The 69,520-nt window shown below is 54.3% G+C and overlaps 1 protein-coding gene across 3 annotated transcripts; it reads left to right on the forward strand.

Moving 5' to 3' along the window:
• Window positions 1-1,171: 1,171 nt before the first annotated feature.
• On the forward strand, window positions 1,172-55,976 carry NDST1 (N-deacetylase and N-sulfotransferase 1). 3 transcript variants are annotated; one of them, XM_059417172.1, is made up of 15 exons: window positions 1,172-1,400; window positions 29,078-29,977; window positions 36,180-36,674; window positions 39,467-39,554; window positions 40,756-40,910; window positions 41,593-41,778; window positions 43,373-43,501; window positions 44,305-44,487; window positions 45,449-45,545; window positions 46,781-46,904; window positions 48,957-49,131; window positions 51,230-51,400; window positions 52,060-52,169; window positions 53,906-54,008; window positions 54,796-55,976. In XM_059417172.1, the coding sequence occupies exons 2-15, from the start codon at window positions 29,465-29,467 to the stop codon at window positions 54,913-54,915; spliced, it is 2,649 nt and encodes an 882-aa protein (XP_059273155.1). In that variant the 5' UTR covers window positions 1,172-1,400; window positions 29,078-29,464; the 3' UTR covers window positions 54,916-55,976. The 3 variants fall into 3 exon arrangements, with proteins under 3 accessions (XP_059273155.1, XP_059273157.1, XP_059273158.1); XM_059417174.1 differs by lacking the exon at window positions 1,172-1,400 and adding an exon at window positions 1,727-1,854; XM_059417175.1 differs by lacking the exon at window positions 1,172-1,400 and adding an exon at window positions 19,909-19,983.
• Window positions 55,977-69,520: the final 13,544 nt, after the last annotated feature.

Raw genomic sequence — 69,520 nt, forward strand, 5'->3', positions numbered from 1 at the left:
GACATAGGTGGGTTGGCTGAAAACCTGTTTCCTCCAGGACAAAGTTACTCTTTAGGGAAATGGGGACAAGTGTCTCCTACTGTCATATGGGCAGCTCGGCCTTTCTACCTCTCTTGGCTTTGCTCTGGTTGCTTATATGCTTTTTCACCTTTGTTCCTGCAGTCAGTCTTGAAACTCAGAAGGTCCTTAGGAAACTACCGATGTATTGTTTTCCAAATTTGCCCCAGCCTCGCCCAAGGTCCACAGAGACAGGATCTCCAGGTAAGGGGCCTAGTGACCCCCAACATGAGGAGATCCTCAAGGCTCACTAATCAAATCGCTCCTTCCCCCACCCCATCTCTCCTTGTTCTGGTTGGTTCACAGAGGGCAAAAAGCCCTTCTGCTTAGAGCAGTCAGATCTGAACACAGACTCCCCTCAGCGTTTTCTGAAACTCCCAGAAATCATGCCATCTCTCTGGGCCTCATTGTCCCCATCCATTTAATAATGATGGCCACTATAGTCTTGCAAAACTTGCAGGGTCCTTGAGATGGTTGAAATGACACTGAGGATGGGAAACTGAGGCTTAGTGGAAGAAGAAATCTGTTAAAGGTCATCCACCCCTTCATCTGCTAGTTCGAGGCCAGGTGCTGGGGATTCAGCTGGGAACAACTTGTTGGGGGAGATGACATCCTCGTAAACAATGAGACCAGTAAATGAACCAGATAATCATGATAAAGGAAATAAAGGGGTTTTCGAGAGTCGGGGCAAAGGTGGGGTGGAGTGTGTGTGGGGGGGGAGGCCTGCCCAGGAGCGCAGGAGGGGTCACTCAGTCAGAGACGGGGTTGTCGGGGGGAGCCGTCTGGGGAGGTCCTGGAGGGTTGTCATAAGACCAGCGGCGTCAGAGTCCGGAGGCCCCCCTCGGCCCCGGCCAGGGCGCTCCCCGGGGGCCCCGGAGGCGCGGCGGGCGCGGGTCTTTGTCTCCCTCATTTTCTTCGAAGCCTCTCCGACCCCCAGCGCTATTCCCTCTTTGACCTCGAATAACTTGTTGGCTTCCCCCGGGCTTTGTTTCCCCGGGGGTCACCGCCTCCGGGACGCCGGGCAGCTGCCGGGGGCCCTCGTGGGTCCCGCATCTGACACCCCCTCCGGCCCCCGCCCCCTACCCGCTCGGAGACAGGGGTCAAAGGCAGCCCGCGTCACGTGGTCGCCGAGCAGCACCGAATCGGCCGGGAGAGCCGAGGGAGAATCCGGGTGGAAGCCGAGAAATCCAGCCTCGATAGCAGCGCCCGGTCCCGCCCCGGCCCCCGCCCCGGGGCGCTCGCCGCACGCCCGCCGGCCGCCGGGCCTCCGGAGCAGATCTCCGGCCGGCACCCACGCTCCATCACGAGATCGAACCCCGCTCCCACGGCCGCGATTCGGGGAGGTAGGCACCGAGGCGGGCGAGGGGAAGGGGAGACGCGCCGGGGGCCCTGGGCGCGCGGGCTCGCCCCTCTGTGCCCCACGGGCTGTGGGGCGCATGGTAACGCGCCCCAACTGCCAGTCTTCGGGGAGACCCCCACCTCCTCGCCGCGGGACCGCGGGGCGGGGTGGGGGGCGCGGGGAGGGACTGCGAGCTGCCCCAGCGCTGTGCAGGGGGCCGGGACTGGGGGCTGGGCACCGGGCGGGAGGGGGAGGGGGACAGCGAGCGGGAGGCGGAGCGGGTGGTGGCGGCGGCTGCGGCGTGGAGCGGGGGTGGGAGCGGCGGGAGGCGGCGGGCGAGGGGTTAACCCCGGCCGGGGCCAGAGCCCCGCGGCGCCTGCACGGCCGGGGGAGAACCCAGGCGTCCCGCGGCTCTCCGGGAGCGCCTCCTCCCCCGGGGGGCGCCCCAGCCTGGGCAGGTAAGACGCTGGGAGGGCCGGGGCCAGCCAGTCCCCTGTCGCTGGGCCGGCGGGGCCCGAGCCGGGCGTGCAGGCCGCGCGGGGCCCAGGCGGCCGCCGGCGCAAGTTTAGTGCGGGCGGGCGCCGGGCGGGCGAGCCGAGTCTGCCGGGGCCCGGCGCACCCGGGTGGAGGACAAAGGGGTGGGGGGCCAAGCGGGGGCCGGGGGCAGGCCAGGGTGCGGGCGAGGGCAGCGCGGCAGCTGTAGGTCACGGATAATGTCACTCACGAGGAATGCCCCCTCCCCCTCCCCTCCTCCCGAACAGGGGAAACTTTTGTCTGGCGAGGGAGGGGGGTTAGAGGCCGGGTCCCTGCTCCGGGCAGGGTAGAGGCAGCCGGACCGGTTTTCTCGGGACTGTGCGCGGCCTGGTCTCTAACTCCCTTCCTCCCCCAGCTTCACGGAGCCAGGAGCCTCCGCGTTGAACGCTGCTCTTGAGCGCTCTGGGACGGGGTGAGGAGGGGGCGCGGGTGGACGCTTGGGCCCTGGGACAGGCCGGGAATCTGGGAACTGGCCTCCTGGCTCGGCTTTCCCGGATTCGAGCACACGGGTCAGCCAGGAGCCACGCCAGGCCCAGGGGATTCAGAACCCCACCTCCAGTCTAGCCCCGGCCCTGTACTCCTCTTCGCCAGCCCCCAATCATTCAGAACGGCCTCTGGCAGTACTGCCCCCTGGTCTGAGGTGCAGACTGACCTGGTGTCTGTCGCTTCCCAGCCCTGTGACCTTGGGCAGGTTCCTTCCCTTCCCTTCACCTCAGTTTCCTTACCTGTACAATGGGAAAATATATAGTATCTTCTAGAATAAGGATGAAATGAGAGCCTGTGGTATGTCAGTAAACGGTGGCATGTTTATATTCAACAAGTATTTACTGCATGTTTACTATGTGCCAGGCACTGGGCTAATTGTTCTACATACATTATTTTATTCAGTTCTCCCACTTGACTGTTAGCTGCATTTCGCTAAGGGGGCAACTGAGGTCCAGGATGGTGAAGGTCACACAGGTGGGATGCGGAGGAGCTGGCTTTAACTCTCCTCCCCCAGCCTCAGAGCTCTATAAGGTCCTGCTGTGACTATGAGTTCATGTTATTTTCAGTTCAAATTATGAGGACACTTGTCCCATTTCCCCATTACCCTTATCCCTAGGTGATGCTCCTTCTGCCTGGTGCTGGTGCAGCATGAGGTCTGGTGTCCTGGCTCTTGTTATTGTGGGCAGCTGGAGCAGAAGGGACGTCCACTGGAGTCCAGTGATGGTCCAACTTCTGTTGCTGGCTGGGCCTGTGGCCAGAATGCTCTCCCAGTGCGGGTGGTGCAGGGAGGAGCCGGTCTCCCTGGCTCCAGCTAGGGACAGCTGGTGGCTTTGTCAACAGGCCTCTCCCCAGCACCCAGGGGACGGCAGAGCCTTTCATCTCCATTCAGACCAGGTCACTTTCAGATCCGCAGAGGGCAGAGGTAGGGCCAAGAAGTGGAGCCCTTGGGGTGACAAGAGACGTAAGGCCAAGAGATTTATGCCTAGGTGTCCTCTTGTGTGAATCAGTGGCAGGGTCCTTATTGCTGAGCTAATGGGCTGTCCTAGATGCTCCAGGCACAAAGGTCCCTGAGGACTATAATGGTAGGTGGACTTTGAGCCAGTGTCAGGATTACAGAAAACTGTTGGAAAATGCATGTGTATATGGGGTTTCTGAGCCTGGGACACAGAGTGGGCCCATGAGTCAATGTATGGGGTGACCCAGACTTCCATGGGCTTCAATGACCTGTGCTGGCCCAATCTTTTAGTGGGGGTACCATCTCATGACTGCTGATTGGGCTCTGATTGGGAGCCTTGAGTAATCTCTTTCAAATGGAAAACAACTTGCTAATTAACACATGACGTCTTAAAACAATGGAGTGCGGTAGGTAATGAAAGTTCTTGGGAGATGCAAGTTTGTGCATTACTTTTCTAGCTGCTCTGAGGGCTGTGCCAACACTAGATCTGGGATTTGAGGGTCTGTAGGCCTTTGCTAGACTGCACGAATAGGGGATCTTCCTGGGCGGACAGATTTGTTAGCCTGTAGGAACAAGAGTGGAAATGCAGGGCAGAGAGGGGAGGGGCTGGAGGGCTGAAAGGAGTTATGAGGGATGGGGACAACCCTTGGCATGTGGCTAGATGGTCCTTACCATCCAGATCAGAGCAGGAAGAGAGGCCTCTGGGAGAATCAACAGGTGAAGGGATGGAGCCAGGAGGCAAGACAGGATGGCAAGAGGCATGCGAGAAACAGTTTGAAATCAGAAGCTGAGGATGCGGTCAAATACGGAATCGAATCGCAGATGGGGGGTTGGCCCAGAGGCCAGCGGAAAGATCTGCATCTGAGAAACATAGAAACGGGCTCTAGTCTTAGCAGCCCTGAGCTCTGACTGCCCTCGGCTTTGGGCCTACTCGACCTGTCTTCCCTACTTTGGGACCAAAGCCAGGCCTGCAAGTCCCTAGAGATTGGGCAGACTTCTGCTGGCTTGGAATTTGGTTTTGGGTATGGCTTGAAATATCTGGACTGTTTGGAGGACTTGGACATGCTTTACGTGAAATGGAACATTAGGGTAATTTGCTAAATATGTATGGAAAGTGTCTGCGGAGTGGGGTGATGGGGATATGAAATAGGGTGAGGTGGTGCTTGTTTCTCAGCGGAGAGGCTGCTGTGCTGGTCTGATGGGGGAGGGAAGACGAGGATCATTGATGGTAAAGAGGCAGGACGTGGTCAGTGAGAGATGGGCTTTGGAAGGTCAGTAGAGGGGAAAAGCTCTTTCGGTTGTGAACGTCGGCAGGGCTTCCTGGGGGAGGAAGTGTTTTCGAGGATGCAGCCTAGGGGAAGGGGGGCAGTGGGAGGCAAGATTCGGTTGTGGGCTGTTTGCAGTGTCTTGCTCTAGAGTTGGGATTTTATTCTGTATACTGTAGAGGACGGAGGGTTGTAAGCAGCTCGTTGAGTCAATGCGTGTTACTGTCTCGTGCCAGGCTCCTTCGGACGCTCCGCTGAAATCTCACAGCACCCCTGCAAAGTAGCTTCTGCCGCTGGGACCCCCACCTCCATCCCTTCACCTGTTGATTCTCCCAGGAGCCTCTCTTCCTGCTCTGATCAGATGGGGCAGTGGAGACTCAGATGGCTTGAGTCACTTACAGAACTGTATTGGAACACGGGCCAGAACTGTGTCTGCCCTAGTGGCTGTTCCTCCCAGAAGTCGTTTGGCCAAAGATGATGGCAAAACTGGTGGCGTTGAGACCTACTCAGAAATGATGCTAATTGTGGTCCAGCAGAGAGCTGACCAAAGCCTGACTCAGGCCATGGGGCTGAGGAAAGGAGGAGGAGTCCACAGGACTTGGTAGCTGCTTTGGGGATCAGGATCATTGAAGGTGACCTAAGGTTTAGGACCCTTAAGTGTCAGGGCCACCACTTTTGAATTCCTGCAGGGCTATCTGTGGGCAGAGGACATAGCCTTGTCTGGTGCCTGCCGAGGGCAGAGAAAGCACCAAGGGAACAGGAGGCTAACAGGGGACTAGGGTGCCTGGGGAGGAGGCAGGGTCTCCATTGCTGAAGATACGTGGTGAGCATTGTTAAAGGTATGGGGGAGAGCATGCAGAGGGTGCGTGCTGGCAGGGTCAGGTCTGGGGGACTTCTCTCAGTTCCCTTTTCTCTCGAGAATCTCAGCAGTTGGGGTGGTGCTCGGCCCACTTCCGCCCCCTGTTTTTCTCACAGCTCTTCTGAGCTGCCCCTTCCTATGCTTCTTGGAAGTTCCCCATACTTGCCTGGCCTGCAGTGCTCTGCCTGAGAGAGTCCTTACCCTGTGGAACACACTCAGCACGGCTGGCCTTCCAGGGGCCCCTCGGGACATCTGGATCAGCTGCCAGAGCCCGAACGGCTGTGGACTGTGGTTTCCCAGAGGACTGGAGCCTTCTGCTTCCATTTTCCAGTCTGTGAAATGGGTTCAGTCTCTCTTTTTTCAAAATGTGTGGAAAGAAGGCTGAATCATGAATCATCTGAATCAGAAGGAGCTGCAGGAAAGGGCTTGTGAGTTAGAAAGTGAGGAGTGGGAAGGCTGCGGTAGGGACAGGGCTGTTCCCCTCCTTCTTTGCAGTAAAGGTTAAAGCAGGGTCTCCTGGTCCCGGAGAGGGGGTGTCACCAGCTTTCTCCTGCCTGTGGGGCTTAGAAAGTGCTGCCCATCCGCTTCAGCTTGGAGGCTTGGAGCTTGGTAGAAGGAAAGGACATGGACTTCTAGGGCTGTGTGGCCTCTTGCCAAGAGCCAGTGTGCCCCCAGAGGAGTCATAGATGGGACCAAAGCTCTTTTCTAGATGGAGAGAGTTTATATTAACTTGCCTCCTAGCCCTTCGTATTTCTTCCTGTTCTATTTTTTCATAGGGACTGGATTAATCTAATTTAAAAAATCTATGTTGCAAATGAGCATTTATTTATTTGTGGGCTAGGTCTGGGGAGTAGCCCACTGTGTGACTCTATGCCCCATCTCCCATTCCCCATCAACCCTCAAGCAGAACCTGCCTCTTGCCCCTGCCTGTGTGCAGCCTTCCCTGCCGCCGTGGTCATCTCTGCATCTAGTGAAGGAGCTGCACGCCAGTCACTTCCCCTCACTGGCCCCCCACGGGCCTCCCCAACCAGGGCCCAGCTCCAGTGCTACAACTTCCATACAGTCAGTCCTCATGCCACAGAACTGGCATGGCCTGCACCCTGCATTTGCACGGCCAGAGCCTGTGACATGGCCCCCTCATCTGGCCCTTTACACACCTGGCTTGGAATTCAGATCTCTTAAGGACACATCTCATTTCTTCTAGGCTCCATGCTTTGGAGGTGGGTGCTGCCTGTGGGTCATTTCTACACTGGTGGGAGTGGGTAGCATTGTACAGTGGAGTCAAAAGTTGTGGGTTCAAATCCCAGCTCTGCTACCATTAGCTGTGGGATCTGGGGCAAATTACCTAAATCTTAAACCCCTTTTGGGCATTGGTTTTCTCAGCTGCAAAATGAGGTAATAATTGCCCTGTTTTGCTAGGGGAGTTCGATGCCTTTCCCTGGGTAAGAGCCCAGACTGTAGGAACTCTTTAGAGATAACAGTGGGTATTACTGTTGTTTGTATCTGGGGGGTGGTCTGTCCTTTCACAGATGGAGGGAGGGAGGAATCCTTGGGGTTTGAGTTCCTGACCTTTCTGTCTAATAGCCTGAGAAGGCTGGTTCAGAAGAGGAAACAGGCCCAGAGACTCAGGGTAATTTGTATGGGGTGTGGGTGCTGGCATTCTCATCCGGGAAGCCTGACAGGATTTCTTCTCTTTGTTACACCTGCTTTTCCTCTTCTCTCCTTTCATCAAGGTTGAGGTGCTCAAGCTCTATAGGCCCAGTTTCCTCTCTGGTGGCCATGTGGAACGGTGTCTGAAACTTGTGTCTAATAAGTTGGCCTGGCTGGCAGGTCCTGTGGCCGTCCTCAGGATGAGGGATCCACACCCTAGGCTGTGCACACCGTGGGCTGGAGCCCCCAGAGGCCTCCCGCCTAGCCTCCCTGTGCCTTGGGAATGGGGACAGGATGACGGCAGGGAGTGGTGACTCCGGGGTAGGTCTTGAAGCTGCTGAGTAGAACACAGACAGACAGAGCAGAGGCTGGAAGCTAGGCTCTGGCAGTTGAGATCCTTGCTGGGCTGTCTCCCACTGGTGGGATCTCAGGCAAGCTCTTCAGTGTCTAGAAAGATAATGCAGGAAACATGCTTAGCTTGAAGTTCAGTCCATGTTAGTTGTTGTCATTGGCAACGTTGTTATTATTGTAGTTGTTGTAATTGTTATTGTAATTGGCGACATTGTTGTTGACCACAGAGCTCGTCCTCCCAACTGCTGTAGGAGACAGGCACTAGTATCCCTCCGCCCCGCCCCTGTGCCCCCCATAAGCAGGTGTGGCACCTAGGGCTTGGCGGAGCAGATGGCGCAGCCTGGGGGGTGACCATCATGGTTGGCTGGTGTCTGAGGAGCTGTTCTGGCCAGCTGAAGCTGACCTGTTCTGTGAGACCCCGGAAGAGAAGCAGCACTTAGAGCCAGCCAAGATGTCCGGAGGTGTGGCACAGCATCCCGGCATGGAGACTCTTGCCTCATTCACACCTGAGGTCTGGCTGCATGCAGCAGGGCTGGGATCATCCTCACCCCCCCTGGCCGGCGGTGGGGGAGCCACCTGTCTGGACAGGTCTGTGGTGGCACTCCAGCGGCGGAGGTCTGCTTGTAACTGCTCTGTGGCAGCCACCTCTGGTTTGCGCTGCCTGCCCAGGCAGAGGCCAGGTGAGGGGAAATGGATGTCATCATCTCAGTGCCTGAGCTCATGCCTCCCTCTCTGCCCAGATTCCCTTCCTCTTGTCCTTACATCAAGGCTGCTCCTGCTCATGCTTTTTACAGGAGTCTCAGCATCACGTACTTGAGAGAGCTCTTCCCGATTCCCCTGCGGGTTAAGTCAGTGGTCCTCAAAGTCAGTATCTGGACTAGAGGCGTCGGCATTACCTGGGACCTTGCTGGAGATGCCAATTATGTGGCCCCACCCCAGGCCTACTGAATCAGAAGCTGGGATCAGGGGGGAAGGAGGGATCCAGCAGTCTGAAGAAGCTTCCAAGGGATTCAGGTGCTTGCTAAAGTTCAAGAAACACTTGGTTAGATAATTAAAAAAAAAAAAGATGCTTCTCTCCTTGGGCTCTCAGCATACTTGGATACCCAATATATGTGGAAGACCCAGAGAAAATCCCAGTTTCTTTCTACCCTGGCTTCAAAGAGACACCATCTCGTAAGAGCCTTCCATCTCCAGGAAGCAACCTTGTGACACAGTAATGAGGTTCAGTAGAACCCCAACACAGATATAGGAGACAGTGCTGGGGCCACTGCAGGAAGGCAGGATCAGGGGGCTTGAAGGGTGGGGAGCTTTGTGGGTGGCACGAGTGGGGGCCAGGAACAAGCCAGCCATGTTCTGGGGCTGGAGTCAGGTGGAGAGTGTGGGTTCTGCTTCAGAGAAGCATGTGTGCTGCGGGCTGAAGGCGCGTGCATGGGTGTGCGAGGACCGTGGTCAGATGTGGTGGGAGAGGGCGGAGGCGTCCTAGCTGTCACCAGCCCAGTGGTGTTAAGCATCTCAATAATTTTACTGATGATCATATAATTGCCAGTCAGCATTTTTTGAGGGCTTATCAGTGCTTACTGGGCATAATCCTATAAGGCAGGCACTATTATTGTCCCCATTTTCTTAGATGAAAATACTGAGGCTGTACAGCCATAAGGTGGTAGATGTAGGAATTCCATAGAATTCTGTAGGGGTGCTTAGAAGCACGATCTCCTTGGAAGATGGGAGGTGGGGATGGTCTTGGCGTGTTTGTTTAGCAAGCCACAGCTTAGACTGGTTTTTTAAAGATGCAGAAACATACATACTATCAGATGAATGAATTAGGTTTTGGCAGGGGTGATGGGATTGCGTTGGGGTGATTCGGGCTGAGGCCTCCCCATTGGGCCTCCAACTGCAGACGCTGTCATTCTTACTGTTGTCTGGATGACCATTTGGGGCACACAGACTCACTCAGCGCTGCGTACAGGATCCCACAGCTAGGGCAAGGGAGAAAATCAGAGAGAGAAGAGTGGGTCTCTGGTTCTAGCAGGAGGACTGGGGATGGGGGTCAGGATCAGAGCCTACTGTCTAGCCTGCTGTTCTTTTCTGCCTTGGTGTCCCCAAGGAGCCCAGGAGCTGGAGGGCTTTCCTGACACAGTGTGGCAGCCTCTTCGTTTTTCCCAGCGGGGAACCAAGGAGCAGGGACTTGCCCGCACAGGGCCACACATGGTATCATGATTGGGACCAGAACCCAGAGCTGTCTCCGTTCTGACCAGGGAAGGGTTTGTTTCCCAAACACTGTCCCTGACCCCATTTCAGGCAGTCTGGGTAGCCATCACCCTCAGGGTGGCCCAGAGCGCTGCTGGGGGCAGAGACGGGTGTGTCCTGGGGAGAAAGCTGCCAAAGAGAGGCAGGGCAGCGTCCAAGGGAAGAACACCAAGAAGCCCAAACCCCAGACGGAAACCAAGTGTGTTTTCTAGGTCCTGAGAGGATATCTGGAACAATGGAAGTAGGATGGGGGAAGCTGGACTATAAAAAGGGCTTCTTGATATCCTTTAAAAAAAAAAAAATGGTCTTTAGGTTTGACTTTTGTTTCTCTGAAGGATGTTTATGTAACTTCCTGAAAGCAAGCTTCCAGGGCTCCGTGGAGTTTGTCATGCTGCTGTTTATATACTCGGGACTTTGAGTGGGAAGGGCTGGATAGGGTGGTCTCCCCTTTTACAATTGGTGGAACTGAGGCTCTGAGAGGTGGGAGGGGCCTATTGGAGGTCATGCAGTGAGATAGCCGAAGACTGGGCCCTGGAGCCGGGGTCTTCTGGTGCCTTGCAAGGGGGCTGTCGTCTTGACTTACTACTCCTTGGGCCCCAGCTGGCATGGAAGCTTGGGCAGTGGCTACATAGGAGCCCCCTTGGGAAACACTCAGAGCCGTGGAGAAAGGGCAGATCCGGGGCTGGTTTCTATCGAGGTGGGCTCCCTCGGTGCTGACTTGTGGGGCAGGCAGAAGGCTGGGATGGTGTGCTTAGTGATGCCACCCCCGTCCAGATGCCACGGCCCAGCTGTGCACTGTCTGCCCAGCAGCTGGGAGCTGAGTCACACCCAGTGGGTGCAGAGGCGAGGGCTATTGTATGTCGTGATTTCTTCTGTTCTCCTAGCCCTGAAGGGATGACTAGGCCCTGAGCCCCGATTCATGCCCACGCCTAGGAACTTAAGCAGCTGTGAGTTTAGGCTTCATGTTTACAGATACGAGGCGTCTCGAAGGGCTTGGGGGAGTCCTCTTCCTCTGCCACCTCCTGTCTCTCAATCCTGCGGATCCTATGATCTTGACTCATCTGTTCTCACCAATGCAGGAGTCTGTGTGCCCCTGAGATCACGCACAACATTCTGTCGGCATTCCTCTGCATTCTTTCTCTGCAGAGAGAGTCTGGAGGTTTCATCAGGTTGTCAGAGGCCCCAGTGTCCCCCCAGGTGCCGACAGGAGGGCGGGAGGCCATGGGCCTGCACTACAGCGAGCAGGGTGCTGATGAGGCCCTGAGGTTGACGGTAGCCCTCTGGCCGCAGAGCATGGAGGTTCAGAGTGTGGCCTCGGAGGCCAGTGTAGGGTTCTAAATCCTTCGCTTAGGAGCTGTGTGACCTTCGGGAAGTGGCTGGGGTTGTGCCTCAGTTTCCCTCTCTGTCAAAGGGGAAGAATAATAATAGTTATCTCGTGGTATCCCTGGCTTTTAAAATAAGGTAATCCAGGGGAAGGACTTATCCCGGTGCCTGATACAAAGTAATCACTTGGTAAAAGGGTGCTGTTGTTATTAATCCCAGCTCTGTGATCCTGTTAAGTGCCTTACCGTGGGGGTCTTAGTCCCCACCTGTGGCTCTGTACTTTGTGTTGGGCTTTCCAGGAGCTGCAAGGCAAGGTGGGAGAGTAGAGGGTAGATAGGGAGGGAGGGAGAACCCTCTCTGTATTTCTGGGACTTTCTGGCCCAGGCCCTCGCTTGGTGCCTTGAACATGGCTTTGTCCTGAGGCAGGCTTATGTAACCAGCCAGGCCTGGCCAGACAGGACACGATTCTTAACCTCGTTTTGTCCTCCATTGTCTCTGCCTCCGATGGAGCTGTTGCATTAGCTGACCCGTTCCTCACACTACAGGGATGAAATCGAACCTGTGCTCTGCTGCTGCCCATTGATTTAATCTGGAGGTTTGCTGGTCATGGGGGCCTCTCCCCCTGCCACCTGGGGACAGAGAGAGCTGATGCCTCTTGCCTGCTTTGGGGGCAAAGGAAGGCCATAGGCTAAGGGCCCCTTGATCCATGGCCCATGTGTTTCCAGGGGGTGTGCCTACCTCTCCCCAGGATTCTCTTGCAGGATCTGTCCTGCAGCCCACACCCCTCCTTCTCTCCCCGGAAGCCTTCCTGGGCCCCTCCACTATGGGGAAGTTGGCTTCTACTGAGCTTCACAGCATGTTCTGTGGCACAGTATGTCACTTTCCAGAAAACAGAGGCCACAGGCTGGCAGGCCACATCTTCCCCATGGGCAAGTTCTGCTCAGCCCATGATGAAAATTGAACCGATTGCCGAGAGGAGATTTTACCTAAAAGTCCCGATTTCTGGCTTTGCTTCACAAATTTGGAAGATCAGAACCCCTTGAGCCTGAGTTCTTTGCACACACACCTGGTCTTTCTGGCCATCCAGGTGTCTGAGTTTGTAACTCTATCCTGTTGGTGTGGACTGCTTTCTCTCCTGTGCTACATGGTGTGGCTCCTCGTCTTTCTGCTTTGTGAGCTCTTTAAGAGTGGCGGAGGATGGGGGGCTGGCTCCTCTCTGCTCAGAGCATCGTGCTAAGGCTCAGGGCCCTGTACACAGCAGGAGCAAATTAAGTGTTTCCTCTCTGAGCGAAGGTGTGGCAGTGGTGCTTCCTGCCAGCTGCAAAGGTTTCATTTAATCGAGGCCTCTGGATCAGCCTGGGCTGTGGCCCTCGAATCCTCCTCCCAGATAAGCTGTGCTGCTTAGCCACTGACCCAGGTGGCTTCTTAAGCTGTGGATGAACAGTGTCACTGGAACTGTTGTCCCCACGCTGTGCAGCCACAGGGAGGACCATCTCACCTGCAACCGTCCCACGCTTCACTCCCCCGGGGGACTTGGAGGAGTTTCGGGGGACAGGGAGGTAGGGAACAGCAGCCCTCCGATGGCACCAAGTGCAGACTTCTCTGTCCTGGGGGGACGAGAAGGGGGAAGGCAGGGCATCCGTTCGGGTGTTTACCAGCCGGGCCCTCTTCCGAGCCTTTTTCTGCTTTATTCTGCTGCTCAAGTCCATGTGTTATCCATCAGCTCCTTTGTCCAGCTGTCTGTCTGTCCAAGGTTCATTTCACTCTTTCATTGAAATCCTGACCAGCCCCGAGGCCAGCTAAGCTGTCTCCCTTTGGATGAGCTCTTGGCTGAGGGGTTGTAATTGTTCTGGGTACAAGGAAAAGGCGCGGAACTTTAAAAAATTGCATGTAGATTTCAGTCCCCCGTCTTTGGTTCCTTCAGTCAAAGGTACAGCCTCCCTCTCCCCAGAAGGCACAGACATGGGGCTCTGTAGCCAGGTTTTGAGGACCTTGTCTTAACTCTTAAAGCCCCAGGCTGGTAGGGAGGACGCCTGGAAGGCAGCTGTGCTTCATGTCAGCAAGCTCCTTTCCGTCTCTGGGCTTCTCCTCTGCCCTCTGTGTGCTAACATACTGGGCTCCTTTCAGTTGTGGCTGAAAGAGCCTTATGAGCCATCCTTGGAGAAGATGACAGTGGGGATCAGCATAGGAGCCAGTGTCTGGGTGGGGATGAGGGCCCCTGTCACTGGGCCAGGCCCAGAGAGCGTTCACATATCTCAGGTAATCATGGGAAGAGGGAGGCTAGAAGCCAGGGCCAGAGTGGACAGGGCCTGTGCTCTGGCTGTCAGGCCCCACAGGGAGGCCCGAGCGCAGGGAAGTTGGAGGTCTAGCCTGTGTGGCCCAGTGAACTGGCACAGGCTGAGGGGTGCCCCAGTGTGTGGTCCTGTGACAGGCAACCCAGGGCTTCAAGTTCAGGCCTCGATAAGCCATTTACAGGTGGGTAAACTGAGGTACATAGAAGAAGGGACTCTATCAGTGTCGCACATGAGAGCATAGAAAGTCGGGCCCAGATTCAGGTGATCTGACTCCCAGGCAAGGCTGCACTCCTGTGTCCCCACCTCCCTCTGCAGGGTTAATGCCAGATCACCGAGCGGGATAATAGTCTGATTGTCTGTGTTGACCTCCACAGTAGGGCCTGGAGAAGTGAAGCCACCACCGTCACAGCCACCCCAGAGGCATGAAACCGGTTGGATGTGCAAATTATCCCTCATATATTCTCCATTTCATTTTTTTCTTCCTTAAGCTGTCTCTGATGGGCCGGCCCCCTTGGTGCCCGTTTCCGCCTGGCACCGGGCTTCATGCTCTTTATTCTGAAAACAAAGCTTCCTTCTGATGGCCCTCCCACTGGGACAGGGAAAGGGCAGGCGTGGCACTGGGAGGCCCTCCTCCGCCTCCTCTTACTGGGATCATGGGGTTTTGTCAGATGCTGGACCTGGGACCCGGCAGCACTGGGGGGCTGGGAGAGCAGGGATCCACCCCATGGGCCCCGCCATTAAGCCCAGAAGTTCTCCCCCAGTGGCCAAAAGGGTGGGCAAATGTACCAGACAGGAATCAAAGTAAAGCCCTGCTCTGGTCCAGGCAGTCAGTTGTCCCAGCACAGGATGGAGGTCTGGCCAGGAGCTGTTCCTGTGACAACCGTCAGGGTTTCAGCTGACACAGGTGATCAGCCTCCAAGTGACATTGGTCTCCAGGGGCTGCAGAAGCCAAAAGAGATGTGCAGATGAGGGAGGCAGTAATCCCTCATCCAACAATTTTTTTTTTCAAGCATTGACTTTGTTCAGGCAGTTTTTTCTTATCCTGGGACATGGCAGCGAACAAAACAGACCAAGTCCGTGTTTGGGACTCAGGGCTGACATTTCTGGCGGTGAGGTAGAATCAGCAAAGCAACAAACACTGGTTCAGTACTCGCTATTTGTCAGGTGGCAAGAGGCCCCAGGAGGAGAAATAAAGCTTGGTTTGGGGGTAGAAAGAGTGATTTGAGCAAGTGACTCTGCTGTGTTGGGTGGTAGCGGAAGGTCTCCAGAGAGAGGGACAGCAGGCTCCACGAGGGTGGGGGAAGCCATGGTATTTCTGGGGAAGAGCATTTCAGGCACAGGGAACAGCCACGCAAAGGCTTCGAGGCACAGGAAGGAGCTGGTGTGCCTGGGACGGAAGGAAGAGCCATCCTGGCAGGAGATGGGGCCTGAGGGAGTGTGGAGGAGCAGACTGCTGGGCCCTCTGGCCCCTCCAGAGGTTTTTGCTGTTCTGTGTGAGGAAAGGGAAAGCTGCTGAGGACTTGGGACTAGGGTCATACTCCCTTCAGCACACATCGGGGAAGGATCGACTGGGCCACAGCCTGAGAAGAAGTAGGGTACCTGGCCGGGAGGCTTCTGTAGTCACACGGATGAAGAAGGGCTCGGGGTGACCACTGGGCAGAGGCCACCAGAGGTCAGATTCTGGATGGATTTTATAGCATAAGCTGATGGATTAGGTGTGGGGTGTGAGAGGAAGAGGGTGTCCACAGCAAAGACTCTGGCCTAAAGGACTGGAGGGATAGTGTTGTCATTTACCAAGACCGGGAAGGCTGTAGGGGACAAACAGGTTTGGGGAGAGAAATGGAGATTTCAGGTCAGATGTATTAAGTTGGAGCCCTGGCTGGAGTGGTGGGGCACATGGCTGGTGCCTGCACCAGTGATCCCTGCATGGGTGTGGGGGGGGTGCCCTCCCAGACTGAAAATCTCTCAAGAACAAATGTTCTGGGCCCTTCATGTTCTTTTCGCTCTTCGCAAATCTGCTCCTGCTTTTCCCTTCTGAGGAAAAAGGCAGTTTCTGAGGATTCATTGTCATGGTGGTCCTAGCCTTTCTGCCCAGTGTGCCTCTTGTGGGGGGGCGGTGGAGGGGAGCTCTGGAGGCCTCAGGCCTCAGGCCTTGACCAGGCTCTGCTGCCAGTAGAAAGAGCTTTCACTCTGTGCCTTGGTTTCCCCTCTTCTACACAGAAGGGTTGAGCTGGGCCTCTGAGGGTGGCAGGGTGTTCTTGAGGAGGCTGGATTGTACGGCACCTTAGAACCCAGGCTTGGAGTCCAGATAACGGGTGTGAATCCTTGTTCTACCACTTGGCTGTGAGACTCTGGGCCAGTGATAGAACCTCTCTGAGTCTTAGTTTCCTTATCTGTGAAAACAGGCCAACCGCAGTAACTTGTCGGTGTTGCCGTGAGAGTTAAATGGGAAAATCCCCACAAAACTCTTAGCTAAGGCTCTGGATATCCCATACTCTGTTAAACACAGGCTTTTAGTCCCAGTGACCTGGGTGGTGGGTCAGGTTAAAGGGTTTTGCCCGGTGACAGTAGGAGCCATGGAAGGTTATGGAGTAGGAGCATGCGACGTGTGTGGTTTTAGGGAAGCCGTGAGTGTGGGGACTTGGCCTGAGTCCTCTTGCTAAGTCCCTGACTCCTCCTGCCTGCCAGAGTGAGAACTGAGGGCCAGGCCCACTGGACTTGCTTGCCCTTCCCCAGCTGAGGGTCCTCACAGACGGCATGAACAGCCTCCGCCTTGCATAGGTCACTCGGGGACAGGATGATTATTTCTCTCAAGTTCTCCTGCAGGACCCCTTGTGTGTACTTCCCAGTGGCTGACTCAAGGGAATATGAATGTGGGGCTTTGAGGGGTGGGTGACATTAAGGGGACTTGAGTTACACGGAGTGCTCTGGACAGGGCCAGTGGGGACAGGGAAGGCTGGGAGTGGCATTCCGCGGGGCACTTGACTGTGCCCTCAGTTCCTGGTCTGGGTCCAGGCTGGGTGGTGCTTTGCTCCAGTGGAGCCGTGGAGAGGTTGACAGCGGGTGGAGGAATGCGGCCCCTCAAGACCCACACTTCACTGGTGCCCAGGCATGCCGGCTGAGCCCTGGGCTTTTGCAAGCCTGTTTCTCGGCAGCTGAGCCATGCCAGGACAGCCAAGGACATTTCAGAGACCCCAGGGCTCACAGCCAGGCTGTCACCAGGCATTGCTTGTTTTCCCAGGGTCCGAGTGATTTTAGGGCTGGAGGGGAGCTCTGGAGATACTCCAGGGACTTTGCTTACAGCGGGTAAATTGAGATCCAGAGAAAGCAAGGCACTTGACCAAGGTCTCACAGGGCCGCCTCCCTACTATCTGTCACCTCCCTCTGTTCCCATGTCCTTTGCTGAGATTCCTGGCCTCCTGCCCGGATGTTTGTAACAGCCTCTGTCTTGTGGGCTCTCTGAGAGCTTTGTTTGTCTTCCTATTCTCATACTCTTGCCTTAACCTGCCAGGCACACAAGCTGTTTGTGTCTGGTGACCTCTCCCCTCGGGTCCCAGACAGAGCAGTGCAAGGTGGAGGTTCTGAGCTTAGACCCCAGAGCCAGTGCTGCCCCCTTCTAGCATGGTGACCTGGGCAAGGTGCCCATGTTCAGAGCCCCAGCAACTCTGTGAAGTGAAACCAGTAGTACTTCGTTTATGAGGATGGTTAAATGAGATAGTATGTGAAACGCCGGATATAAATGGAGTGAACTCTCAGAAATGGTCATTGTTGTAAGTGCTGGTTGAACTGAAAGTCAAGGGCATGAAGGAGTCGACAAAGCTCTGGACCGGGGGGGCACAAGAGGTGGGCTCCAAGTTCACTCTCAAACACTGCCTCGCAATGTGTGTGTGGGGACATCACCCCTCCCCCGGGAACCCCATTTTCCTCATTGGGGAAAGACGGAGGAGATCACCGCTGTTTTTACGAGGTTGTCCTGTGACACTAAAGCAATGGCTGTGAGAAAGCTTTGCATGTGTATAATGATTTCAAAATGGCCCGGCAGGGGCCACAGTGTGCTGTCAGTGACGAAGACACTGCAGCGATGGTGGTGGACAACTGGCTGGGCCGGAGACTGGTCAGTCTGCAAATGCTCAGCTCCCACGCAGGCTTCCCTTCCCTGCCCGCCTGCTCCCGGCCCCCACCAGCCTGCCTTTCACACAGTAGCCTCATTGCTGCACAGTTAGAGGTGTGGGAGGTGCAAAGACCTGCTGGCATCTTCCAGGCCCTTGGGTTTTGGGTTCTCTGTGGCTGATGCCATGGAATGCAGGATTACAGCCAGACACTGGTTCGAATCTCAGCAAAGCACTGGGAGCCTTAGCAATGCTTAACTTCCATGATCCTCAGTTTCCATACCTGTGAGAGGAGGCGCTAATGAAGTAGAGGCCAACCATCCAGCAGAGGACCAGCACGTGGTTATATTCGGTTCGGGGGAGGGGTTTGTATAATGTGTTTTCTGCCTGGAGTTTATGGACTCACGGGTTTATGGATGGTGGGAAGTGGGGGCCGCTGTGCCCACCTCTGGGGATGAGCTGCAGAGGTCAGTCGCCTAGCTTGGAGCCAGGAGGGCCTTTGGAGCCAGCTGGAACTGTCCATTTTGCGGGTGATTGGGGCAAGTCCTGGAAAGGAGCAGGTGCTTGCTGGGGTCACTGGTGGGTTAGAGGGGAGCTGGGCCTGGGGTCAGGCAAGTGAGACACCTAGAGGCACACCGTAGGGAGCCCTCAATCTCAGGAGCCCCTGGGAGCTGGTGCTCACGTTCAGCCCTGGGCAGGTGCACAGCAACATCTGAGAATGGGTGCCACCTGCCCGTCCATGCCTGCTGCCTCGCCAGCCTCGCCGGCCTCGCTAGCCTCGCCGGCCTCGTTGTAGCCAGGGCTAGGACTGCACCTCCAGTCTCCTGATACCAGGAACTGATTCCTGAGCCTTAGAAGTGCGGGGACACCTGTAAGGCACCTTCTAAGTGGCTCACTGAGTCCCCCTGGGCCCCTTTAAAAGGAATCTGCAATAAGTAGGTCACCGGGCGCTTTCACTCAGTCCGTGCTCTCTGGTTTCTGGGCTCCAGAGAAAGTGAGGCCCTCCCACCTGGCTCCTCTCCCTTCCCCTTCCCTACCAGCTGTGCCTCCATGGAAGCATGTGGGTGGGGGACTCCTGTCGTGGTGACAAGCCCCAGCAAGTCTAGAGGGACGAGGCCACTTCCGTGTGTGTCCCGAGTGAAGCCTCCCGGGTCTCAGCAGGCCTGCGCTGTGCCCACCAGGCCTCCAGGTGATCAGGGAGCATGTGCCGCGCTAAGTGACTCAGAGCTTTCCTTTCCTCTTTATTGCCCCCAACACATCCAGCTGCCCTCGGCTCTGGCCACAGGGCCTGGAGCCTTTTCGGTTTCCCTAAGGCTTTCTTGTCTTGTGGGCAGCCTAGTCCATGCCCCCCATGGGGGGCAGTTTCTCCATCACCTCTGCTGCGCCTGTTGGCTGGGCCTTGGGCAGCCATGAAGAGGTAGTCAAGGCCTCTGCTCCCTGCAGGGGTTCTCAGTTTTCATGCAGGGCTGGAAGGGTCCTGGGCCATCGTTGTGAGGTGACATAGGGGCGCCTGGATAATCAGCCCAGCCTCCATCCCAGGCCCACACATAAAACACTCCATCTTTTTCCCTACTGGAAAAAGGGCCTGAAATCCTGCTGTTAGCAAATAGCCTTGTGCTTTCCTTGGTGTCTTCTAACAAGGCAGGTTCCCTCACAGGTGGGCAGTCTCACATGTTTGCTGCTGCCGAACAAAGCCAAGCTAGCCTGGCCCCTTTGCAGCTGCGTGTGTGACCGTGGCCTAGTTGCTTCTCCTCTCTGGGCTATGTCAGGCCCTTTTTACCCCACACCTCAACATGCTGGCGTGGGTTCTAGGCCTTTTATAACCTGGCAGTTACCCTGCTTCTTCCTCTGCTGGCCGGGGCAGTAGGAAGAACCCGCCAGCTGAGTTGGCATGGGGGCCAGGCCCAGAAGCCGGGGTCACAAATGCTTTGACCGCCAGCTGGTGCCAGTAGACCGTATCAGGCCTTCTTCCTCTCTTTCTCAGGATGCGTGGGGAAACTGAGGTCTGAAGGGGGAAGGGCCTTGTTTGGATCACGTTGGAAGCCCGACAGAGCTGCACTGTCGCAGTCTCTTCGGGTGTTGGCTGCTGCCTTTCTTGAGAGCGTCTGGAGGGCCCATCAGCCCGAGGGCCAGGGACATGCCTTCTCCCCTTCCATGTAAGGCGCCTTTCTTGGGGAGAGGGCGGCTCTGCCTGGGTGTGGGGCAGAATTGGGCAGGACGTCTTCTTCCTGAAGTCCAGGAGGGAGGGGGGTTGGTGGCCTCCAGCAAGGAACTGGTTAGTGAGGGGCCTGGAGGCTTCTGGCAGGGATGGCGGGGATCTCCATTGGTGGCTGGGCTCAGGGCGCCCCAGGGCCACCCCACCCTCTCTCCCTCCCAGGGCGAGGGCTGGGCCGAGAGTAATGCCATTTGTCCTAGCTCAGGGATTAGGTGCGGTGGTGTTAAGTGAGGAGTGTGTGGCCATTAAGAGGGCGCACTGAAGAGAAGCGGAGCCCAGCGCTGCTGCCTGGACATCTGGTGGGTCTCGTCATTCTCTCCCCGGCCTTCCTGTACCCTCTGACCGGGGCCCCTCGCCCCCTCCCTCCTGTCCAGTCTTCCCAGGTCTGTCAGGACGTGTGTGCGCCTGCATGTTCACAGCCACACGGGAGGGGGCCGCTTGGCCTCCAGGCCGGACACTGGACCCTGCCTGCGTTTAGGACCGGAGCAGCTTCCTCAAGTGTCCCAGCCCCCGGGACCGCCCCAGCGAGATGGTTCAGGGCCGACAGGGTGGGTTCCAGATGGAGTAGAAGGATGTGGTGGGAAGGAAGGACTCCGTTTATCTTTATTTAGCTTTTACCTTGTAGCTTCACTGGAGCGGGGCAAGTCCATGGGCCCCCTGGAAGCCAGTAGGTCTGAGAGGTAATGGCTGACTGCAGAGCCGTGGGGCGTAGCTGAAACAGTGAGGTCCCAGGGGGCTCAGGAAGTCACATTCGTGACTTTGGTCCTGTCCGCACTGTGCAAACCACGGCATGTCAAAGCCAGAAGGACCCCCGAGAAAGTTCCCATGTCCTTGTTTTGTTGTGTGGTGGGTGACGGTCACAGCCATCCTGATTTGTTTGGAACATGGTATGGTCTCTGTCTAGGGGGAGCTCATGAAGAGTTGTTACAGATTCTCAGAGGGTTCTGTAACCCCAGGATGTCACAAATGTCTGTTCCAGTCCACATCCCTCATTGTCCAGTAGAGGAAGCAGGGGCTAGAAGTAGGGAAGGGTCTTGTCCAGAGGTGCATGGGGAAGCACGTGGAGGGCTTGGGATGCCGGTGTGGACTCCAGGAACCACGTGGATTTTGGCTTTTGCGTCTGTGAGATGGAAGACCACCCCCCCCACCGACATTGCCTGTTTCTTGGAATCTCTCAGGGGGCATCCGGTGACCTGGGGTGGGCACACGGAAGGACGGAGACTGGGGCTGCCTGGCATTGCCCAGCTCTCCTGCTGGGGTGGCAGGCAGGGTGGGGCAGGTGTATGGGGCATGAAAAACTTGTTTCTACTTCACTGGGAAGAAATGGTGAGTAAATGAGGTCATGATAGTACCTGGTGTGCACCAGACCTGTGAAGCAAGATGGTCACTGTTGTCCTCTGAGCTCGCTCTCCAAGTTGACATCTCCTGCTTCTGACTCTCACTCCTGCCTCTCTCTCTTCTTCCTTCACATGAGACCTTTGCCTGGGGTATTGGGGCAGCCCCCTTTCTCATGTAGACACCTGCTTGTCAGAGATGACAGAGGCCCCTGGGGACAAGGGAAGCTGAAGGCCCTCTGGCTGAGGTCTTCTTGCCTTTCTGGGAGTCTGTGGTGTCCTTCCTGGCCAGTGAAGGCTTTCCCATCCCTGGAGAAATTGGGTCAGTCTGTGTTTACACAGCTGGGGCTGGTGATTTGCGGGAGGCCTCAGACCTGGGTTAAGAATGGTGTGGAATGCTGGGCATGAGGACTATAGAGGGGCTACAAATAGGGGCCCCAAGGTGAGCTGGCTTGGAGTCATCCTAACCGCTGCCCAGCTGTGGGACCTTCAGTCAGTTGCTTAGCCTCTCTGAGCCTAAGTTTCCCCGGCTATAAAGTTTGTGTATCAGTGACCCCACTTCTCAGGGTGTGAGGGTTGGGTGTAACAGATCAGGGGAAGCTCTCATCACAGTCCCAGTGAGTTACCAGGAGCTCAGCCAGAACTGGCTGCTGTCAGCGAGGGAGGTTATGATATTTGCAAGGAAATATCATTCCATTTCTTTTGAGTGCCTATGATCTGAGCCTAAGAAAAATGGGAATGGATTTGGCACTGTCACAGATGGATTTGCGGGCTGAGGGGAGAGAGCCCTATTTGGGGAAGCTTCTTGGGGGGAGCGTGCCCTGTGATGGCCTGCCCACCCCGGTCTGTGTTAGGAGCTTCAGCAGGGACTGGAGGCCAGTGGGTCCTGACCTGTCTTGCTCCTCACTCCGCCCCTCCCCATAAGCTGGTTGGTTTGTTCGCTTGGTAAACCCTTTTCTTTCTTCAGAGCCAGTACAAAGGTAAACTCCCAGCTCAGGCTTTGTTGGCGGAAAGACAAATTCTCAACAAGTGGGGTCTGAGTTCCTGAGGTCTTTTTTGTTGCGCATTCCGTGCTGTGGGGAACTCAGAACAAATCCCAGGCTGGGAACCGGGGAGGGAACCAGCACTTTATGCTTTGTTCGGTTGTTGATTGATGGATGATTTGTGAGTCTTCTTCCAAGACGGATCAGGAGAGGCTGCTTTTGATGTTAAAACACACATAAAATGGATGGAAACAAAAACAGAAAGAGCACCATACAAAGGGAGCAGAGAGTGGGACGTGCGGGGCAATGGTGAGAGCCGTGCCAGGGGAACCCGTGCAGGACGGGCCTGGGCTCTGGAGCCGGGCGGCCTGTGTGGGATCCCAGTCACCCACTCGTTAGCTCTGTGAGCTGGGGCAAGTCCCAGGCCCCCTCCAGGCCTCACTGTCCTCGTCTGTAATGTGAGGGGAAGGTAGGTCGGGGTGCTGTGGCACGGGTTAATAGCATAGAGCACAGGCGTATTTGTGTCTAATAAATGAAAGTTCATATTATTAATGCCATTTAGCTTGGAGATAGCTCATGGCAGATCCAAAAAGGGGAAGGGAACTGGCAGGGGCCCATTTCTCTTGAGCACCCGCCGTGGGTAGGAGAGCACTTCTGCTTTGGAGAGCCTTTGGTGAAGTCGGGGGACCTGTATTGTAGTCGGGGAGCAGCCGGCGTCTGGCAGCATGCGTCCGGCATTGCATGGTGGGACACAGAGCGCGGTAGCTCACCTAGGACTTTGAAATACAGCCGGCGGAGTCCAGCTCCGCGGCTGAGGCTGGCCGTGGAGGAGGATGGGCAGGGTTTTAATGGACAAGAAAATGAGTCTGGGTAGGTGGGGGTGGTGGCGGGGGGTCCTTTCCTCTCGGGGGGGGGGGGGTCTCTGTGTCCCTGCGTGTTCACAGCAGGGTGGGCTGCACGCTCTGCAACCCCGAGACTCAGAGCCAGACTGCCGACAGTCCCTGGGTGGCAGCCCTGGACTCCAGGGTGACTGATGGGCAGCAGCTTGGCCCGCAGCCAGGCGGCACTGCGGGCCTGTGGGGGATGGGGTGTGCGGTGAATTCCAGCAGAGGAAGGGATTTGCTTCTGGTTCGGCCTCCCAGGGGTGTCATTGGGCTGGAGAGACTCCGGCACAGCTGGGAAGCAAATGTGGAGGATTTTCTCTGCGCTGTATGTGGTGGGTGGGGCAGGCTGAGACTGGGTGGCTGGCGGAGCTGGGCGACTGCGGGGTGTGGCCGGGTGGTGGGTGGTGGTGTGATTGTGCTGGGGGTGTGACAGGCTGGGAGGGGCGGGGTCAGCTGTGGGGAGTGGCCCTGGGATTGCCTGTGGGGCTCCCCGAGCCTGGGCCGGCAGCCACCCCTCCTCCCCCAAGCCCGGGTGCCCATTCACAGACTTTTGAAGCTGTTTGCTTCCCACCCCACACTTGGCGCCTGTGGCCCAGATGGCTGAGATGACACCGCTTGAACATACCGGCACCCTGTGAGTCTGTGCATTCGTGTGCGTGTGAGTATGGGGGTATGGGGGCAGTGTTGGGAATTCCCGAGGCAGGAAATAAAATCGGGGCTCGGTGAATATGCGGGGCTGCAGGGACCTTCCTGCGTCTGCCCAGCAGCAGCAGCAGCACACCAGAGACACAAAACCTCGGGGCCCCCAAAAAAGCCTACATCTTCAGTGTCCAGTGCCACGCTTGGTGCCTCGTGCCGCTTAATAAGTACTGAAAAGAGGGGGTGGGCCTGGGCTTTTTGCTTGTCCCCACCTTCCAGTGTGCTCCCAAACCTGACCTCCTTTCTTCTCCGCCTGGATCCACTGTGGATTTGATCTGTGGCCTTGGACCAGGTGCTTCCCAAGCCTCAGTTTCCAAATCTGTGAAATGGCTAGTCATTGTATTAAGCCATATCACCCTGCGCCAGGCCCTGAGCTGTTTGATACACATTGTCTCTGTTAGTTTTGGCAGCAGCCCTGTGAGATAGTAATTGTTATGAAGCCTGTTTTCCACCTGGGGAAACCAAGGCTCAGAGAGGTTGAGGGATTTGCTCAAAGATCCCAAGGCTGGTAAATAACAGAGGCAAGGTTCAAGCCCAGGGAGGCTGGCTCCAGTTGGAGCCCTTCACCGTAAGGCCCGCAGCTAGCACACTGCCACCTCTCCCGATGGGTGGGATGCAACAGGGAATGACAGGTGCTGCCCTTCCCAGGAGGTTGGGTGCACACAGTAGACGTCGAGTCTGTGAAGGCTGCTTATTAGGTGCGCCTGCCCTAGGAAAGGCACAGGAAGCTGAGCCTCAGAGAGCTTGCGTTCTCAGAGAGCTCCTGGAGTCTACCTGACCATCTAGGGCAGAGCCAGACCCTAATTTCTCGATAGCTTGGTCTCTGGAAGGCCCTTGGCCTCTGCCTCCTTTCTCTCCAGGACCTGGAGAGGATTGTGGGGGAAGCAGAGCATTTTGGAGTTGGGGGTGGTGAGGGGTAAGGAGTGACTTTCAACTCCTGAGCAGTGGCCACAGTTACCGTGGTATTTCCCGAAAGTGCACCGTTGCCATGGCATCTCCATGACGACCAGAGCATCTCATTCATTATCCCCAGCACCTTGGCAGAAAGAGCTGGGCCTAGGGCTGGGAGAGCACAGTGGGAGCCTGGCTCAGGGCTCGAGGTCTCGGTCACTGAGGCCCCCTCCCACTGTCCCCTGTTGCAGGCAAGGTGTCCCTGCCAGGATCTGGAGCCGGCTGCTCTGTCTCCCGGGGTCTGGGTTCAAATTTCAGCTCTGTCAGGGACTAGCTGTGTGATTTTGGGCAAGTGACTTAACCGCTCTGAGCCTCATTCTCCTTGACGGTAAATGTAAATGATGACACTAGTAATTACAAGGCTTAGATGAGGTTAGGTGTGTAAAAGCACTAAACATAGTGCCCAGGCTTGTGGTAAGTGCTTGAAACATGTAGCAGTAAAAATAACAATGATGATGATTGTGACGTTATCACTGTTATTATTTTTATTATAAAAGGCCCTTAGGGAGACTCCGCATGGAGGAATGAAAGACCAAATTTGAAGTTAGGAAGGAAACCCATTTGAGTCAAGATTTAGCGGTTTTCTGTGTGACAGCAAGTCGTTTCGCTTTGGAGCCTCAGTCTCCTTATCTGTAAATTGGGAGTAATAACAGCTCATTATGCCTCATTCATACCTTGAATACTTAATTAGAACCTATGCCTGGGGAGAGCGGTGGGGGTTGCTGTAATGAATCAGACTTGTCCCTGCCCTTCAGGGCACCCAGGCGTGTGGGGAAAGAGGAGAAATGAAATTAGTATTTGTAGGGGGCCCTCCATGTGCCAGCTGCCAGAAGCCTGGCAGGGCCTGCCCCAGCATAGGTCAGTAAGTCCTCCTCCTGCTCCAGGATCTGGTGGCTCCAGGTTGCAGAGTTGTATATGGAAACACCTCGAGTCCACTCTGTGTGGACCTTACACCCAGGTGCACCCAGGGACTGGGCAGGAAGTCAAATGAGGGAAGGAGGAGGTCGGCTGTGGGACTCTATGGCCTCTGGGGATGAGTGCCCAGTGTCAGCAGAACATGCTCTTTTTAAAGAAAAGTTAGAAGTTCTAACTTCTATGTGAAATCTCCTGATTTTGAAATATTGATAATGAATCTCAAATTTAAGAAAAATGCTGTGCGAGCCAAAGAATGCACATTTGCATCCTGTTTTGGCCTGAGGGGCCTGGCTTTCCAGTTCCACTCTGTGGAGAGGGGATGGGGCCAGGCAGAAGCCTGAGGAATGGGACTTGGGGGCAGGAAAGGGGGTGGTGCATGGGGATGGCCTCAGAGAGGTGATGACATTGGAACTGGGGTCTTGAAGGATGAGTAAGTATCCCAAGGGGGATGGGGAGGCATTCCGGCAATGGGAACTTGGTGAGCACAGGCTTAGATGCATGACCAAGACTGGTGACTGGCTGGGCGAGGCTGGAGTTCAGGAAGACTGCTGGCAATGTCGCCAGCAAGACCCAGGCAGGGCCAGGGCATCAAGGGAGGGAGGGCACCGAGACCTCAGCCTCCAGCTGTCCTGGAGGACTTGGTGGCTCCAAGGGTATTAGAAACCCCCCAGTTCCCCATCCTTGAACCACAGGGGCCCTGGAATGCAGGCGCGTGTGGAGGGTCTCGAATGACTGGCTCCAGGCCCTCATGGGGGTTGCAGTGGTGGGGGGCAGTGCTGGAGGCTCCTCTTGCCAGCAGCGTCTCATGCTCCCCCGCCCCCCACTTCAGAGTATTTGGCTTCTCTGGGGACGGGCTAGTCGACCCACTTTCTTTCTCCCTTTACCCTCTCCTGAGCCTGGGCTTCGTCGCGGCTTCCTCCCTGGCCTCCTGGCCTCTTACCACATCTGACCTTTGCCCGTCCGTGTGGCTCCAGGGAAAGGCCACAGGCTCTGAAAATGGGGATTTGGGCTTCTGAGGACTGACTGTCAGAGGCTTGAGAGAGCATGGAGCTGACTTGACCGAGCTTTGTGGGCTCAGTTCTTGTCCACACTGGGCCTCCATTCACCAAGCAGCCAATGTGCACAGGGAGAGGGGCTGACCCCAATTTGGTGCTGTGTGCCGAGCACGGTCTGTGTGCTTTTTATGTGTCAACTCACTTAATTTTCACAGCTCTGGGAGCATGTCAGACTTTGCTGTTTTACAGATTAGGAAACTGGGAGCACCGACAAGTTAAATAACTTGCCCAAAGTCACACGGCTGCTGGGAGGCTGCGTGAGTGTGAATGAAGCTGGCTGCTTCCAGTCTGCATGTAACCGCAAGGCTTTCTTACAGTAGCACTTTAGGTCCTCTGGTGGGTTTGAGGGTAGGGGTCTGGATTCCTTGTAATTGTTACAGGATTTTGAAGCATATATGTGTATTCTTTATGGGAAAATGTTGTCAGATTCCCATAGGGGTCTAGGACCCCCAGATGCCTGAGACTGCTGGTTGCATCATTAACGGGGACACTGTAAGTCTGTTCATGCAATTGACCAAGGGCCAGTGATCATAGCATCTAGGCCTGCAGGGGAAGTACGGTTGGGTGGCTGGAGTGGCTAGATATCCTCAGGTGTGGTAGGCTGGCAGGGCACCAGCCAGGCGCTGTACCTCTCCACCCACTGTGCTGTGGTCCTGGACCCAAGGCCGAGAGGTGGGGCTCGCTGTGACCACAGGGCAGAGGGCTGCCCTTATCAGTGGGAAATGGGATGCAGTTGCAAAATGGGAATAAACAGGACTATCACCCCAGCCCTCCAGCTGTTCCAGGAAACCTGTTCCCTCTTGCTTTGCTCTCAGCTAGAGTGACAAGGAGTCCCTGGAAAGCTCGGCTGGGTCTCTTATCTCCAAGCTGAGGCATGTGCCTCTCCCTATTCCACCCACAGCCCCCCTCCCCCCAACTTGTTCTCCTGGTCAGTTCAGGTACCACTTCCTCCAGGAAGCCTTCCTTGATCCTGCTCCTCCTGAAGAGTTAAGTCCCCCTGAGTTCTCTCAAATGCCCTTCTCCCACTACCACACTCCTCCCCTGCATTGTAGGTGTCTGTTTTCTTGGCTACCTTGGGTTCCCCATGGTGCTGGCATATAGTAGGGACTGAATTGCAGAATATGGGAGGTGGGAGAGCCCCTCTGAGAATGACCCAAGCTCCTCTCTGACAGGCAGGAGGCCCAGAGAGGGGTAGGGGTGTGCTCTGAGTCACACAGCACGTCATTGGCAGAACTGGGAGTGGCACGGGTGTCTGGGACATATTCTCATTTCCCACTCCTGCCTCATGCTTCTGAGCACATCTTCTAAAAACATTTTTTTTTTTTTAAATTTTCACAAACGTGGTAAATGATGATTGTAGAAAATTTAGGAAACAAAAAGAAGAAAATAAAAATTATTCGGACATAATCATCATTAACATTTTGGGCTTTTTGTTGTTGTTGTTGGGATTTGGTACGAGTTTCTGGCTTACACATAACAATTTTTAACAGAAATGTGACCACGCAGACTGTTTTTATAAACGTTTTCCTCTTTAACAACATGTGTGGCAATTATATTTTTGTGTCAGTAAATGTCCTTCTTTCACATCTTGTAGAAGTGGTAAGTGGCTGCCTGGGATTCTGTCTGATGCTTGCATCATAGTTGCTAAGGACAGTCCCCTGTTGCTGGGCATTTGCTATTACAAGCAGCATGGGGATTCAGATTCTTGTGGGGAAATCATCACACATGCCTACAGTTACAACCCCTGCGATCGTAAGTTCCTAGAACTGCTTTTGTTGGGTCTCCGGTTTGCTGGGGCCAACACTCAGCACACCAGATAGTGTCTTGGGCCTGGGAGGGATTTTCAACATCTTCACCCCCTAGTCTGGGCCTGAGGATTCTAGTCACTCCCTGGCTGTGCCCACCCAGACCCTCAAGCCTTTTGTCCCCATCTCTCTCCTGCTGGCTTTCAGCAGCTGCTTCCACTCATGTGCAAGGGGGACTGGGTTTGGGTGTGTGGTCTCCATTGACTTTCCAGTGAGACCAATACGGGTGGCCTGCTCTGGGCAGAGGATAGAGCTGAAGGGGACCCAGGAACCCCAAGTTCCGCCTGATGAGGCGGCTGAGCCCATTCAGAGAGAGAAATGGGGGAGGGGCACTGTGGGTGAGGAGGAGATGGTGAGGATGGGGTGTTCAGCCGTGATTTAGAATTCCGCCTCCGACTCCCAGGCCTTCGGATGTTTGTTTCACCTTCCTGCTTCTGGGGGTCTCTTGGTCTGGTCTTGGTCTCTGTAATTACAATGAATAGCAACCACCATCGCAGACACCGTGTTGTCCCCATTATGCACATTAGGACAGGGGGCTTACACGCTGAGCCTCTTGTGAGGCAGGTACCGTTGTCAGCCCAGTTTTACAAGTAGGGAAACTGAGGCTCAGAGAGATTATGAGGCTTGTATGACATTGTGCAGCCAGGTTGGGCAACAGTGCTTGAGTGTGGGCCCACCGAGGTCCAGTCCTGTGTGTCCGCAGTCAGCAGACCCCCGAGAGCCCACTCTCTGACTTTTCACCCCCGGCTCTCCTCACCTCTCCACAGCCTTGGCCCCGGGGGCCCCACGGAGCGAACGACATGTGGCCGTCCCTGGCCGGCCCAGCGTCCTTCGGCCCACTGCGCAGCCCCCCCAGGAGGCCCTGACGCCCTGGGGGCACTTCTCCTGTGCACAGAACCACGTGGGGGTTTGCCATGGTGACATAAAGGGGCACAGAGGAAGGAAGGAGCGCGACCGGCCTGCGGACTGTGCCCCTGGCTGGGAGGAAGGGCCGGGGGCCCAGACCCTCCACTCCTGCTGCCCACCGAGGGCTGCGCTTGCTCAGTGTCTGTGAAACTGTTGCTCAGTGGACGACTCTGGTGTCTCCTCCTGCGTGGGGCCTGGGGGTGGCCAGGGCAGGTGGGCCTCCGGCGGCCGAGGTCTCGGGGGCCAGGATGCCTGCCCTGGCGCGCCTCCGGAGGCTGTGTCGGCACGTGTCCCCGCAGGCTGTCCTCTTCCTGCTGTTCGTCTTCTGCCTGTTCAGCGTTTTTGTCTCAGCCTACTACCTGTATGGCTGGAAGCGGGGCCTGGAGCCCTCGGCGGATGCCCCTGAGCCAGACTGTGGGGACCCGCCCCCTGTGGCCCCCAGCCGCCTGCTGCCACTCAAACCCATACAGGCAGCCACACCCTCCCGCACGGACCCACTGGTGCTGGTGTTTGTGGAGAGCCTCTACTCCCAGCTGGGCCAGGAGGTCGTGGCCATCCTGGAGTCTAGTCGCTTCAAGTACCGCACGGAGATCGCACCGGGCAAGGGGGACATGCCCACGCTCACCGACAAGGGCCGTGGCCGCTTTGCCCTCATCATTTACGAGAACATCCTTAAATATGTCAACCTGGACGCCTGGAACCGGGAGCTGCTGGACAAGTACTGTGTGGCCTACGGTGTGGGCATCATCGGCTTCTTCAAGGTATGCGGGGCTGGGGGGGGGGTCCCCGAGCAGTTCATAGGTCTGGCTGAGTTTGGGTCCCCATTTCGATCTGTACTCGGTAGCTGAGTGTCTGACTTTTCTCATCTGTAAAATGGGTATATAATGGTAGCGCCTACCTCCTAGGATTGTCATGAAGGAGAAGTGGGTGAGGATCTGTAAAGCACTTGGAGCACACAGTGCCTGCTGTCTACTAAGTGCCTTTTAAAAACTAGCTTTTCAGGGTGCCTGGGTGGCTCAGTTGGGTAAGTGTCTGCCTTCAGCTCAGGTCACACGATCTCAGGGTCCTGGGATGGAGCCCCACATTGGGCTCCGTACTCAGCAGGGAGTCTACTTCTCCCTCTGCCCCTCCCCACAGCTTGTGCAAGCTCACGCTTGCACTCTCTGACTCTTTCAAATAAAATCTTTAAAAAATATGTTAGCTTTTATTAGGAGCACATGGCAGGGGGATTGCCCAGCACACAGCAGGGACTTGCCTAAAGGAAGCCCCCGGAACAGTTGTGAGGTGGGAGAGGCTTGCTGCTGTGAACAAGGGACGAGGTGTGCCCTCATTTTGCAGATAGGCAGACCAAGGCGTGGGAAGGTTATGTATCTGAGGCTAGGTAGCCTGGAAGTAGGCGAGCCAGAATTTGAACTCCAATTTAGGTGGTCTGGGCTCTTGATCCTGTGCTCTTTCCTCTTGGCTCTGGTGGGCTGTGGCATTTACGCACCTCCTGAATAGAGCCATTTTGCATTGGAGGAAAGAGGAAAAAGAAATCCCAACAGGCAGGTAAGCTGCTCTGGGCTCCATGGGGGCACCCAGAACGACTGCTGGGATCAGAGTCTTTGCTGAAAGTGTTGTGAAGAAGCTGTCCATGGGGAGCAGCTGGTTGGGGGAATCTAGAGGCTCTGGCTTCAAGATGGGCGGTATGGACTCTAGGTAGGTGCTTGGGGACATTCAGCAAATATTACTGCATGCTGACTGTGTTCCAGGTCCTTTGCTAGGCACTGGGGACATGGGAGTAATTGAAGTAGGCAGAGTCACTGCTGTCACGGAGCTGACATTTCAGTGCAGTGGGGTGGGGTCAGTGACAGGCAATGAACAAGTAAACACCCCATGTGGCAAATGGTGATAAGTACGAGAAGGAATAAAGCCGGGAAAGGACACAGGGAAGTAATGGGTATGGGCAGTTGACACTGTTTTTGATAGAAGGGCCACTTTGACAAAGAGGCTGGAAGGAGGGGAGACAAGGAGTCACATAGTTCTCGGCACAAAGGGCCCTCCAGGCTGAGGTGACGTTAGTAAGTATGCAGGTCCTGAAGCAGGTTCTTTGTTGGCATGAGCCAGGAGAGGAGCGGGAGTGGGTCAGAAGGGGCGCGTGTCTGCCAGCAGGGCACCCTCTGTCCCCAGGCATTCGTGAGCACCCCTGTGCCCTGGACCCTGGGCTCGGTGTGGGGCGGAGCCTGGTCCAGAGGAGGTTCCCACGGTGTGTCCTTTCCCACATGAGTGCAGCAGGATGCTCTGAGAGTAAAAGAAGGTTTTATGGGCCAAGAAATTGAAGGCCCTTAGAAGTCCTGCAGTGGAGCAAACCTGGTGAGATTTGTTCCCCAGCTGGCTTGATCACAGAGGCCTTTATTTTACAGAGCATCCTCTGGGAAACGCTGGCCTGGTTTATGGCTTTTCATCTGCCAGAACCTCAGACTGCCTCTGCTGTCTGTTTTTTCTTTTCTCGTGGACTCTTCCGTTCCCTGCCATGAACTTCATTAAGTTTGATCCAGAGCCCCAGCCCTGAAGAACATCACAATGGCTGGTACTTACCGAGTGCTGCCCCAGCCCAGTGCACTGTCCGTGCGCTTCGTGTGAAGAATGAACTCACCCATCACCCACCAGCCATCCTCTAGGGGAGGTAGATATCATCCTGATTTTAAGAGAAAAGGAAACTGAGGCAAAGAGGGGTGAAGAGATGTGCTTCCACTCCTTTCTCTAATAAGCACAGATCCAGGATTTGAACCCAGGCAGTCTGGCTGCAGAGGCTTTAGTCATAACCACCATGTGATGAATCCAGGGCCTCAGATGCCCCTTTTGGAGTATAATTTGCATCTGAGCACAGAACTCCTGTAGTCTCCAGGGACCAGGCCGGGGGCACAGTTGGTGTACCAGAGCTTGGGTCCTGTCTAGCCCCAGTTTTTGGCTCTACAGAAGGTGGACATGGGGCCCCAGGGAGCAGAGGGACAGGCTCACTGTCTCTCGGGGTCAGGGGGTTGGCGGCGCAGTCTGTGGAAGTTCCAGTCTCCATGCTCTTCTACCATACTGCGTGAGACAAGACTGCTGCTTGGTCTTGAGCTGGGGCCTGTGACTTTCTGCTCAAACAGAGCCCTCTGGTGGTCAGGCTCCATCTTTTGGCTCTTTGCACAAGGCTTGCGTTGGTGCAATGTGTTGGACCTGTCAAACCCAAAGGGTCTCTGCACTCCAGAGGTCTGGAGACACTCGCTTGCCAAATTTCCCAGGTGCTGGATTCCCAGATCAGTGTTAGAGCAGGGGCTGAAGAGTCCGGACCCTCGTTCATATCTTTCTGTCATTTATAAGCAGAGGGACCCGGGGCAGGATCTTCAACCCATCTGTGAAGTGGGGCCGTGCTGAAGATGACAGTGGGTGGCACCCTGAGCCACCCATTAAATGGCAGCTAGTCTTGCTTTGTCATCACCGTGTTCAGCAAATACAGCTGGCAGTCGGTCGCCTCTGTCTGTCTCATGGTTCTGACGGGCACGCGCCTCTGGGAGGTCCTGGGGGGTCAGGGCTGATCTTCATCGATAGCCTTGGTTCCTGACATCATTGTATCTCAACCTCATGACTCCAGAGGCCCTGGAGCTGACCACATCCTAGCAGGGGACTGACAAGGGCTGCCCAACCTCTTTTATCGCACACTTACTATGTGCCAGATGCTGAATGCATTGCTTTGTGGGCCTTATCCTGGGTAAGTCTCGTGACCACCCTGTGAAGGAGGCATTTTATTTTCAGGAGTAAACTGAGGCTCCAAGCAGAGTAGCTGTTTGCAGTAACATGGCCAGTAAGTCAGGGCCGAGGTTAGACCACCACCACACTCCTGCCTTCCAACCCAGCCACGCACGGGCATGTCAGTGCAAACAGACAGACGGACTGGGGGACTGATACCCACAGAAGACCCCTTTGGGGGGTGTCCCAAGGTCATCCATCTGGTTACTAACAGAGTCTGTATTGGGCCTCCTGATTCCCGGGTCAGGGCCCTTCCTCCCTCTACCTGCATGACTCCGTTGGGAGATTTGGTGTCTCCTGAGTGGGTCCTCAGTGCTGAGGGACAGGAGGGGGTCCCCTCCGGTGGGCTGAAGCCTACAGGTAGGGTCATTCTCTGCAATGCTGAGTCTTGCTCTCCATTCCCTTCCCCAACTGGCTCCTTTGCATTGCTGACTGGCTTTCTGCCTTCCTCCATGTTCCCCAGCTGGGCTGCTGGCTGAGCTGCCAGGGCCTGGCAGTCAGCTCAGGAATGGGGCTTTGAAATGGGATCCCCCAGTGCCTGCCGGCCAGTGTGGCCTCCCAGGCCACAGCAGGTGAGGGACAGGGCCCGGAATGTCACTAGGCCCCCCTGCTTTTGCCCCCACGTAGCCCAAGTAGTTCCTATCCTTGGCCAGTGCTGGCTTAGGGGTCCCATGGACCTCGGGGCTGAGTGGAGTGGCCTCTCGGGCTTGTTCTCTGCATTGGGTCTCGACTCTCGAGGCTAGTTGAGGACAGGGTGGGCCTTGGCAGGTACTGGTATGTGGAGAAGTGCATGCAGGTCCCTTACTGCATTGTATGAGGCCAGAGCCCTGCAGAGCCTTTGTGGGAATTAGAAACAAGCACTCCTCTGTGAGGGCTGTTAGCAAAAGACATCCTCTGCGCACAGACAGCTCCACTTGGGGCACGCGGCTCTGTCTTCAGCTGAGTGTCCTGTGCAGTGCTCACCTGACCAGCTCTCCTGGGTGGCCCTGGGTTACCCTCCTAACTTCCTCTCCAGACTCATTGGGGGCCCTCATGTGGTGCCCTTTGTGTTTCCCTGCCCCACTCATTCTCCACACGGCAGCCAGATGGATCTTTTAAAAATGCCAATTGGAACCTGTCATCCGTCTTTGAAACCTTTTGATAGTGTTTTTTTGATGGCTTCCTGCTGCCCCTTGAAGCCTCCAGGATCCCAGGTCTGGTCCCAGCTGACCTTCCTGCCTCATCTCCTCCTCTGCCTCTTGATCACTCTGCTGGCCTCTTTCTATTCCTTGAGCTCTCTCCTTCCTCAGGGCCTTTGCACTTGCTGTCCTTTGAATGTGGCCCCTATTTTCCCTCGTTGTTACTTAAGCATTCTTTAAACCTTAGTTTGAAAGTCCCTTCTCTGGAAAGTCTTCCTTGAGCCAGCTGTGGCCAGTTATTGACTGTTCTAGAACTATGAACTTGCTCTGTGTAGGATGTGCCTCATTGAAGTTTTGTATTTATTTCTGTGATTTGGATTGCTTTCTCTCTTCCCTGCTTGACTTTAAGGTTCATGAGGTCAGGAGCTGTATCTGTTTTCCCTCGCTGTATCCCTGGCACGAAACATAGTAATAGTTGTGGAATCAACAAATGAAACCCATTATTGAACAACTGTCAGGGGCCAGGTACTAAGGATCTGTCTGTCCCTTTCTATTCTTTTAAAAAATCCAGTTAAGTCATGGCTCAGTCCGTTAGGCATCCAACTCTTGATTTCCACTCAGGTCATGATCTCAGGGTTATGAGATCGAGTTTTGCCTCTCTCTCCTTCTACTTCTACCCCTCTCCCTTACCCTCCTCCCAACAAAATAAATAAAAATAAAAATCCAGTTTGCTCATCAAATGTTTGCTTCTTCTGGGTATCAAGCCTGTTTAGGGGCACCTGGTTCCAAAGGTAGAAATGATATAGCACCTGCCTTCAAGAGGGCAGACTGGTGGGAGAGAGACCCTGAACAGATAATGCAGCAGCCAAGGTGAAAAGTATTGTGGGTGAGGCTCTAACCTGGTTCCAGGGAGGCCAGTGCAAAGGAGGGTTTTTGGCACTGGGTTTTGAAGGATGAACAGGAGTTTGTCAGGTGAAGGAAATAGAATGAAACTGGCACAGGGACAAAGGCCAGTGTACCATATCCAGGAGCAGGTGGCTAGGAAGGGTCAGGGGTTGGTATGAAGGACGGGGGCTGTGAGTCTAGGGAACAGGAGAAGGGGTGCTGCGGGCACTGTCTGCAGATCCCACATAGCTGGGCAGCACCAGGCCCCAGAGGAGAAGGGAGGTGCAGGGAGCTGAGCTCCTGTGAGGTGGTGGCCTTGGGGGTGCTGGGTACATATGGAGGATTGGGGATGCTATGGGGCACCCCCAGCAGATGCCTCCTCTCTGATCTCTTCTACATTGGCATCCACCTAAGATTTCTCCCAAGGAGAGGTTAGTGTAGCAAGAGCCAGGATGGTGTAGGAAGAGCCAGGCAGAGGGACCTGGTGACTGGGCGTGTGGGCTCCAGGGGCAGATGGTCTGGCTGGTCACTGGGGCTCCTCCTGGCCCCATGCGTCTGAGGGTAGCCTCAGCTTCCGCCCCCATGAAGTGCGATAACACAGGCACCATGTCCTAAGGCTGGTATGGGGACCAGAGGAGCAACTGTGGTGCTGCCAGCCCGGACCCAAGCACTTTGCCAGGATGAACACTCATCACCCTCTAGCATCCCATGAGGAACATTTTACAGCAGAGGAAACAGAGGCACAGAGAGGGTACATAACTTGCCCGAGGCCAGGCAGTCTGGGGCAGAGCCTAGGCTCAGAGCTGCTAGAGTTTCCACTGTGTGATTTTGGGTAAGTTACATAATCTCTCTGGGCCTTTATTTCCTCACCTGTAAGATGGGAATGACAGAGATGCCTCTGTTGTGGGGTCACTGTGATGATTAACAGCATCCTTGCGCGCCAAGTGGCGTGACCCGGGTTTCTGGCTTTGGGAAGTACGTGGTGCATGTTTGCTGGTATATTGCAGACAGAGCTGGGTCTGTGCAGCTAGGTTAGCACAGGGCCAGGGATGCGATAAAGCCTCCCTGAATGTCCGAGAATACCATTGATCCTACTGTGACCAGTCCCCACCTGAGATTGTACATTCCCTGGGGGCTTCTGGATCTGACGGCTCTGCTGCCCTCTCCCTGCCCTCCGCCCTGGCTACAGGCCAACGAGAACAGCCTGCTGAGTGCGCAGCTCAAAGGTTTTCCCCTGTTCCTGCACTCCAACCTGGGCCTGAAGGACTGCAGCATCAACCCCAAGTCTCCACTGCTCTACGTGACGCGGCCCAGCGAGGTGGAGAAAGGCGTGCTGCCCGGCGAGGACTGGACCGTGTTCCAGTCCAACCACTCCACCTACGAGCCGGTGCTGCTGGCCAAGACGCGCTCGTCCGAGTCCATCCCACACCTGGGCGCGGACGCTGGCCTGCACGCTGCGCTGCACGCCACCGTGGTCCAGGACCTGGGCCTCCACGATGGCATCCAGCGCGTGCTGTTTGGCAACAACCTCAACTTCTGGCTGCACAAGCTCGTCTTCGTCGACGCCGTGGCCTTCCTCACAGGCAAGCGTCTCTCGCTGCCTCTGGACCGCTACATCCTGGTGGACATCGATGACATCTTTGTGGGCAAGGAGGGCACACGCATGAAGGTGGAGGACGTGAAGGTATGGGGGGGCTGCCAGACAGGTCGGGTGGGGCCTCGCCACCTTCGACCCTTGGGGTTCCCCGTCGTTACTTCGCGGTCGGCCTCTCCCCGGTGCTATGTGCGTCCCCCTTCCTCGGCCAGCCGGCTTTAGCGATTAGACAAAAGTGTCACTGGAAATTATATTGAAGCCTTGAATTTTGGGGTGTGGAGCTCAGGAAGGTATCCGCAGTGGGAGAGATTCCACTGTTGAAGCCAAAGGGTGGGAGCTCTGCAGGGTTAGGTATCTGCCTTTTAATCCAGATGCGATGTTTCACTCTCAAAAATGTTTATGTCAGTCCTAGAGTTCCCACAAAACTTTTTAAACAAGAATTAGAGCTTGAATTGTACACAGGCATATTCTAACCGAGGTCTGTATAAATAGCAGAATGGATGTGTTTATTTCAAAAAGTGTTTACCCAACTAAACTGTATGTAAAAGCATTTTGCAGACCTCGAAATTTTACACACACGCATCACTGCTGAAGAGAAGCCTACAAATGAAGACCATTAAGCAAGCTTGAAAGTGCACTTTCATCTAGCCTTTATTTTACTCAGAGTTCTTTGCAAAGAGAACGGCATCACTAGAAATCAGTACTGGTTGCCATAAATAGAGGGCAGGCACAACAGCAGATCCAAGGAAAACAAAGCCAGGGGATTCAATTCTACAGAGATACTGCTGCCTGATGACCCTTTCCTCCCTTAGGAGATTAGCAGGCGTTAGAACATATTAGCACCAAATCCAGACCTCGCTTTGATGTTCAGGGGGCAAAAGAGACTTAGTGCTCTCCTCCCAAGTGAGCCCTGTTGTGGGCACTGTGTTCTCTGTCCTCCTGAAGTCACAATTAGGGTTGGCCCTGGGGCCTGGGAGGAAGGCAGAGGGGCAGGAGTGAACGCTCTACTCTTTCTTACACCTCCGGAGGAGAACAGCAAATGGTGTTGGGAGGCAGGCACTGTGTGGGGAGTCAAGACCCATTGGACCCTGAATGGCTGGAACTCATGGGCAAGTCCCTTCCCATGTCTGAGCCTCAGGGGGAACTCACAAGAGGGGCAGATAGGCAGTTTTCAGGCTGTTTCCCCACCGGGGGGGGGGTGGTATTAGTTTACAGAGGGGCCCTCCCAGCTCGCATCTCATGGGACGGGGCTGTGTTGCGCTGATCTGCTTTGCACATTGTGTCTGCTCCTGGGAGTTCACCTTCTCAAGGGCTGTCCTGTTGAAAGCAAGTGTTGAGGTGATGCCTGTTGAGGCTTTCCAGCTCTGAGGCTTCATGCGGTGCGATTGCCGACCTCTCAAAGTAGATCGCTCTGTTTGCTGCTTAGGGCGCTCTTCTGCTTTCTCCTCCTGTACCCTTAGTGTTTACTGCTGTCCAGGTGAGTCCTTGAGACTGGTTCAGCGTTGATCCCATGAGGAAACCAGGCTGCCAGGCTTGCGGCGTCCCCCACGAGCCCTGAGGCTGCCCTGCTTGCTTCTTTTCCCCACTTTGGCAGTGAGGGAAGAGAGCGGGTCGAAGCTCTATCTGTCCCAGGATACTAAGAGCGACACCCTCTTCTGTGCGCTCAGCTCCGAGCACACTGCTGATTGCTTCACCAGCCAGGGTCCCACTTGCTTTAAACATCGTTGCGAGTCTGAAGGGGCAGAGGTTTCCTTCTTCGCCCTGTGCCTTAATCCCAAGCACAGGCTACAACTCAGCCTTTCTTCCAGAGACATGAGCGTCGCCCGGTTAACTTGGACAGTGCTGGCTGTACGGTGTGGGTTCAATCACACAGACAGCAGCTGCTTATGCAGGGCTTGGCCAGTCCAGGCTCTGCACTTAGCCCTTTCTGTATATGGCCACAGCGGATCCTCATAGCAGCCCCTTGAGGCGGGTATCATCCTAAGTCCCATTTCGCAGAAGAGACCACTGAGCCTCAGAGAGGTGACTTAACTTGCCCAGGGCCACACGGCTAGAGCATGTGTGTCTGTAAGGCAGTGCCTGGCCTTGGTGAAATGTTAGTGGGGGCCCCAAGACTGTCCGTCTGCAGAACGGTCTGACAGCACGCTCTCGCAGGTGTCTTAGCAGCCTTGTGTGCTTTGTGCGGTGTGGGGACTTTTGGAGTCCTGACTCCAGAGTACAAGTGTGTGTTTGTTCTGCAAGCGTCAGCCTCCCTTTGTTGACTTGCCCAGCATGGGGTGCGCCATACTTGGGGACATCGCATGGCTGGGGACGCCATATGTCTTTGGAAAGTCATGATCCTGTGACATCAGTCTTGGCAGTCACCAGGAGAGACCCTCCACGTTTGGTGGACGAGGATCCGAGGCTTACAGTGGCCATGACCAAAGACATAGCCATGCCACCATTTTACGTTGCTGACTAAAATGTCAGGCAGTTTGACACGCAGGGTCTCATTCAATCAGCCCAAGAGGAATTATTACCTTCATTTCATACTTGGGGAAACTGAGGCCTAGAGTAGTCACGAAGCTTTCTTAGGGGCACATAGTAGAGCTGGGCTAGCGACAGTTCTTCTCTGGCTGGAGGCCCGAGGCAGGTGGCGGCTCAGGGCTGGCTTCATGGGTATGGGATCCCCGCACACAGAAGGGGCCTGTACAAGGTCAGTGCTCTGCCCTGGCCTTGATATTTAAAACGATTTTGGAGCAAGGGTCCCACATTTTCATCTTTTGCTGGGCCCTGCAGACTCTGCGACTGGTCCTACAACAGGATCTTTCTGGGCCCTCAGTGGGAAGAACAGAGCCCCTGGCTTTCACCTCACCCTCTTCTTCCTCCTCTGCCTACCCTAGGCCCTGTTCGATACACAGAATGAACTACGCACGCACATCCCAAACTTCACCTTCAACCTGGGCTACTCAGGGAAATTCTTCCACACAGGTAAGCGGGCCTGGCTGTGTACCCAGGAGCAACTTCCAGGGGCCTTCAGCATCTGGATCCATGGAGAACTGTGCCTGGGGGGCTGATGGGCTCGTGTTAGGGCCACATTTGACCCTGGTGACCTCCCCCTGATCCGATAGCCCACAGACAGTCACAGCCCCCGGCAGAGGGCATGTGGAGGCAGCAATAAGACAACGTAAGCCCGCACTTACCCCTCCCTTCCTTCAGCCTGTGCTGTCTTTGGGGGCATCTTCTCCCTCTTGTCTCCCCCTCTCCTCCATCTTTACAAATTATTTGTACTATGCCTGCTTAAAAAGGTAATCGGGTGAGTTTTAAGAACACCGCAGAAATACATCGCATGGACAGTGAGAGTGCTGTATAATTGTTGCCGCCCCAGAGATGGCCACTGCCGTTTCACTGTAAAGTCTTTTTTTTTTTTTTAAATTTTATTTATTTATCAGAGAGAGGGGGAGAGAGCGAGCACAGGCAGACAGAATGGCAGGCAGAGGCAGAGGGAGAAGCAGGCTCCCCGCTGAGCAAGGAGCCCGATGTGGGACTCCATCCCAGGACGCTGGGATCATGACCTGAGCCGAAGGCAGCTGCTTAACCAACTGAGCCACCCAGGCGTCCCTCACTGTAAAGTCTTAAGGGTTGAGGTTGAGGGTGCAGGTGGCAAGGTTCATGCCTTCCCTCTTCTTTCGGGCTCTCCTAAGTTCCTCAAATGCTGCCCTTCTTGTCTGAGCAGGAGGGAAAGATTGTCATCCCTAGGCCAGACTGCCTTCCGCTTGGGCCACAGTGTGGAGAGCCTCTCTGCAATTCTAGGAAAAACCCTAATACTTTGCAATTCGGGGGGTGGGGGGTGGGGGGAATTCAGCAACAGGCTCCCAAAGCCTCATAGCAATACTGCACATTTTTTGGATTCTTGGTCCTCAGCATTTCAGAGGTAGTTTGGGTCATAGTATGAGACAGGACTAGACGTCCTGTCTGTATACAGAGCGGCTCAGATCATGACGTAGAAGACAGATGACAAACGGCCCAGTAGGCAGACAGGAAGCGGATCAGAGCAGGCCTCCCAGAGCTGGGAGAAAGCGCTGGGATCACGGATGGCACGCATGGGGCCCCAGGGCCCAGAGAGGAGAAGGACTGGGCCGCAGCCTCCTGGAGGCCGGGCTGAGCTGAGCGGCCGGCGCTCTGGCTGCAGGTACCGACGCTGAGGATGCGGGGGACGACCTGCTGCTGTCGTACGTGAAGGAGTTCTGGTGGTTCCCCCACATGTGGAGCCACATGCAGCCGCACCTTTTCCACAACCAGTCGGTGTTGGCCGAGCAGATGGCTCTGAACAAGAAGTTCGCTGTCGTGAGTAAGATTCCCCACGGGGCGGAGCTGGTGGGGTGGGCTGGGGGCTGGGGGTCCCGACCACTGGCCTTTCACCGCTGTCCTGCAGCTCCATCGCATAGCATTTCGTCAGGGTCTTTGCAGCCCCTGTCTCTCTAAAGCCTCGCAGAGCCCCTGAGAGGCGATTATCGATACTGTCCCTTTGAGCTAAAACACCAAAAAGCGCGGGGACCCCCAGCAGCTGAGAGGAGGGCCCGCAGGGCTTAAAGCCAGGCCAGTTTCTTTCCTGAGCCCAAGCTCTGTCTTCAGGCCAGAGTGGGAGGCTCAGGGAAGCTGGAGCTGGTACTCGGGGAGGAGGGAATGAGGCCCAGTTTCAGGCTCAGCCTGGCCCACCAGCCAGTCAGAGGCCGCGCGACAGGCAGGAAGAGCCCTGTCCTTGCTCCTCACACCGGGGTGCTGGAGGGCATGAACACGGGGCTGAGAGTTAAGAGTTCCCCAGCTTGGTCAGTCCCTCACTCTGAGACTCGGGGCCCAGTCCTTTTCCTTCCCTGGGCCTCAGCTTTCCCATCTGTACCATGAGGGCATGGACCCATTGCCCTGCCATTCTAGCCTCTGATTTCTCTCTCCCATGCTACAAAGGGGAAATGAGACCTGGTGGGGAAGGAGCCCCATGCTCACCTTGGCCTGGGCCTCCTCTCCCCAGGAGCACGGCATCCCCACAGACATGGGCTATGCGGTGGCCCCCCACCACTCGGGTGTGTACCCCGTGCACGTGCAGCTGTATGAGGCCTGGAAGCAGGTGTGGAGCATCCGCGTGACCAGCACAGAGGAGTACCCCCACCTGAAGCCGGCCCGCTACCGCCGCGGCTTCATCCATAATGGCATCATGGTAAGTGGGCCCCCGCTGCACCTCTGGGGACGTATGGCCTACGTGCTCGGGTTAGGGTCGCAGGCCAGGCCTTGCTGTCCCCTCGGGCATCCAAGGAAGGTTCTCCATCTCAGGGAGGATCGGCTGCAGGGTTGGCCCTTTCCTGAGCTCCTTTTTAAAAAAGCTTTTGTGACAGGGCATTGGGAGCTGAACACTTTCCAAAGGGGCCTCTGGTGAGGATAGGGAACAGGCCTCTGTCTCGTTCGTTTGCTTACTTCAACACTTTTAATGAGCTTCTGCAATGTTCAAGGCACTGGAGATGCAGAAGTGTACAGAACCAGTGAAGGTCCCTGCCCTTGTGGACCTGACGTCCTAGTGGCAGGAGATAGTGCACTCACAGATATGTGACATGCGTAATGTGAGGCCAGTTGGTGATGGAGCCATGGAGAAGAGTCAGGTGGGGAAGGGGAGTGCCAGGGAAGAGGAGAAGTCATTTTAAATAAGGGGAACAGGAAGGGCCTTCCTAGGAATGAGCGATGCTGCTATATGAGGAAAAGCTTTCAAGGCAGAACAAGGGCTAAGGCCCTGAGGTAGGCAGGCTCTGTGCTAGGTGTATTTGAGGGCCAACTAGGAGGCCAGTATGGCTGGAGGGGAGTATGGGGCGGGGGACAGGAGGTTAGAGGGGTGATGGGCCAGCCACATCATGTAGGGCTACATGAGGCCATTGGATGGACATTAGCTTTTTGTGAGATGGGAAGTTTTTGCATGCAGTGCTATTATGATCGGGCTCATACCTTTATAAAGGTTTCCCTTGTTCTGGCAGCCTTGAGTTGCAGAGACCGCAGGGGACAAAGTGGGAAACAGGGAGACCAGTTGGGGGGGCCCCTTCAGTCTTCCAGATCAGAGAGTGGTGGTTCCATTAGGGTGCAGGGTTGAGGCGTGATCAGATTCTGGACTTAATCAGAAGGTTGAGCCGACGGGATCTGCTAATAAATTGGAGGTAGGGTGTGGGGGAGAGAGAGGAGTCAGGATGACTCCAGGGTTTTGGGCCTGAGCCACTGGAAAGATGAATTGTTGACAGTCCAGATGGGGCATGTGTGGGAAGGCCCATGCTTTCATCTGCCCATCTGTCCATCTGTCTGTCTGTCCGTCCACCCCTCTCTCTTTCCCTTCCTCCACTGGCCTTCTCAATACAAGGCATTCGTATTCTCTCTGGGGAGGAGGTGGTGACCAGACAAGCAAGTTCTCTGCTCTCGTGGGGTGCCGTTTTAAGAGAGGAGGCAGAATCGACAGTTAAGCCAGCCAGTGACTGGGAGCATCCCTGGGCAGGTTCTAATGCTGTGATGGACTTATGAGAGTGACCGGGAGGACTGCTTTGCAGAAGGTCAGGGACCCTTGCGGGGCAAGTGTTCTCACTTGCCTATTTCTGTTACTTTGGGGCCTGCTCATTTTGTTAACAGAGAGTAGCGGCGAAGTTCGTGAAACGGCAAGGGCCCGCGGGCTCACTTGAAGGAATGTTGCAGGCTGCAGAAGGTCACTGGAGGAGAGGGCCCCCAAGAGTGGGGGCTGTGTAGTCACATAAGAGGGTCAGAGCTCTCCCCTGCCCCATCCCCAGGTCCTCCCGCGACAGACCTGCGGCCTCTTCACACACACCATCTTCTACAATGAGTACCCTGGTGGCTCCAGCGAGCTGGACAAGATCATCAACGGGGGCGAGCTCTTCCTCACCGTGCTCCTCAATCCTGTGAGTGCTCATAGCCCTTGGCTGGGGGTGAGGGGCCACTGCTGGACAGCCTGTCTGCAGCCGGGGCTGGCTTTCCTGGGCCTGGGGAGGAGGGGGCTGCAGCCAGTACAAGGGCCGGGAGTGGGGATATCTGCCCTACACCCCTGGCTCTCGCCCTGCTCTGCTGTGTGACCTTGGGAAGAGAATCCGAGTTGTCTTTCCTTTTTCCTTCCAGAGTCTTGTACTTTAGTGCAGTAGTGTGAGTGTTTTTGTATGTGTTCTTTTTCTAGTCTTTGCATGTGTGTATAAATGTATGGATGTTAGGTACTAACAAAAATAGTAAGTCATTAATCCATAAACTATATCTGTATATATACATTTATTTTGAAGTACATATATTTTAAACTATTCATCTGAGCTTTCTGGCTCTCTCTTTCCTTAACTGTAAAATGGAAATAATCATCCATGCTTTAATACCATTAAGTAGATACTAAGCAGTGGTGTTACTCAGCTTTATGGGATAACTGAGCCCTTCTTGTCTTCTGTGAACACTCCACTGACAAATATACAGAACACGCATATGACTGCACAATAGGTCAGCTTCCCATTTCAGGGTTGTGCTAGTTGGTGGTCAGTCAGCCAGACCTGGGTTCACCTGGCTGTGCCTAGGCCAAGGTCACTCAGCGAGTTTGCTAAAGGCCCCAGGGAGCCTCAGAATAGTCATAGAGTGACTTCTGCAAGCTGTGGCCTGACCAGAAGAGTCAAAAGTGGGGTGGAGGGGACTCAGATGCTGACTGGCCCTGCCCTCCCCTCCCCCGGAGCAGATCAGCATCTTCATGACGCACCTGTCCAACTATGGGAACGACCGCCTGGGCCTGTACACCTTCAAGCACCTGGTGCGCTTCCTGCACTCCTGGACCAACCTGCGGCTGCAGACGCTGCCCCCCGTGCAGCTGGCACAGAAGTACTTCCAGATCTTCTCCGAGGAGAAGGACCCGCTCTGGCAGGTGGGTGGGTGCGTGGGTGCGGGGGGTCACCTGGGTGTCTTGTCGCAGAGATGGAATGCTCACCAGTGCCAGGCACACACGCCAGGCGTGGGCTTGGCCCCACACTCTCAGTCACTCTTGAGTGCAAACTCAGGTGCACTCTTACATGGGCACACTCGCATGTTCTCACACGCAGGTATGTACACACACCCCCACAGACATGCATGTGTGCACACTCACACACACCTTCTGAAAAAGCTTGATAAGGCTGTAAAGGAGCAGAGTGTAGATCAAGGGCAGATCAAAGCTCTTGCCTGGCCTGGTTGGACTCAGTCCTTTATGTCCCTTCGCATGCTAGAAGGCTCTGTACAACGGGAAAGGGGACTGATGGGAGGGTTTGGGGGGGGTCTGCCCCGGGGACTGTCAAAATCTGGAAAGAGAAGCTAAGCTGGAATGGAAGCCATCTCATAGCTCAGACCAGGGGTCTGCAGGCCAGGGCTCATGGGCCAGATGGGGCCTGCAGTCTGTTTTTGTAAGTGAGGTTTTATTGAAACCCATCCACACTCATTCTCGTACTTATTGTATAGGGCTGCTTTCATGCTACAACAACGGAATTGAGTAGTTGGGACAGAGACCAGGTAGTACTTGAGCCTAAAGTAGTTACTAAACACTTACCCAACATTTACTAACCTCTGCAGAAGAAGTTTGCTGACCCCTGGTTCAGATGCAGCTCACCCAATTAAACTTAGCAGATGTTCGTGAGCTGCTGTTGCGTGCCAAGAACTGGGCTGAGTGTTTTGCTAGGACTCACCGGAAGTGGTCCCTGCCTGCGAGCAGCTCAGTGTCCTGAGGTGGCGTGTGACAAGGACACACATAGGTACCCTACCTGCCAGCACTGTAAGAGCCACATATCTGTGTGCAGCCAGAGTCCGTTCATTGGGTTTGGGCCTCCCCCTTCACATTCCTTCCATTGTTGTTTTAGGACCCCTGTGAGGACAAACGTCACAAAGACATCTGGTCCAAGGAGAAGACATGTGACCGCTTCCCAAAGCTCCTCATCATTGGCCCCCAGAAAACAGGCAGGTCTCTCTGTTCTTGGCCAGGGTCCCTCGCCACCTGCTGTCTCAGCCACAGAATTTCGGGACCACCTTGCCCTGGTTCCAGGCCCTGATAATCTGCCCCCCTCTTTCCCAGGAACTGAGAATGAAGTTGGGATGAATATGAATTGTTGGGATGAACGTGAACCGCCTGTCAGTATGAAAGGGGGGAGAGGGTGGAGGACGGGTGTAGAATTTGCTTATCAGCCCTGAACCACAGCCTCAGGGAGCTCTCTTCCTGGGCATCTCTGAATCTAGGCAGAGGCGCCCAGATCAGCTGTTCCACACGTTTGAGCAGTGCCAGGCAAAACTGGTTCAGGGCAAAGAGGACGGCAATCAATTAGTCATGTCTGCCAGAGGTATAAGGGGGAGGAGCAATGATATGCTCGCTGAGTGTTTGCCATCCACACATACTGTAACGCTCAAATGGGTATGCCCATTTTACAGATAAAATAACTTGAGGCTCAGAGAAGTGAAGTGACCTCCCCTGACACACTCAGTTAGGCAGTGACAGATCTAGGTCTTGAACCCTTATATCTCTGACCCCCCCCTCAAGCTTATACTCTTAAAGAAACTAAACTCTAGAGTTTCCTTCTCCTCCAAGATGTCTTATTATAGCCTACAAACCATAGACTCAGCATAGGAAAGGAATGAACTCTCTGAAGGAAGGGGTAGGTCCTGTACTGTTGAGTAGGACAGACAGTGTGAATGAGGGAAGGCTCCCAGAAGGAGAAGCCATTTGAGCCAGATCTCTTAGCCCTTCATGAATTTCCCATCAACAGCCTGCAGGGTCGAGAGCTCCCTTTTCTCTGAGCTCCTCCCATGTGTCAGAGGACAGAGGCCCAGACCTGAAAATCTTCTAGGTCTGGGATTATGAGACAACCCTAATGAACTGGGCATGGCTCCTAGAGTAGAGGGGTTGGAAGGATTCTGAGACCAAGTTCTTGGTTAGTGTTTAGGATGCCGTGATGAATTAGTGATATCTACAGTGGATGCAAGAGTTGCGGTTTCCACGTGCATGCCCTGTATTTGCTGTCCTGGCTTTCGTGAAGTTAATTTGGATTGCACAGGTGTAGAAACTAAGCCCCAGAGAAGGCAAGGGACTTTCCCAGGATCTCTCCATGAGTCATGGAGAGCTGGAGTCAGAATCCATGATCCCGACTCCGTGTTTGTAGGGGGGACACAGCCCTGGTCTCAGCTCTCTTCCATCCCTGCAGGCACCACAGCCCTCTACCTGTTTCTGGGCATGCACCCGGACCTCAGCAGCAACTACCCCAGCTCAGAGACCTTTGAGGAGATCCAGTTTTTTAACGGCCACAACTATCACAAAGGCATCGACTGGTGAGTGGCCCTGTCCGTCCAGGGCTGGATGGGAGCTTGCTGGCATGGCGTCTGCCCCGGAGGAGGTCTGCCGTGCTCATGGCAGGAAGCAGCTGGCCCTTCCTCACACACAGCTGAAGTTCCTGTAAACAGGGACAAAGCTCAGTGACCCTTGAGTCATGATGTTGGAGCCTTGTCACGGGCGGGACATTTGATGAGGAAGCCCTTTGCCCCTTTCCGTCACCGCCTGGGGTCAGAGGCTGCTGGAGGTAGGAGCCAGCACCTCCCTTGCTTATGGGAAAACAACCTGAATCCCAGAGGAGGACAGTGACTTGCCCAAGGTCCCAAGAGCTGGGGACAGGGCAGGGGCTAAAATCCAAATGTTCTGACCCTGAGAGCTGGCCAAAATTTCTTGCCTCACCGTGGAGCAGGTGGTGTTCTTGTGAGCCCGTCAGAGGTGGCTTGCCAGCCTATGGGGAGTTGCCTGGGGAGGTGGGAGGTGGTAGCAATCGCAGCTTCTTTCCAGAACCTGTCTCCAGAGGTTATGGCAGTAGGGGGTGGGGGTGGCGCACGTGGGGATAGTTTTACGCTCCAGTCATTTCAGTTTGCATCTTTCTCGACTGTTCGCCTTTTCTTACCCTATCCATGTGTTACTCTTATTATTTTTGTGTCAGTGGTTTGCCTGGGTGGAGAGATTATGGCCCTTCTTCTGTTGGTTTCTGTACTTTTTCTCTTTCTTTTTTGTCTATCGTCTGCCTGCCTAGCTGCCTACCTGTCTCTGTCTCTAACACGTGGACTATCTCTGGGGTCCCTGAATGTCACCCTCTGTCAGGTTTTAAGGAGGTGACATGGTACAACACCGTACATTTAACCTCAGCAGGGCCTGGGGCAGCGCCCCATCAGCAAGCACCCCAGCAGCACATACATGCATAAACACGTTTCTAGCAAAGACCGTGACTATTTACACTAAGATTAATAGGTCCGGTTTTGCTGCCAAATGGCTTTGCTCTAAACTTGAGGGAAAACGCTTCTGTTTTCAGAGCTTTCTCAATTTCGGTGTTACAGACAATGGACTGTGGGTGTACAGATGCTATTTCATAAAGAAAATTCAGAAATTGAAACTAACAGAATGCTGTATGTTGTAATTAGAATTTAAAAAATAAATAAAATTCAGAAATAGGAGAGCTAGCAGTTCCTCAGCCCCATTCCCAAGATTTTGGTTTTGTAGGTAGGTATAGGGCGGGGTGAGGAGCCTCAGAAGCCCCAGGGCAGTTCTGACGAAGGGGTTTCTGGAGTAACCCTGTCTCCCAGGATCCAGTAGGGATCCTACACCCTTACCTAACGTGGGCCTGTGGGCTTTGGTTCCCATGAAGCCCTGAAGTTGTCCCTCTATTCTGTATGAGTAGGAGCCCCTAGAAGGCTCTGGAGTGTTCATTTAGCTTCCTGAGGGGTCCTGCAGAGCTGGTCCCAGAGGGCTGGAATGGGCATCCCTTGGGCTGGGATATGGAAGGTTCCTCTGGAAGGCTGTCAGGCTGACCTACGTGAGGCCAGGGAGGGGTGTGACTGGCAGAAGGTGACACACTCCCCCTGGCTTTGTCTCCTAGTCGGCAGTGACAGCCTAGAAAGTGATATTCTTGGCCAGTAAAGAAACCCTGTACTCGGGATGGGGCAGAGCAGGAGGAGGCATCTCTTGGGACCATTCAGGCTCTTCCTGGGGTCAGAGGTGTCCCAGTTTCGCCCTTAGAGCAGTGGGTTAAGCCCCAGTCATTTTAACTGGGAATACCTCATTCAAGAGTCAAACATACCATGCACCATCCCTTGCCTTACAACCCATATCACTTCTGTAAGTCTTCCTATCCTCCTGACTCCAAGGTCCCCCCAAAAGGCATGGATTCCACAAAGGGGCACTTCCCAGTGGCCGGCCATCTAGAATCCCTACCAGGAGCAGGTCACTGGGATCAGTGTGCCTGCTGGCTTTCTGAACTCCCACCCCAGCGACCTCTCCCGCCACATTCCTCCGGCCCCTTTCTCACGAGTCTTGCCTGTGAGCTCTTCCCTCTGGGCTTCCTGCAGGTACATGGAGTTCTTCCCCATCCCCTCCAACACCACCTCTGACTTTTACTTTGAGAAGAGCGCCAACTACTTCGATTCGGAAGTGGCGCCCCGGCGGGCGGCTGCTCTGCTACCCAAGGCCAAGGTCCTGACCATCCTCATCAACCCAGCGGACCGGGCCTATTCCTGGTACCAGGTGAGCTGGGGCTGGGGTGGAGCCCTGGGTAGGGGCATGGGGCTCTGTCCACCACTCAGCTACTCATACATTCATTCGACAGGTACTTACTAAGCCCACCTGCCCACCCTGCTAGCTTCACTGGGGTCCTGCCTCTGATTCTGACACCAACAAGGGGTGGAGGCTGGTTCCACTTTGATGAAAGTGAGATTGGGTGAACAGTGATCTTACTAACTGGCCTCCTCGCTAGGCACGGGGTGGGGTGGGGGTGAGGATTCAGAGGGAATTAAATTAAGGCTTAGGTCTCTGCGTTCATGGTAGGGGATGCAGACACCTGATCAGGTAACGAAGTTACCTGACTGTTGTCTGAGTTAGAGAAGGTAATGACTCCTCATCCCCACTCGACAATGTAAGAACTAGAACTTTCTTTAACTTCAATGACCTGACTTAATTTCTTCTGAGCACCCATTCCCCTAGGCTTATAGGAAAGCCTAAGATCAGGCCTTTTGGGAGGTTTCCTCCCCTGCCTGCCAGTCTTCCTGGGATTCTGGTCCAGGTCCAGGATGTAGGGGGTGAGTAGCTCATCCACCCACTGGTCCAGGAAGGCCTCCTCAGTCCTGGCCACTTTCAGCAGCACCCTGTAGCCCTCTGAGCCTGTCCCTTCCTCTCTGGGGCCTCACTGCATCCGCCATCCTGGTGGCGGGCCAGGTGCAGATCCTACTTGCTCTCTGCTCCCCACAGACTGCCCACCCTGAGGGATGTGTGAGCCTCGGTGCAGTGGGGAGGCCTAACAGTGTGACCCCTGGAGGGCAGGCTCCTGGTCTCCGGATGGGACCAGCCCATGGCATTATCAGGTGGCTCAAACATGGCATTTTCTGATTCCTTTCCTAGCCTGTCTTAGTCTGTTCGAGCAGTCATAATTACAGTATCATGGACTCGGGCTTAAATAACAGGAATTTGTTATGGTGCTGGAGTTTCCAAGGACAGGATCAAGATGCTGGCAGATTTGGTTCCAGATGAGATCACTCTTCCTGGCTTTATTTATTTATTTATTTATTTATTTAAAGAATTTATTTATTTATTTGACAGAGAAAGAGATCACAAGCAGGCAGAGAGGCAGGCAGAGAGAGAGGGGGGGAAGCAGGCTCCCTGCTGAGCAGAGAGCCCGATGCGGGACTCCATCCCAGGATCCTGGAATTATGACCTGAGCAGAAGGCAGCGGCTTAACCCACTGAGCCACCCAGGCGCCCTCTTCCTGGCTTTAAACAGTTGCCTTCCCACTGTGTCCTCACAAGGCAGAGAGGGAGAGAGCGAGAGCAAGAGCAGGAGCTCGCACTCCTTCTGGTGTCACTTCTTGCGAGGGCACTAACCTCATTGTGGTGGCCCCACCCTCATGACCTCATCTCCCCCCTAGGTACCTCCCCAAGGCTCCATATCCAAAAACCATCATACTGTGGGGTAGGGCTTCAACGCAGGAATTTTGAGGAGGGGACACATACATTAAATAATAACACCTTCTAATTTCTACAGAGGACAAATTCTCAGTTTAGTATAAATGGCTTTTAAGTACTTTCTAATGTTGTTAAGCTCTGTTTTCAACAAAAAGAGTGCAAGCTTTGGGCTCAGGACCTGTAGCAGACATTTATTTTTATCTGGCTGGCATTTGCAAACATTGCTTTATTTTTATTGTATGTATGAATGATCACCTTCTTTATGTGACAGCTGAGTCTGGTCTTCTATTTATGGAGGCAGTAGTGAGTTTTATTTTGAAATAGTTTTATGTGAATAAGAAAGATGAGTCAGTGGGAATCAAAGTGTGTGGACCTCGGCGCACACAGGTGGCTTGTGGATATGGGAGACATCAGAGAGGAGACAGGAAGACAGTCAACATGTGGAAACTCTGATCTAGTTCTACTCCTATCTTGCAAAGATGGAAAAACTAGGGCTCTGAGAGGTCATGACTCCCCAAAGTCAAAGTGTAGTGAGAGGCAGATCCGGGACTTGAACCCAGGGCTGCTGGTTCCGGGCAGGGTCTTTAGGCCCCTTCGTGGCTGCTGAAGAGAGCTTCTTTGTTTTGTGCCCCCATGTGACACACTGACCCTCTTCCCTTAACCTGCAGCACCAGCGAGCCCATGATGACCCAGTGGCCCTGAAGTATACTTTCCACGAAGTGATCACGGCTGGGCCTGATGCATCCTTGAAGCTGCGGGCCCTCCAGAGCCGCTGCCTGGTCCCCGGCTGGTACGCGACCCACATTGAGCGCTGGCTCAGCGCCTTTCACGCCAACCAGGTAGCTGCCTATCCCTGGCCCTTGGGGTGGGGGGCACTCAACAGTTCTGGCTTGTGGAAGCTGGCAGAGAGCCTCAAATCTCTTTTGTCATGGGGTCTGAAATGTCCTCATTGGCGAGCTAGATCTTTGGGGTCTTTGAAAGTTTCGTTCTTGTTCATCCCAAGGCTAATGTGTGAAAATTCCCTGAGCCCATGTCCTGTTACCAGGCTCTGTGTCCCTGAGGGGACTCCAAAAGCCCTGGGGTAGGCTGCCTTCCTGAGAGGGGTGTGGTGATGTGGAGAGCCTGAGTGGAGAGGTAAGCAGGGCTAGATCACATGAGGCATTTTAGGGAACCTCTTGGAGGGTTGAGGCGGGAGAGTGACATTGGGCCAGAGGCTTAGAGAGAGGCAGAGAGGGATATGGTAGGGTTGTGACAGGCAGGAAGGAGTGGAGTGATAGCTTCCTCTCCAGGAGAGGGAAGCCGGCAGAGAGCAGAGAGTTGGACTGCAGAAGCCTGAGATGTAGGGACACCTGCCATGCAGGAGTGGGAGAGGAGGCAGAGTCTATGGAGTGAAGAGTCCCCAGTTTAACCATGGCTGCTGACCAGAAGACCGGGAACCTGTTTGCTCTTGTAGTAAATACAGGTTCAGATCATCCTGTCTCTTCTCTCTTTTCTCCAGATTCTGGTCTTGGATGGCAAACTGCTGCGAACAGAACCTGCCAAAGTGATGGACACAGTGCAAAAGTTCCTTGGGGTGACCAACACTATTGACTACCACAAAACCTTGGCGTGAGTGTCTTGGCTTTTCAAAGGGGTGATTTTCTGAGCAGGCACCTGGACCCAAAAGCAAAAGGCCTGAATAATTATGGAGGAGACACAGATAAATTAGAGTTAGAAAATGTGCATATTCCCAATGGCTATTTAGTGGAAAAGCTAATATTAATATGATTTGGGTCATATTAATAAAGGTATCAACTCAATAAAAAAGGGAGGTGGTAAATATGTTCCACTCTGGTCAGTCCCACCACTGGGGTTTTCTTTTCAGTCTGTGCTGAACGTTTCTAGAATCTTTTATTAAACTAACTTAAACTAATATTAGGCAGCCCTAGTTCCCACAAGGGCTTCTTAGCATTAGGTCATGATTTAAATATAATTTCAGGAAAAGGAAGCTATAGATAATTGTTGATGGATTATAATAGCACTCACGCAGAACCTGGTACAGGTGCACTGAGAATGCCCTCCCAAGACGGGTAGAGGCCAGCCTGTGTGGCAGGAGCTCAGGGCTAGGGAGTTATGTGTTAACCATGTTACAGACAAGTGGCTTACACAGCTGTATGGGGTGAGGAGGTGGTCTCAAGAGAGGGAGGAATAAAATCACCTTCCCTGGTTACCTTCCTGGGAAAGTCATGCAGCAAGAATGTCCCCTTTTCACTGTCTTGGAGGTAGAAGGGGAAGAAGAGAAGCAATCCTTTACCTCGAGGCAGACAGGAGCAGCAGCTAAGGGTGTGGGGCTGTTGGCATCAGAGATGCCTGGGTTAGAAGACCCATTATGTCTTTAGCTGTGTGACCTTGGACAAGTGTCTTAGGGCCTTCAAGCCTCACTTTCCTCATCTGTACATTGGAGATAAAGGTGATGACTCCTGCTTCCCAAGGGCCCCTGTATTGCATGAGGCATGCATGTGGAGCTCTTAGCTCCGTGCCTGGCATGTACTGATGCTCAGAGATCATTTAAGTCTTCATCATCCTCATCTTCCTCCTTTATGCCTGCCCTGTGACCCAGTCAGAATTCCCTGTCTCCTACACCTGCCAAATGCGAATTCTGCTTTCCCGCTGTCCTCATGCTGGAAGCATTCAGCCCTGATCTGGGGCTGAGTTCTGATGCCAGTGTGCCTCCCCCACCCTTGGCAGCTTCAGATCTCATCTCCTCCCTCCCTTCAGAAAAAACCTTTGAAGGCCCAGCATGACTTTGCATCCTGAAGGCAGTCTGGCTCTGTCATTTCTGAAGTTTACTCTAAAAGCCAGAACTTCTCAGTGATGGCTATGCTTAAGTACTAGTGCAGACATTGCATTTCTTGAAAAATCAACAGTTTATTAGAACACACACCCACCACAATGCCACTAAGCTTTGCTTCCCTCTTGGGTTCTTGGGTGAAAAAAGGTGCTTGGCCCCGAGTGGGAGAGCGCCCTGGGAAGGTTTCCTCGAATCCCGAAGGATGAATGGCAGATGTTCTTCTTCCGGGTTGCTTGCTGGAGGGACTTGGGTTGCCTCACCAGGATGAGAGCAACTCAGCACGTGAGCTGCTTTCTGCTGGGAAGAAGAGGGCAGGCATGTTTAGTGTAGCCCAGGGCCAGCAGCAGCAAACCCCAGCCCCCATACATCTATCTATCTGTGGGTTCCAGAGTGTGCTTAGGGGAGTAGGTTGTGGTCCAGGCTCTGCCACTCCTAGAGTCTGTGAACTTGGCCTTAAGGTGGGAAGGGGTGGGCTGGGCTGGCTCCCATCCATAGGCTTTCCCCACCTCCGCAGGTTTGATCCAAAGAAAGGATTTTGGTGCCAGCTGCTCGAAGGAGGAAAAACCAAGTGTCTGGGCAAAAGCAAGGGCCGGAAATACCCAGAGATGGACCTGGATGTAAGTGCACACACCACCTGTGGCAGCTGGATCCCGGGGGCGGGGAGTGTCCCTGAGCAGCGGGAATCCTCTCTCCTCTTGACCCTGCACTGAGTACCTTAACGGCCTTGGCCTTTCTTGGATGATGTTCTTACAAGGAGGGAATGGAAGCTGGGACATGGTGGGTTAGAAAAGATTTAGTCTAGTGACTATTTATGACCTTCTGCCTAGGGCTGAATGCCGTGGGCTTTGAGGATGGATCAGACGTGTCTTTGCCTTCACTGGGTAGGGGGTGGGGGGTGGAAATAAGTCACACACACCAGGAAGAATATAAGGCAGGACGTGCTTCCTGCAGTTAGAGAGCTGCATGCGAGTGCTAGCGGATTTCCAACCAGAGATGGCACTTGAAGCTGGGAGGGGGACCAGAGGGGGAGGGGCTCGGAGCTGGGCCTGCGGGGGGGCGGGGGGGACAGCGTGTGGCCCGAGGTATGGATGGATAGGGGGATAAGCCTTCTTGCAGGAGAGAATGGCATGTCCGAAGGGCGTAGGTCAAAGGTCACACACCCTGCCTTTCAGTCCTGATTTTAACGAATTCCTTCTTTTCTCCCAATCACAAGAATTTTGACCTTGTGGACTATGCTTTGGTGTCCTGCCATCTCGCTTTATTTCGGAGGCTGCCATTTTGAGGATGGTGATGAATAGATGATAGGTGTGTGGGTTGACAGCTGACAGTGGTAGATTTCCAGAGGGGAGAGGTCCCTCTAGAATCAGCACATCCCTGAGATCTGAACTCTTCCTCCTGTTCCAGTCCCGCGCCTTCCTGAAGGACTATTATCGGGACCACAACATCGAGCTCTCCAAGCTGCTGTACAAGATGGGCCAGACGCTGCCCACCTGGCTGCGGGAGGACCTCCAGAACACCAGGTAGCCGCGGCCACCACAGCCAGACTGAACATTTGTGACGGCCTGGACGGCCTGCCGCATGCTGAGCCAGACTGACCCGCAGAGTGGGGAGCTGGGCCTGGGCTGGCCGGGCACTTCCAAGCAATACTCAGCTGAGGCCCAGGCAGGGCCAGGAGAAGAGCCCAGGCGGGTCCACAAGCGCCTCGGAGCATCCAGTGCTGGGTCTGTGGCCTCCGGGACCTCCCTCGCCACCAGAGGTCCGTTCCGTGCACAGCCTTCCATGGGGAGGCCACCCCCTGTTGGTGGAAGGCCACTTCCTGGTGAGAGGGAGTCCGTGAGACTCCCTTTTCTGTCCCTCACTGTGTCCTACCAACCATGCCCTCCCCTTCATCCCATCACTCCCTGCGCCGGCGGGGTCTCCCCTCAGTATTAGCTGCCATGTTTGCCCTGTCCTCCAGACAACAGGGAGAGGAGCCCAGCTGGGCCTTTTGCCAAACTAGGGAAAGAGACTGGATGCCTCCCTGACTGTTTTGAGCCAGGCACTTCAGAGGGGCCAGCTGGGTGCCCAAAGTCACTGGGCTGGATGTGGTGGGGGGCCTTCAAGAGAACTCTGCACCTCTACACGCATTCCGGTTAATACCTTCACATCTCACTTTCCCTTCTGGGGAAAGAACCGCTGATTCCTACAGTATCCACCCAGTCCTCAGGGTCTGCTTCGGGACCCCGGGGCACTGCCATGCCATTAGGACCCAGAGGCCCAGGCCCCCCTACCCTGTTCCTCATCCTGGGATATGACGTGTGGTATTTCCTGTGGTAAAAGACTGAGGCGGTTCAGGAGTCTGCCAGTATACATGTCCCAATGTACATATGTTGTCCCCATGCCCACCCCCAACCTTGGCCCCTGGGCAGACCCTGGGCAGTGTGGGTGAGACTGCCATTCATGGCTTTGTCCCAGCTAACTGCGGCCAAGGGCTCCTAGACCCCCTTAACCTGCACCCCCAAATACTAAGAAGCTAAAGTATTTTAATATTTTGTTTTTTTTTTTTTTCTTGGTGCCAGAGTTTATACCCTGGGTGCTGGGGTCGCACTGTGTTTTTATATATATATATATATATATATAATGTGTATATATATATATTATATTTTTTTTGGTTGGGTTTGTTTTTAATTCAGTCATACAAAATGGTGGCAAGCCCCAGTGTCCTATCTCAGTGCTAAAGAATGATATGGAAGGGAGGGGAGGGCGTGTCCTCGTGTGTCTGGGCCTTGGGGAGACACTGTGGAGGTGCCTCTTGGAGAGGTGTCTGTTCCCTTCCCGTGTCGCGGCTGCCCTGGGGCTACTGCAGCTGAACAGAGGCAGTGAAGTGCCCAGGGAAGACCCGCTCTCTCCGGGACAGCTGGTCTCATGAAGCTCAGTGACCCTGGAGGAATTTTGGCCAAAGGAGACAGCAGGGCTGGGGCGGGAGGCCAGGGGGCTGAAGGCCGGCCTGTCCCGTCCTTGTCACATGGTGCTAGGTTGGGAGCCGCCCTGGGAGCTGGGCTGCCCGCCAGGACCCACAGAACTGTCTCCAGGCCCCCTGCAGACCTCGGGATCTCGGGGCTGTTTTCCGGTTAGGGTCGGCTCCCACCCGCCTCTTTAACAATGTGAAGTGACTAAGGCTGGGTGCCTCTCCCCGGCCCCTCCCACTGCCCATCAGCTTCCAGCCAACATCCAGAAAACCCTTTCTGGAGAGCCTTGTCCTGTTGGGAAGACTCTAGCATCTTGGGGCTGGAAGGGTCCTTTGACGGGTATGGAAGCAGAAAGGCGAGGCGGCCTCCTTGGCCGACGTTTCAGAACTGGGTGAGAGCAGGGAGGAGAATTAAACCTGAGACTCCTGATTCTGGGTCCAGTGCTCTTCTTTCAATGCCACACTGCCTCTGAGCCCATCCTGGGGACCCTACTCTGTGCCAGCTTCCTGTCCCTCCCTCAGTCACACCCGTGGTCATCCAGGATAGGGGACAAACCACTCCTTCCCAGCCAGGGTGCCTTTGAGCCTTCTCCGTTCCTGGTCTGCACATGCAGTCCTGCCTTGCTCTCTCTGAGAGGTCCTCCCCCGGTCTTTGGGGATGGGGGTGGGGCCCGGGTCTGTCTGACCTCTGAACCCAAGCCCTTTTCTCAAGTTCTTCGCCGGCAGTGGAGAAGAAAGGGGGATACTCAGCGGGACGGTTGCGTGTGGGTTCACTGTCTTCCGAGAGAAGCCTTCCCACCATGCTTCTCATTGGGGCCTTCGAGGCTGGGAACCCAGCATCAAGCCCGCAGGGGATGAGGGAACAGTGTCTGGGGACAGGGTGGCACGCCTGCTTGTATGCTTGTGAAGACTTGCCAGTGCCATGGAACCTGACCCTCGCAGAAGTGGGCAGCATCTTCCACAGTGAGGACCCCAGGCCTCATCTCCCATCTTGCGGCAAGGGGCTTGGGCTCCGTGGCCTGTGCTAGACCTTTATAGCTCCCACTGCTGAGATCTACCTTCTGTGTCTGGACGCCTGCCCCCCTCTCTGGGAGCTCGGAATGGCCGGTGCACTGGCAGCTCCATTTCTCTCTGCCTCTGGCCCGAGGAAGGAGCAGGCAGGTTGGAGGCCCCGGCGGACCCCTGTGGGAGCAGAGGAAGTGGTGGGGAATATTGTCTAGGTCCTTCTGGAAGGCTGGGCACTTGACTTGCCACATGTTCTGAGTCTGTCTGGTCCCTGCTACTTCTTTCCTTCCCACTCATGAATCTTGCTCGTGGACCCGCTGCCAGGAACTGTAGCTACTGAGGAAGGGGACAGACAAATCCCTCTAGGGGCCCCCAGCTACTGAGCACACAGATCTTCCTCACGAGAGGGCAAACCAGAGGGCAGTAGGTACGGCATCTCTGCATCCTCAGTGTCCTCTAACGTACTTTGTTTGGCCAGAGAGAGAGAAACAGCTTAAATCATGGAGTGGACACTGCCGACCATTCTCTCATCCCTCTCGAGAGCCTTTGCTTGGGGCAGGCGCAGGTGGGTTGTCCCCTGTGACTGCCTCAGCCACTTGGGGTTCTAGAACCGCCCATAGTGCACATCTTGCGTGTGGAGGAGTCTGAGGTTTCAAGATGGGCCTCTTCCAGGCCCATGAGGAGAAGCAGCCAGGGCCTGAGGCCCCGCTGAGGGAGCAGCCATCTGTTCCCCATGAAGGATGACTAGGCTGACCCACAGAGATGGGTGCCCTTAGGAGGGAATGGTCCCCACCGGGTTGTGAGGGAAAGAGCAAATGAAAACACGTACCAGTTATTTTATTATGAACACCTGCTATCCTCCGTCTAGAGTTAAAATGAACATTCTGCCACATTTGATTTCTCTCTCTGTATGTATGAATTTCTTTTCCAAACTAGTTTTAAAGTGAGTTGCAGATATCACGAGACTGGACCAAAATGCCTCGGCCCGCATCCCCGGAGAGTTAAGACATCATGCTATGTCTTGGCCGGTATCACACCCGAGACAACAGTGATTTCCTAAAAACATCTGCTATTGAATCCATGTTTGCTCCTCCACCCCCATAACTTTTACGCCTGGTTTTAGAATCAGGATCCGCTCAAGTTGCATACATGACATCTTGTAACTGCGCTTTTTGTTCAGTCTCTCCCCTCTCTGGTTGCTTTGGTTCTTTAAATGATGTAATTTCTGAGGAGAGCAGGCCCCCGTCCTATTGAAGTCCCGCATCTGGATCTGTGTGATCATTTCTTCATGGTGTCCCAGAACGTGCTCCTTTAGCCCCTGTCTTGTTCAGGGTGTTTTAGGCTGCATGGATCTCCGCCTTCTGTGCTGACTTGACATCTTCACTCCAGCCTGAGATGCCTCTCTCTTGTCCCCTGTACCAAGTGCCAAACCAGCAGCAGGGCTCGGTGGAGCCCCGGGAGCTCAGGGGAGGGCAAGGGAGGCAACCCTTGCAGCTGGGCCTGCTGGGAAGGAGATGCCTCCGGCCCAGAAGAGCCTGTGCTGCCCGCTCTGATCCTGGCGATGGGCCACAGGGCACGAAGAGCATGTCTGTCTGTCTGCCTGTCTGTCTGTCTCTCTGTTTTGTGGCCTCCTGGTTTTTACTTCCTGGAGGCCCGTGGTCTGTGTGCACTGGAACAGAGCCAGGCCCCTGGGATGCACCAGGGAAGGGCCTAAGCGGGGAACTGCCTCCCCCAAGTTGTAGTGTGAGGAGGAGAGCCAGGGGCCAGAGGCAGGAGATGTGAAATTTCGTCCCAACTGGGTACGTTTAGTAGCTACGTCACGGTTTCCCCTCCAGGGCCTCAACTTCCCCATTTATAAGATGTGCAGATGGGGCTATAACAGGGGTTTTCAAATGTCTAAGAAGAAAGCAGGTCTGCTCTAGTGGAAGTGAGGGTGGAGGGCCCAGACCCCTGCCCTCCAGGCAATGCTGGGTGCCTGGTGTGCAACCCTGGGCCAGCTGCCCCCCAGGGCTCGTCTTTGTCAGCTCGGCCAGCCAGAGATTTTTGGAAGGGGCGTGGGCTTTGTGAGGGGTCAGTGTCAAGGTTCTGGGGAGACTCTGGTTGTGTTTTATCCTAATAAGTTCATCCCTCCCTCTCTTCTCCCTCTCTCTGGCCCTTGAGGAGAATGAAGGAGGGGAGAGGGCTTTCTATGACTGTGCTAGCTTTTATTATCAGCAAGAGGGCTCCTTTTGTAATTTGCATGAAATTCATGTCATTTCCTGGGGAGAGGAGAGGGCTGACTGGAGAGGGTGGGGGGGCACGCTAGGGGAGCAGACAGGTTTCCTTCCCTTGTGGGGGTTGGGAGAGGGGGGAGAAGGGGTGCTGCCCAGCTCACCTGATCAGGGCTCTCGAACCAGCCGTTTTGGGTTGTGTTAAAAGTGGGAACCTTCCTCCATTAATGTACAATCTCGAACTAACTGCTAATAAAGTGGGGTTCTATTTGTACGCACTGGTCATGTCTGTGTGTCTTTGAACTTTAAGAAAGGCCTGTAGGGAAGGCGGCCATATGGAGGTTCACACCACAGCCAATCTGGCCGCCCCTGTGTATGATGGGGATGTCCTTTTACTCTTTGATCCCCTGTTTCCCTTGTCCTTGAGGGGTGTGGAGGAAGTTGGACGCAGTAGCCGTTCCTGGAGAACTTGGTGGAAATGCAGATCCCCAGACTGCATGCTCAGAGAGTCATCACTGGCAGATGTGAGGTAGGGCCCAGCTGTCTGCATTGTAACCTCTCCATGCCGAGACACCACACTTTGGGAAACCCTCAGGACCCTCTGCGAAGCTCTAAAATAATGTACCTCCCTGGACTCCCCAGAATGTGCTCTTTCAGAACCTCTGGGAGTGGCACCCAGCTAAGTGCTTTTTAACCAAGTCCCTGATGCATGGGAAGATTTGAACACTGACCTGGGCCACTGAGTGCAAGGCAGAGAAGGGCCAGAGGAGCGTGGACAGCTGCTGGGGGGCGTGCGAGGTCACAGCTGGGAGCACCAACACGCCAGCCCTGGTGCACGGGAGCAGCACTGGCGGAGACCTCACGGGTCGTCAGCCGGGAGCCTGGGATGGGCCATGTGGCATTGCCCACACTACGTGGCTGGAGGCTACAGTAATGGGAGCAGCTCCAGAAGGCACGATACAGAAGCATTCCCATGCCAGTTAGGGGGTCTGGCCACATCAGAGATTCTTGAATTTTAAAATAGCTGGTATTTGTTTTTCAAAAAGAAACATTGAAAACTGGGTAAAGGCAGGAGTACTCCTGTTGGAATGGGGTCAGGGTCTGGGCTCTCACCAGCTAATTCCTCCTCTTGGTCCCCCATATCATCTCAGAACCCCCAAATCCTTGAAACACAGTGTGAAAATCCAGCCCAGATGTTCTCAGAGGTCCCAAGAGTCTGCATTTCTTCTTCTTTTTTAATATTTCATTTATTTGAGAGAGAGAGAGAGTGCAAACCAAGGGGAAAGGCAGAGGGAGAAGCAGACTCCCCACTGAGCAGTGAGCCCAAAGCAGGACTTGATCCCAAGACCCTGGGATCATGACCTGAGGTGAAGGCAGACATTAACTGACTGAGCCACCCAGGCACCCTAAGAGTCTGCATTTCTTCCTTCCTTTCCTTTTCTTTCTTTTTTAAAGATTTTAAAAATTTTATTTGATAGAGACACAGTGAGAGAGGGAATCCAACCAGGGGGAGTGGGAGAAGGAGAGGCAGGCTTCCCACTGAGCAGGGAGCTGAGGTGGGGCTCAGTCCTAGGACCCCGGGGTCATGACCTGAGCCGAAGGCAGATGCTCAATGATTGAGCCACCTAGGTGTGCCAAGAGTCTGCATTTCTTTCTTTCTTTCTTTCTTTTTAAGATTTTATTTATTTATTTGACAGAGATCACAAGTAGGCAGAGAGGCAGGCAGAGAGAGAGGGGGAAGCAGGCTTCCCGCTGAGCAGAGAGCCCGATGGGCTGGATCCCAGGACCCTGAGATCATGACCTGAGCCGAAGACAGAGGCTTTAACCCACTGAGCCACCCAGGTGCCCCAGGAGTCTGCATTTCTAATAGGTTAAGTGAATAAAGGCAGTCATAAAAAACTGAGGAGTCCACTCAAGGAATCTGGTATTCCAAGAGCAGTCTAGGCTCCCAGAAGTAGGCATCTCCCTCAGAAGCCATGGATCGTGTGCCTAGGGCAGTGTGTTCCATAATAGCAAAATGCTGGAAGCAACCTAGATGTCCATCCATGGGGGATCAGCTACATAGCTACTAGTGTAGCCACACATTGGTATGTGATAATGAAAATAACTAACTCAGTCTTCAAGTCCTGCCAGGGAAATTTCTATGAGACCGACCTACAGTGTGACCATTTTTTAAAGGAATGTTACATAGTGTGTGTTTTTCCTAGGAGTGTAGATAACATCCCTCTCACCCCAAACTGGTAACTGGTTACTTCTGGAAGAGAGAGAAGAGACCGGGAAGAGGGCAAAGGTTCAAAGGGGGTTTAAGCTTTTGCTGCAACACTTTTAAAAAAACAAAGACAGATATTTGTGTATCACTTGAGGAATGAGTCTTCATAAAAAAATACATAGAAATGGGTGATGCAAAAAGGGAGCTCCAGGCGCCCAGACTGGTGTAGGGATGATGCCATGAAGGCAGCACAGGTGTCCTTGGCCCAGCCCTTGGGCTCCCATCAGAGCTTGGGGCCGTGGGGCTTGGGGGCGGTTCTTGCCTTGCCACAGCTATCCTGAGCTGTCGTCAAGATCCCGAGCCGAGGATCCAGACTGATGTGAGACCGGAGGCAAGTCTCCCCTCCCTGTCTGGTTTGCAGAGCCCAACTCCCACATGCTAACAGCTGGGGGAGTTAGAGCCCACATCATCGGAATTGGACAACCTGACACGGTGTGAGACAGACCCCGCCAAACGCCTGTGAAGTTTCTGACAAAAGTGTAACATGAATCTAGCCAGCGGGTACATATCTGCTGAGAGACAGTTTGCAAAATAACTGGCCTGAACTCTAAAAATGTCGCGGTCATGGAAAAACAAAGGCTGAGAAATGGTTCTGAATTAAAAGAAAGTGAAGACATCTGGCAATCGCATGTCCCCTGTGACTCTGGGAGGGGTCTTGGGCCGGGAAACAATCAGCTATAAAGGACACCAGAGGGACCACTGGCAAAATGCGGATGCGGACCGTGTCGATTGCATATAGTGTTGTATCAGTGTGAAATTTCCTCATTTTAATGATTGTACTGTTACTTAAGAATAATAGAATTTTTCTTAGGTGCACGCTGAAGTATTTTTGGGTAAAAGGGAGAAAAATGGAGCTTGAATTTAGGCTTATTCGATGCAGTCTATAACTTGTCCAGCAAGGGGCAGTGTGACCTCAGCTTCTCACAGCTAGGGTCCCTGAGAACCTCTCCACAGAACACCTCCACAGCAGCTGGGGGTCGCTGGTGGAGGGGTAATAATATTACAAATAATAATATCAATCAGTTAAATTATATGAATACTAAAAAGCGTTTCTCACTTCTCAGGCAGGCCTTCTGCTTGTCAAGGACTACTTCTTTTGATCGTTGCAACAACTCTCTGAGGTTAAGTATTAGTATCATTCCTATTATAAACATAAGGAATCTGAGGTTCGGAAAGGTAAAGTAATTCTGCCAGAATCACACAGCTGGAGTCCTTGGTCTGGGAGACTCCACAGCCGGAACCCCCCTGGGCTATACTGTGCTGGTGACCGGGCATGGGGCAGGAGAGGAGACTCAACCCTCCCCCACATTCTATCTCTAGCCACCGGGAACTCTGGACCCCAGGCTCCTGAACACCCACCTGTGCCAGATATGGACACTTCTTGACTCAGAATCAACTGAGCGGATTTTTTAAATTACCTGGCCGTGTTGCTCCAGATTCTGCTGCAGAAACTCCGGGAAGGGCCCAGGAACCTGTGTTTTAATGAGTTCCCCAGGTATTATGTTGCGTGACCAGAGGCTGACAAGTCTTGGTCACTTCAATCCAGCATGTTTTCTTTTCTTTTTTAAAATATTTTGGGGCACCTGGGTGGCTCAGTTGGTTAAGCCGCTGCCTTCGGCTCAGGTCATGATCCCAGCGTCCTGGGATCTGAGTCTCACATCAGGCTCCTTGCTCGGCAGGGAGCCTGCTTCTCCCTCTGTCTCTGCCTACCACTCTGTCTGCCTATGCTCGCTCTCTCTCCGTCTCTCTCTCTCACAAATAAAAATAAAATCTTTAAAAAAAAAAGGTTTTATTTATTTATTTGACAGAGAGAGACACAGTGAGAGAGAGAGAGAACACAAGCAGGGGGAGTGGGGGAGGGAGAAACAGGCTTCCCACCAAGCAGGATCCCAGGACCCTGGAATGATGACCTGAGCCAAGGGCAGATGCTTAAGGACTGAGCCACCCAGGTGCCCCTCCAGTGTGTTTTCTTCCTGCCCTCTACAGCACTAGTCTGTGTGCTTCTGGGGTAGAACATCGGTGTGGATCCCAGCCCGAGACATCCTCCCAAGAAGCACCGTAAATTCCCTCTCCCTCAAGACTCTCCCTTCCCCTCCATTATGACATTTTTGGAGGCTTATTCCCTCTGTCTGTCAAATCTGCAGCCCTTAAATCTCTTCATACAGGAAGTCTTCCTGGCTTGCCTCTGATCACAGATATTGATCAGATGGTCATTTAAAAAAAAAGGAAATATTAAAGAGTATCACACAATAATACATAGTATGATGTATGGGTTATGTTGCAGATAACTTTATTATAGTGGATGTTTATGTTATCAAATGGTATATATTGTTATTATACTATTATACTATCAGGTAGATGATAGGCATTTAGTCCCAAGGCGTATTTTTAGGCCTGATGTAGTAGAGCTAAGAAGGCCCATTTAGGGAGCACCTGGGTGGCTCAGTCAGTTGAGCATCTGACTCTTGATTTAGGCTCAGGTCATGATCTCAGGGTTGTGGGATTGAGCCCCATGTCGAGCTCTACATTGAGCCCCATGCTGGGTTTCATACTCAGCATGGAGTGTGCTTGTCCCTCTCCTTCTGCTCCTCCCCTGCTCATGCTCTCCTCTCTCTCAAGTAAATAAATTAATTAAATTTAAAAAAAAAAAAAAAAAGAAGGCTCACTTGGCTCTTCTCTTCCCTATTTTACAGATAGGTAAATTGAGGCCCCGGGGCAGGTAATGGGGCTGTCATGATCTTGAAGACCCTTTGTCCCCATACTGCCTGTTCATGTAGATATAAGCTCCCCCATGTCAGACCTCCCAAATTTCTAACTACCTGGCTCATAGCAGCTTGTGGTCTGAGGAGGGGAGGCAGAGGGGAGTCCTCAGTGTCCAGCCCAGCCCCCATCCAGCCCCTAGTGCGAAAGAGGGCCAGGGCCATCTGCACAAGCTGGAGTCAGTTAACAGCTGTTTATGGGTCTTTGCCTCTAGTGTTTATAGTTCCGCCTTTGGGTCTGCTTTGCGTCCCCGCTAATTAGAACAATACTCCAGAAGGCGGCGCGCGGTGGTGGGGGACCACTGACGGGGAGCAGCGGGCTGGACCTGTGCCCTGGCTTCTGCCTTGTCCCGCTCCAACTAGGATTTCAGGCCTTTTTCAAGGACACAGAAGGGACAGCAAAATGGCGTCTATTAAAATCAGGTGAGAGAACAGGCTCGTGGGGGAGGGGAGAAAGTGGAGGCAAGACAAAGGCTAAAAATGCTGGCAACATTTGGGGCCAAATCCTTCCTTTTAAGAAAACACACTTCAAAAAAAAAAAAAAATCACAAAAGTGATAGCTGTCCATTGTGGAAAATTGAGAACATCCAGACAAATGAGAGGAAAATTTTTGAAATGTATCCCACCGCTGCTCATATCTTAGGACTTTGCCCTTCTGTCGGATGCGTGAAGTTGTTTTTGTAGACATGACAATATTGAACATTCTGTTTTGCAAACCTCTTTTTATCATAATAAGTTGTCAACACGTTTACGTGTTATTAAACATTTTTCTGCTACATCGAATGATGCCGTTTCCATTTTTATTGTGACATGAGATTGTTGCGAAAGAATTGACATCACCGGTGAGGTGCAGAAACTCTGAAGCCTGAGTGTCGCTCTTGGTCTGGTCCCCGGGGTAACGCTTCTGACTCTTTGGTGGGACTCCTTCACACACTGTCCTATGGACGCGACAGAACCTGGGTCATAGTTTATGTCAATGACCCCCTCTCCCTGGACACTGAGGGTGAACACACTGCCGTGGCTTGAAGCCCACAGGCAGCCAGTGTGTTCCGGGAAACCTTCAGATACCACAAGCAGATCAGTTTCTCCAGAAAATCTCATCCGTGCTTCACAGTGAGGGATGTCCTCAGGAACATGCTGGAAAACTCAGGCATGAGTTCCGTGGGGCCGCTTCCTTATATAGTCATGTTTGTTTATATTTCTTATTTAATACAAGTCATTCACATTTGTTGCAGACATTTTTTTAAAAAAACAAATAGGCCAACCTAAGAAAAATGAAAATATCTCAGCATAGCAATGAGCAGCGCTGTAAGTACTCATTAAAGCTCATGTTTATTAGGTGCTTGGTCTGTCCCAGTCTCAGTGCCCTCAGTGCCATGTACCAGAGGGCCAGTGTTCTTCCCACTTGACACACACTGCAAGGCCAGCTTTTAGGTTTCGAGACTCATCTGTCGTCTCCTGGCTACAGGGTGCCAAAGTCTGACTTTGGACCCAGGACTTCTAGTTTCCAAGTCTGAGTCTTACCCTATACCCCTCCTTCATTTACATATCTGCCTGGAGGCTGGGTTTCCTCTTCCAGCATAATGTTTTATAATCTGCTTTTTTTTTTCCTCTAGTAATCAATGATGACCATCTTCTGGTGTCATTAAAAATTCCTCTTCATGGGGTTTAGCTTGTGAACATACCACACTTTATTTAATAGTTGAAAGAAGCATTATTTTAGATTTTTAGTCTCCTAAACAAAGCCATGCTGAACACTTTTGCCTCTTAACCCTAAAGATGTCCATAGTTACTTCCACGGGACTGCTTTCCCCAGAGGCCCTCCCTGACCCATCACACCGAAGGGCAAGGAGGTTGAGAATAGCAGGGCAAGGGGCGCCCAGGGAGACATGCACACCCAGCTCCTGGGTAAGCTGGTGCTGCCTAGGAGGGACACTCTGTCCACACAGAAGACAGCAGGAAGGGCTTGTTCTTAAAACTGTGCTCCAGAGTTGGTTTCTCAGTGGAACCACTAAAAGTCCCACACATCGCTGCATGAGTGCATCTCCCTTGATTTCACAGACAGTTGAAAACAAGAGAAACCCAGGCCGAAAAGGTGGTGTCCTATCTCCAACGGAGAGGAGAGGAAGCATCTCCTTCTTCCGCAGAGTTAGATTCTGAATTTGGGTCCAATTCCAGTGAAAGTCCATGAGGTCCTAGGGCTGTGCTCCCAGAAACATCTGGGAGGATGTTCTGGAGCCCAGAGGACTGGGCACCCTGGTGCATAGAGGGCTTGGAGGGGTTTTGGAAGACTAGCTAGCCAGGACCAGGGACGAGAGGGTTCCTGGCAGGTGAAATTATGGGCAAAGCCTGGAGGGGAGGGATGGAGAGCTAAGGGCTACCGAGCACCTGAGGGGCCTCAGCCTGGAGAGTGGAGAGTTGGTGGGGTTGGGGGGGGGGCTGGTTAAGGAAGGAAGGGTGATGAAGCCCGATGCTTTGCAGGGTCCATGGGCCTTTGTCCCAGGAGTAAGGAGACTGCACGTGACTGTCAGGTGACAGGACCCGCATCCTGGTTCAGTACAAAGAAACACGATGAATTTTTTGCCCCTCCCTGACATTTCCTCCCTCCCTTCCTCCCTCCCCTCCGTTCTTAAATGCCCAGAGGCCTCTTCTCTGTGCCAGGCTCAGCTGTTGGTGGGAGAGAGATGGGGAGGAGGACGTGGGTCCTTGGGCCCTTTGGACTAGGTCTCTGGAAGCTCTGTGGGTGGGGAAAGAGGCCGAGCAGGGTCACCAGGGAGTGCTGCCCGCACCAGGCCTGTCTGCTGGAGACCTGCAGGAAAGGAGCTCTCAGCTCTGTGGATGGGTGCCCCCGGCCAGCCACCCAGGCAGCAGGTGGGGGAGAAGGCAAGAGCTGGGGCTCTGGGGCAGCATCTCGCAGCCTCGCACTCCAGCTTGCCTTCTCCCCGGCTGTGTGGCTTCGGCCTGGTTGCTTTCCCTTTCTGAGTCATAGTTAAATTATGTGTGAAATGGAAGCATTAATAGAAGGAGGAGGAGGATGGACGAGTAAGACGGCTCTGCCCCCTCTCATGGAACTGAGGCCCACTTCTCAAGCTCCCTTTGCAAGGCCCCTTCAAGGTGCAGAGGGAGCTGGGGGAAGCAGTTGGTGCCAGCCTTCTCTCTTTGCAAATGAAGTCGCCTGCTCTAAGGCGGTGGGTGGGGGGTTGGGGGGGTCCTCTCCCTTAGCCATTAAGTCGATCTGGTGAGCCTCCCGCCCCCGGGGTTCCCTGACAGGCTAGGCTGGACTCCAGGTAACAAAGTGCCTAGTGGGTGCCAGGCCCTTTCTGAGCACTGGGTACCATCTCCCCGCATCCTTGCACTCCCTTGAAGGGGGCCTGGAAATGACTCGTGAGTTGTGGGTGGCAGGGCCGGGACCCCACTCTTCTCTGTGTGACTGCAGGCCCGCGCCCCTAGCTCATGCCCCCCATCCCCAGGTCCCCTTGCACTCCTGCCTCCCCAAGCCTGTCCCACCTGGCTGCCCTGTGCTAGGTGAGCCCTGCGGAGCTCTCACAAGGCACCATTCATCCCGCAGGCTGCTGATTGAAACCATGTGTGGTGCAGCCGGCCAAGGTGGCGGCAGCTCCGGAAGCCAGGCCTGGCCGGGGGCCTGTGGGCCCTGGGAGGATTGGGGGAGGAGGTCCCACCAACCTCCAGGCCTGCTGGGCTGCGGGGAGCTCCAGGGCAGGACTGACCTCCTGCCCCACTGGTGACACACTAAGGGGACCCTGACCATTGGGCCCATACCGGGGACTGGGGAAGAAGAGAGGCCCCTTCCAGGTGGGGTGGGAGGGGGGGGCGGGGACTGAGCCTGGACAGTCTCCAGGGCCTTTCCCAGGCTGTCCTTGGCAGGGTTGTCTGGTAAGAAAGGTGCTTGTGTGTGTGTGTGTGTTTCCACATGTGTGTGGGCACACATGTGTATATGTGTGTGTTTCTGTGTGCTGAAATCTGTGCAGGTCACCCTGAACCCTGAGACTCATTGTCACTTGGGGATTTTTAAAGGGCAGTTTGGGGCAGTGTTGAAGACCGTAGGCTCTGGAGGCTCGTGGATCTGGGTTTGAGTTCCATTTCCACTGCTTCCTAGCCGGGTGACCCGAGGCAGACTGCTTAGCCTCTTGGAGCCCTTCTCGTTCACCAAATGAGGACTGAGGCCTGGTCAGAGGATCTGAGCAAAGACATCGGTTGGGTGGGGTTTTAGGGGTTCGTGGCTGGTTCGGCTGAGTTGCCCTCTCTAGGATTCCCAAAGTCATTCTGGTCCTAACTCCTGACCTCGGAGTCTTGGCCTGTCTGGGAGCTGGGAGGGAGCTAAGTGTAAGGTGTCTGTGTTTCCTCTGAGGCCTGAAGGCTCCAGTTAGTAGAGGTGAGCAGGGGAGCATTGGATCCCCAGCTGGTGTGAGGTGTGACTGAACTAACCGCCGCCTCCCAGGCCCCGAACAGAGCTGTCCATTGTTCACAGGGCCGCCTCCCTGGCACTCAGGCCCCCACAGGAAGGGCTGTGCAGGCCAGGCTGTGGCCAGCACTGACCACAGTCTTGGCTGGGCCAGGACCCTTTAGGGGCCTGGTGTCCCAGAAGGCGCTCTGGTTTCCCAAGGAATGCACTTTCTACTGGGCAGCTCAGGCCTTGTCCAGCCTGAGGCTGCTGACAGAGATACTCTGAGGGCAATTGGTCATGGTGGGATGTCTCCCACAGGATGGCCTTGGGGGATCCCCATGGGTGGGACTAGCCCTAGATTAGGAGCTCCCTGGAGATAGGCGTCCCCGGCTGGGCTCCACCCTGCGTTACAAGGCGTCCAGACCCTTCAACGTCAAACCCAAAAGAGCCTTGCCCCTCCTTACACAGGACAATGCCAAAACCTGGAGGAGGAAGGTGCCTGAGACACACAGAGCATTCAGAAGGTCAGCGTTT

This window comes from Mustela nigripes, chromosome 12 (genome assembly GCF_022355385.1).
Source record: "Mustela nigripes isolate SB6536 chromosome 12, MUSNIG.SB6536, whole genome shotgun sequence".
NCBI lineage: Eukaryota > Metazoa > Chordata > Mammalia > Carnivora > Mustelidae > Mustela > Mustela nigripes.

Bases quoted from the DNA above. Each gene is read 5' to 3' on its own strand.
- NDST1 (XM_059417172.1), top strand. From the start codon at position 29,465: ATGCCTGCCCTGGCGCGCCTCCGGAGGCTGTGTCGGCACGTGTCCCCG. The intron at 44,488-45,448 runs GTGGGTGGGTGC...TTGTTGTTTTAG, and splicing joins AGAAGGACCCGCTCTGGCAG to GACCCCTGTGAGGACAAACG. The intron at 46,905-48,956 runs GTGAGTGGCCCT...GGCTTCCTGCAG, and splicing joins TATCACAAAGGCATCGACTG to GTACATGGAGTTCTTCCCCA.